The sequence below is a fragment of the Magnolia sinica genome, chromosome 2 (genome assembly GCF_029962835.1).
Source record: "Magnolia sinica isolate HGM2019 chromosome 2, MsV1, whole genome shotgun sequence".
In the NCBI taxonomy this organism is placed as follows: domain Eukaryota; kingdom Viridiplantae; phylum Streptophyta; class Magnoliopsida; order Magnoliales; family Magnoliaceae; genus Magnolia; species Magnolia sinica.
This window is the reverse complement of record NC_080574.1, coordinates 62,471,271-62,543,359: the sequence shown is the minus strand read 5'-3', so window position 1 is coordinate 62,543,359 and position 72,089 is coordinate 62,471,271. Positions and strand designations below refer to the sequence as shown.

Here is a 72,089-nt window from a genome sequence, read left to right as displayed (position 1 = left end):
TTGATCGTCTGTGGTTTTCCCGATGTATTTCAGGAGATTTTGGGGTTATCACCTCATCGACACTCTGAGTTTCAGATCGATCTCGTGCCCGGTACCATGCTTATTTCAAGGGCCCCATATCTTATGGCACTGTTAGAGTTGTGGGAACTGTAGAAGTAGTTAGACAAGTTGTGTGAGTTGGTTTTTATCCCTCCAAGCAGTTTGCTGTTGGGAGCACTGGTACTCTTCGTGAAGAAGGATGGCTCATTGAGGCTTTGCGTGGATTATCGCGAGCTCAATAAGGTCATGATTAAGAATAAGTAACTGCTTTTGAGGATTGATGATTTATTTGATCAGCCGCAGGGGGCACAATTCTTTTTAAAGATAGACCTGCGGTCCGGTTACCATTAGGTTCATGTCTGAGACAAGATATCCCGAAGACAACATTCAGGATGCACTATGGTTATTTTGAGTTTCAAGTCATGTCCTTCAAACTGACCAATGCGCCCGCAGTGTTTATGCAATTGATGAACGAGGTCTTCTGTGCATATCTTGATTAGTTTGTTGTGTTATTCATCGAGGACATCCTGATATATTCAAGGACCTGTGAGGAGCATACTAGCATTTGAAGAGTTTCCTACAGACCCTCCATGCACATCAGCCTTATGCGAAGTTGGAGAAGTGTGATTTCTGGTAGGAGGAGGTGAAGTTCCCCAGTCACGTGGTGACAAGGCAGGGCATTGCAGTGGACCCTTCGAAGATTGATGCTGTGAGTTAGTGGGACTAGCCCACAAACACGTCCGAGATCCGTAATTTCCTGGGTTTAGCAAGCTACTACTAACGTTTCATTGAGGGATGCTCATGTGTTGCAGTCCCTTTGACTAGGTTGACCTGGAAAGGCGCTGAGTTCGTTTGGAGCGACGCATGTGAGCGAGCATTCACAGAGATAAAGGACCATCTTATGTCCACACCATTGCTCACTCTTCCCTCTGGTAGTGAAGGATTCATAGTTTTTACCGATGCTTTACATATTAGCTTAGGTGCTGTCCTGATGCAGCACAAGAAGCCTGTGGCCTTCGTGTCTCTCTAACTCAAGGTCTATGAGTAGAACTACCCCACACATGATCTAGAGTTGGTTGCAGTTGTCTTTACACTGCAGGTGTGGAGGCATTATCTATATGGGGTTAGGTTCGAGCTCTTTTCTGACCATAAGAGCTTGAAGTATATCTTCTCACAGTCAAAGTTGAACATGAAGCAGAGACGCTGGATGGATCTCCTTAAGGACTACGATTTCGATCTTCATTATCACCTTGTCAAGGTGAACATAGTGGCGGATACCCTTAGCCGTCAGCCACAGGGCCTGGTGGCACATATGATGGTTAAGGAGTGGAGGATGCTCGAGGATGTAGTTGAGTATGACTTCAAGTTTTGTCTACAGTCTGCCATCGTTCAGTCATCGAGCTTGTCAATTCAACCCTCTCTTATCGCAAGGGTAATCGAGGCTTAGCAGACAGATTAGTCATTGCAGGAGTGTCGAGCAAAGGCCACATCTAAGGAGTAGTTGGATTGGCAGGTTGGGTCCGATTTCAGAGGCCAATTGTGTGTCTCAAATATTCTAGAGTTGTACAAAGGTCTAATGAGCGAGGCACATCGATTAAGGTTTACTATCCACTCTGGCTCCACGATGATGTATCGCAACATGAGGAAGCAGTATTTTTGGGTAGGGATAAAACGCCAAATTACCATTTTTGTAGTCGAATGTGACATGTGCCAACGTGTCAAGGCCGATCATCAGAAACCCCGGGTCCCCTGCAGCCATTGAGCATCCCCTGTGGAAGTGGTAACACGTATCCATAAATTTTATCATGGCTTTTTCGATGACACAGCATGGTCATGATGTCATCTGAGTTGTCATCGATCACCTGACAAAGTCTGCGCACTTTCTTGCAATTCGTGTGACATGGCCTATGGACTGTCTTACTAGGTTATTCATTAATGAGATTGTGAGACTGCACAATGTTCCAGTTTTGATCGTTTCTGACCGAGATCTGAGGTTCACGTCTCAGTTTTGGAGGAGGTTTCAAAAGGCGATGGGGTTTACCTTGTAGTTTAGCACCGCGTGTCATCCGCAGACTAAGAGGATCAACCAGATCCTTGAGGATATGCTTCGGGCTTGCGTGATTGATTTCTCAAGTAACTGAGATGAGCACCTACATTTGGCTTAGTTTATGTATAACAATAGCTACTAGGTGACTATTGGCATGGCTCCCTTCAAGGCGTTGTATGGCAGACTGTGCAGATCTCTGAGTTGTTGGACCGAGGTTGGAGAGCATAGTCTCCTAGGTCCCGATCGTGTGCAGAGGACATCAGAGGCCATCGATATCATTAGGCAGAGGATGCGCACAACTTAGAGCTGGTAGAAGAATTTTACTAATCGTCAGTGTCGTCCCTTGGAGTTTACCATTGGGGACCATGTGTATCTCAAGGTCTCACCCATGAAGGGTGTGGTTCGTTTTGGAGCGAAGGGTAAGCTTGCCCCAAGATTCATTAGACCCTTCGAGATCACTATGCACATTAGTGCTGTGGCCTATCGGCTTGCCTTGCCACCTCAGTTGTCTGACATCCATAATGTTTTTCATGTTTTTATGTTGTGGAAGTGTGGACCAGACATCGTTCCCGCGATAGATTGACAGCCTTTAGAGGTTCGTGAGGATGCTTCTTATATTGAGCAGCTAGTTCGTATCCTTAATCGAAAGGTGCAGGTCCTCCAGACCAAGGTCATTCCCTTAGTGAAGGTTCAGTGGGGTCATCATAGTGTAGATGAGGCATTTTGGGAGCAAGAGGGTGAGATTCGTAAGCACTATCCCTATCTCTTTGATGTTTGATTGTATTTTATATTGTGTCTCTGATTATATATGATGCTATAATTTCTCTTCCCTTTCATTACGAGCTCTGTTTAATTGCGTTATAGTGTAAATTTTGAGGATGAAATTTTTATTAGGAAGGGAGACCTGTAAGGCCCATATCTTGGTATCATACCTTTCCGCCAACTTCCCTGATCCTCTCCACTGAATTCCTAAGACCTGCGACTTGTAGACAACAAATGCACGTGACCCTAACTGTCATCCTGAAGATCAGAGTCGACTGGACTCGAAACTTATACTGCTACGACCGCACCGTTGCCATGGTTCCAACGTCGCGTCTTGCGCACCAATGCAATACTCAAGCTAGAAGTAGTGGGTCCGCGTATATTTAAGGAAACACACGTAGAGAGGATTCTCTACCCATCCTTTCACATTAACTAGTCAAGTACAGCCATCATTTCAAACCCATGCCTCTCTTCCCACCAAGACAAGCATCCCATCTGCTCTTTTCCCAAAAGTTAACTTAACCCATGCTTTCCATGTCACCTCTCTCACACAACTCATCCCTCCTCTCTCATTTCAATCCATCCCATCCCATCCCATCCCATTCCCTCTCATTCTCTAATCATTCCCTAGCAACCAAGAGGAGAGAAGATCAAACGAAAGAAAAGGACCCAAGCAAGACCCTTCTCCCTACCACCCAATCTCACCATCTAACCATCCAATCTTCATCATCCACCATTAAAATGGAAGCTTAAGAGCTAAGGATTTCAATGAACCAAGAAGGAGAGTAATAGGTTGGTGATCTTAGGTTTAGATGTCAATTTTATCTATGGGACAAGTGGGGCCTACCGGTTAATGGTAAGGATCCCATTTTGGACCCAGGGTGTGGCCAATGGCCCATCATGATATGCATGTGTAATCCATGATGGGGCCATTCTCCATAGACCCAACCATGATGTTTTATTTGATGTCCATCTTGCAAGTGGTCATCTAGACCTTGAGTTTGTGGTGGAGATGGTATCCCCACCTTGATTTCCTTATTTGAGGGCCCACATGTTTTAGGACCCATCTTGATGTATGTATTGTAACTCAAAGGGAGCTCGTAGTGGTGGAGCTCCCTTCCACCACACGTCTCTCTCTCTCTCTCTCTCTCTCTCTCTCTCTCTCTTTCCCTGTTAATGGCCCACCCATGATGAGCATGAATTTTATCTACGCTGTCCCATTTGCGGGACGCCCCTGCTATCTAAATCAAGGCCCACCTTGCTACCACCGTCCAGCAGGTAAGCCCACCCTGCTAATTGTTTTGGGCGACCTTTCCGGTGGAAAACACAATGTCAGCTTGATTCTAAGCTGGTGGGTCACACATGTGGACTCCACCTTGATGTACACATTATATCCTCACCGTCCATCCAATTTTTCGGGCCATGGGCTTGGTAATGAAGCAGATCCAATGCCCAATTGGGCCACGGGGCTACTGGATTGACCATCCAGCAGCTGGTCGTTCACCAGCTATCGGCCCAAACTCGGAAGATGTTCCCACTCCCTGGGTGGCCCACATCTAATGGGACCCACCATGTATGTGTTTCAGCCCACGTTGTCCCTCTATCTGGACGACCAGTAGGGTTGGGACGCTGCTGGACTGACCGTCCAGTAGCAGGCCCACCCTGTTGTATGTATTATATCCACGCTGTCCATCTGGTGGGGCCCATCGGCAATGTGCAGGCCCACCGTGAGGTGTATGTTGTATCCAGACCGTCCATTCACTAGACATCTAGAGGCCTAGCACGTTGGGTGGGTTGGACGTCCTGTAAGGGCCCATTGTAATGTGTTAGGCCCATTGTGATGTGTGAGGCCATTGTGATGTGAGAGGCCACCATGATATTTGTGATGCACACTATCCATTAAATTATACGGACTATGGGTTGCCTTACACAAGCCCACCATGATGTATGAGTTATACACCCATTATGGGGCTGCCTTGTGAGGCCCACCATGTATGAGTGATGTGCACACACGATCCTTCCGCCCTTTTAGATATTTTAAAGGTCGAAGTCCCCTTTTTTATTCAGATTCTAATCCCAAGTGGACCGCACACTAGGAGATAATGGTGGTTAAATGTCCACCATTGTAAACCTCTTTAGGGCCCATTGTTATGCCCATTTCCACCCTTACCTTTTTGGGTTAAACTAAAATGTCGCGTCCCCATCGATGTTAGTGATACCCATTGGGCTAACCCAAACCATTGGGCCCCCATTAATGATGATGCTTTCCACCATACCTTGTAGGATTATCTAAACCTTGGATCCCACCTTATGTACAGATCGGGCCCCATAGGAAGGCCCAGTTTATTGCATGATAAGAGAGGGTGAGGAAGCCAACTTGTTGTACATAGTTTCACCCTCTCAACTCACCTTGTTGTATAGCCATTAGACTCACCCTGAGGCCCATTCTTGGTGTAAGTATGACACCTATGTCATCCATTAAGATTATATCATCACCCCTTGCCGTAGATGGAAGAATATGTGGTATCAAATTTGGTATATCCACTACTTAGAGCTTATCTAGATGTTTGGACTAAATTCGTTATCCCTCTGTGGACCCCACCATGTATTTGGGCCGATTATTATTTATATTTGATAATCATGCTAGTATACTTAGTCTAGTAGGACACACTGAGAACATGCTTGGTATTACATCATGATATATGCCCATACGCATGATTTGTATGCCTGTTTAAGGAATGATTAATCATAGCATATGCCATTGGGGTAAGTTATTTAAGGGACTCCTTGTGAGACGAAGTTCACCCATATGATTGTGCGGTACGCACAGGTTTGATCCATGATTGGATGGTATGACTCATGTTTCTCACATTTTATATGACATAATCACTTGGTGCCCTATTGATATCAAGGCTGCGGCCTCCACAGGTATATCGTGGTTGGTTAGATTGGATACCGAAAATATTTGGTTATAGTATTGTAGGCACTTAGGATGTTCTTGGGCGAAAGTCACAGAACCTTTTTGGTAACAGAAGAAGCATCGACGTCTAGACCGAGTAGATGCATGAGTGCATGAGTGCTAAATACTAGTAGGCTGTGTCTCTTACTGTGTCGTGGTCGGTTATGAAGGAGGTATGGCCTTATCCGCCCAAGTGAGGGTGTTGTAAGTTAGGCTGACTCTAACCAACTTGTAAATGGGTCCACTATCGACGAGCCAGGTGGCTATTGGTAGACTACTGGCCAAGCGGGTAGTGAGGTCTTTTTCACTTATTGGTTATGCGGCTAGGGAGGCGACAGCGAGTGTGGACTGTACTAGACCTCGATGATGTTCCAAAGATGAGTTGTGATGACATGTAGACTCGATGAGGACTGGCATGCTTGTGTTGAAATTTGCATATGACATTTGGCTACATAGGCCTTGCATCGCATAGCCTTGGTACGACTGATAGTGTAAGGCCTGTATCATAGATTGTATCATTCCATAGACTCCCGTGGTCCTCTCGGTCGAATTCCGGCGACCCGCGACTTGTAATCGGCGTTTGCATATAACCCTATGTCGCATCCTATATATCTAAGTCAGCTCGACCTGAGACTTGTACCCTTATAACCCTACCATCACCGCGGTTTGGATGTCGTGTCTTGTGCGCCGATGCGATGCCCAGGCCAAGAATTATAGTCCCACGCATATTTTGAGAAAAACCCCCTACATTTGCAAAACCCAAGAGAATCTCTACCAAACATCACATCAATCAATCAATCAAGTCAAGTACTAACACGCATCCCTCTCTCATCCAAAGTTAACTCTCAAGTCAAGTAGACCCATCACTCACACCCATCACCTACCCATCACACCTATCCCTCTCCCTTACAACCTCTCTCTCTCTCTCTCTCTCTCTTCGCTACCCATTTTTCCCAACAACCAAAGAGGAGAGAGCAATCGTCCAAGCTCTAAGGAGAAGCTAGGTGTGGCCCACTTCCTACTCCAAGATCCTCACTATCCAACCCTTCAATTCTCATCATCCTCCATAAAAGAGGAATCTTAGGAGCTCGGGAGATCAAGGAGCATAGAAGATTTGCAATCGGTGGGTGTTCGTAGCTCTAGATCATGATTTTGATCTAGGGCCCACTTACGATGGGACTCATTTTGATGTATGTGTTGTGATCTAAGAGGGGCCCATAGTGGCAGGGTCCCTTAACTACACTGTTTCTCTTTGTCTCTCTCTCTCTCTCTATTTTTCCTATTGCAGCCCACCTTGAAGAATGGATTAGATCCACACCGCGGATGGTGGAAATCCCACCATGATGTATGTACTTTGTATCCACGCCGTCTGTGGGATATGAACGGTGGGGCCTGCTGCATGTGTGGCAGTCCACACCGTCTAGTGGACTGGGTGTGGACCCCACACATGATGTATGTATTCCATTTCATCCATCTACTTTTCACCTAGACTGTCCATACGTGGACCCCACTTGTTGATGCTAGTGTCCAAGCCATCCAGCTTGCTGGATGCTAGTTTTAAATATATATAATATATAATGTATATATAGATATATATAATAGTATATAATATATATATATATATATACATATATATGATATCTACATACATGTATATCTAGTGAGCCTCACGTGGGAGCCACCTACTGTGGAAAATGGATTGGCTGGTGTAGCTTGTATAACTGGTCTAATGACACCGCAAGTTCTGTGGGGCCCCTCGTGATGTATGTGTTCTATCTCTGCCATCCAAATAAGCTGGACGGTGGGGCCTGCTGTGATTCACGTGTGGCACCCACCTGCCACGTGTGAGGCCTATCATGAGGGATGTGTTATATCCCAGCCGTTTATCTGATGGACAGCCCAACACCAGGAGCAACTTGTTACTGTTTTGACATCAGCAAGTTCGGTGGGTCATGCATGAAGTATGTGATATATCCAAACCGTCCAACCATTTGCAGAGATTGTTTTGTGATATATCCAACCATCCAACCATTGCAGAGATCGTTTTACGTCATTGTGCAGAGGATGAGATAGATCTAAATTTGAAGTGGGGCCCACCCTGCACGTGTGGGGGTGGGACCCACTTGATATTTATGTTTTATCTATGTTGTCCATCTCCAGCTAGTGGAGCCCACCGATGTATCTTTTGTCCATGCTATCCACATGTGGACAGTGTGGCCCTCATGATGCATGTGTTGTATCCATACCGTCCAACCATTGTAGGGATGGTGGGTCCCACGTAGCTATCAACTGCTGGTTGACGTCAGCAAGCCCTAAGGGCCCACCATGGCATGTGTTGCATATTGACCATCCATCTGGACGGTGGCCGCATGCTACACTAGATGTATGGGTTTCATCCACCGCGTCTGTCCATCTAGACGAGGCCCCACATGATGCTTGTGTTTTATCAATGTCGTCCATCTATTTGTAATCCAGCCATCCATCTGTACTAGACGTCACCAAGTTTTGTCGGTCCCGTAGGATGCATGTGTTATATTCAGATCCACCTATTAAGTGGACCACACCGCAAAAATCAGTGGAAGATGATCGTCCACCATTGAAACCGTCTAGGGTGATAAAAGTTCTAGATCAATATGAAATTTGTTTCTCCTCTTAATTCAAGCCTTTGTGACCTTATGAATAGATTGGATGGAAAATGAATGTTATGGTGGGCCTTGAGAATTTTAAACAATGGAAATCATTATCTCCATTGCTATTTATGGTATGGTCTAGATGATGTTCCATTATGATTCACTTTTTTGGGATATGCTCTATAATAATCTCTATAAATAGATGTATGGTGTAGATAGTTCACATAGAACGGTGGGCCTGACTTGATGTATTAAAGGCCCAGATATGAGGCCCATTGTGATATGTCGAAGGCCCATTGTTGCGTCTCATGTGTTGCGTCCGTTTGATGTATATGAGGGCCATGTATTGCTACCCATTTCATGTATATAAGGCCCATATATTATGGCCCACTTAATGTATATGAGGCCCATGTGATGCGGTCCACTTGATGTATTTGTGGCCCATGTGATGCAGCCCATTGTGATATATTTGAGGCTCGTATATGAGGCCCATTATGTTGTATATGAGGCCCATATGATGAGGCCCGATGTGTTATATTTGAAGCCCATAAGATGCGGCCCATTGTGATGCATGTGAGGCCTATGTGGTGGGACCCATTGTGATGTATTTGAGGCCCATGTGATACGGCCCGATGTGATATATATTAGGCTTTATGTAGGCCACTCCTTAGGAGTAATGTTGGTTAAATGTCCACATTGATGGGCAATGATGGTTAAATGTCTACATTGTGACCTTCCCTTGGGCCCTTTGTTAGGCCGATTATCGATGCCGATTATCAATGCCAATTATCGATGCCGGTAATCGATACCGATTATGAGTATGGATAGCATAGCATCATGATACATGCCCATATGCATTATCTGTATGTTTGTTATGAGGTGTGGTTGACCATTGCATATGCCATAGGGTAGGTTGTTTATGAGACTCCTTGATAGGCGGAGTCGTCTCACATGAGCGCACGGTATGCGCAAGGTTGATGCATGATTGGACTATGTGACTCATGCATCTCGCATTTTATGATATGACCGCTGTATGCCCTGTGACATCAAGGTCGTGACCTCTATAGGCATATTGTAGATGGCTAGATGGGACACCAAAAATGTTTAGTTTTAGCATACGGGCGCCATAGATGTCCCTAGGTGAAAATTCCTAAAACACTAAGGCCAGTGGACACTCCAACGTTTAGGCCAAGTGGATATACATGAGCGCATGAGGGCTGTATACTAGTAGGTCACGTCTCCTACTATGTCATGGTCGGTTGGAAAGGGGTGTGACCTTACCCGCTTGAGTGAGGGGGCAATATCTAGGTTGAGTTTGACTAGCTTGAGGAATGGGTCCACTATCGACGAGCTGGGCCTGATATTGGTAGGCAGATAGTGAAGTCTCTTCCACTTACCCAGTTATGCGCTCAGATAAGGGCGACAAGTTGGCATAGAGTGTAATAGACACTAGTGATGATCCTAGAGATGTACAGTTCTAATATGTGGACTTATTGAGCAGGAGTTGTATACTTAACATTTTACTCATTCATTTATTCATTCACTATCCACTCAGGCTGGTGGTGTGCAACTAATTATTATGTGTACCTTCTCAATGGTCAGGATTTTGGTTGGGGCACGTGACCAACCTGAGATTAAGAGTTTATCACATCAAGTCTATCTATCTAAATTTAGGTATGGGACTGGTTGGGATAGAAGTCCCTTGTAATGGACCTCGTAACTTGTGATACTATGCACTATCATCCTGACTTCATACTCCAGATTGGTCATTTCATTCGCATAACATATTACATTATATACTCAGCACTTAACATCAAGTTTACTATACTTTTGTAGTACATAGCTTAGATAAGACTGATGGTATTTATGGACTTACCAGCATGTTTCCGCATTGCTCTGATATTACATACTTGGCACTTACCTTACGCATACACACCACCCTCTAAGCTTTCTATAAGCTTATACACGATAGATGCATGCAAATAGCATTAAGTCACAGCAGCGTTGAGTTTGGAGCGTGCGGCTGCTTCTGGAGCTTTGATTATCGATGTATGTATTTCCCTTTCAGCATTGTATTTAACCGTTTATATTAGTGGATATGTGATGATGATGTTGGCTTTATGATTTGGGTAAACTTGTGGTTATGCTTCTTACGAGATAAATGTTCATTGAAAAATCCTCCTTGTAGGATCCCAAGATCAAAACCTGGCGTATGAGCACCTGGAACCGAGAATGGGGTACAGCGGAGGCTGTCGGCGCTGGATTCGACGATCAGGAATTTGTGAGCCCAGTTTTCGAGTTTGGAGCATTACAGATAGCATTCATGGACTTGCTAGTATTTCTGCTTACTCTAATTTCATATGCTTGGTACCTACATTGCGCACACACGCACACACCCTCTAAGCTTCATTGTAAACTTAAGTATGACCGTTGCGTGCAGGTGACACTAGGACGTAGCAGCGCTGAGGCGGGAGTGCGCAGTGATATTTTTGGAGTTTCATTATACCTGTATGTTTCCGCATTGTACTCAAATGTCTTATTATAGTGGATACATGGTGATGTCGTTTTGTGACTTGTTTATGCTTGTGTTTATGCTCCTTTTTAAAAAATTAATCATATTAAAAATCCACCTTATAGGATCCTTGTTCACAACCCCAAGTGTAGGGTCGCGATGTAGCAATAATCTCAGTAAGACTGAGGTCGAATCCACAGGGACCGAACCTTGTACGTAATCTGAAAGTAACTCGAACTAGAACTAAAAGAAGATGTAATCTAATCTGGAGAATTTAAGAGAATAATGGTGAATTACTTTAACTAAAACTCGTAAAATTCAAAGGTGGGAAACTAGGGTTTCCAAGGATAGAGATCAAGGAGATCTATGCTTGATTCACGATCACAATTGGAATTAGAGTCCCATCTTCATTTAATTGGAAGATAATTCATTAAAATTCAATTCTAAACTTCCTTTGATCTAGTCCTTAATAGATGAGAGCTATGAAAACTAGCATTGATTCTATCACAAAACCATATCCATGAGACAAAGCAAACAATAGAATTTACCAATCCTCAAACACTTTAAGATATTTATGAAGATTAGAAGGATTCCACCATCCAACCATGTCCAAGGGGCGATGGTGAACAATAGGGCTCATAATCACAATAATGCAAAGAACATGCTCAAATCTATTGCAGATCCATTATAATTTAAGTCACAACAAACCATTAAAAACTAAAAGCATTTCTTATAATCAAACTAGAAGCAAAGATAGTTCAACTAAAACATGAATCAAGGCCATAGAAAACAACCTACCACGCTACAAGCTTCACCTCTTAGCCCTAGTTAAGAGGTTTAGCCAACATAAACATGATTAAAATAATCTCTTAACAAGCATTAAAAGAAGAAAAGCTAAGAAGAAAGAAGAAGGAGAAGAACTCTGATGCCGTCAGTTGTCCACCTCTCTTTCTCCTTCCACGTTCTCCAATCCATGTCCAGATAATGCCCCTCTCTCTCTCTCTCTCTCTCTCTCTCTCTCTCTCTTCTCTTCTCCTTTTTATAAGCATGGGACATCAGTGGCTGGAGTTGTGTGTAAGGATGCAGCAAGCGCAAAAAACGCAAACTAAATTGTGTTTGGAGGAAATTTTTGGACAGAAGATCATCTCAGCTCCGGATCTTGCGTCATGGCTAGGGTCAGACGCCCCTTAGTTAGCTTGTGGATGGTCTAGATCAGCCATCTGATCACGTCCATGATCACACGATGGGGACGTGCGTAATTGTGAAGGTTCTTGCACTAAGATGCTCGGTGGGCCCACAGTGATGTTTTCAGAGAAATCTATCCCATCCATTAGATTTATGGCAAATTTTCAATTAGGAATGGATACTTGTGCTCGAGTTTGGTGCGACCCAGTGGATCAAATCTTCTCGCCGTTCATCCTACGTTTGAAATGGTCTTCTTTTGATCGCATGCATGGGTGCTTTTAGATAGCATGGTTGTGGTCAGTTTCCCCTTCCAGATCGAATGGATGGTTCGGATCAGTCATCCAAGTGACTAAGGTGGGCCATACTTTATCACAGTGTCCATCCCTTGCGGACACTGCGTAAACAAGGGAGATGGGTCGAGTCAACCGCCCTTTGACCGGACTCTTCAGTGCAGGTGTACACCTTCTGTGTACACGCATGTCCTGGTGTGAGGCCCATAGTGATGTGCATGAGAAATCTACACTGTCCATTTGCCTTCCCATATAATTTAAGTGGTTGAGACTAAAATTGAAGCATATCCAGATATCGGGTGGTCCCTAAGTCATTATTTTTGTAGCTAATCGTTCCATTGGGCCACTTCCACAAAGATCCAATGGCTAAAATTTTATGTGTACAGTTACTTTATGGTCTTAAGGCCAAATATAAAGTTTCGAGCCAAACAGACGGTGGGAACCCTGTGATCTTGCATTCAGGACGATTTTCAGGCCACTTTATCTTTAATCACTGGGTTTTCTTGAATCTTTGGCGTGTGAATTCTTCAATCTTAGTTTGCTAAGATCCATCCTTTGCCTTGGTGATTCTTGAGCATCAAATCCATGCTTTTAGCACCCTTTTCAGTCCAAGCTCTTAAATTCACCTTGCAACAAAAACATTATTAGAATATAACGTTAAACATTATCATGTACGTAAAACCAAGTAATAACTGGGGTCTAATATGCAATATTTGACCCTCAACAATCCCTGTATCGAAGTCTGGCATATGGGTGCCGGGACCTAAGAATGGGATACTACGGAGGCTGTCGGTGCTGGATTCTGCAATCGAAAATTCTATGAGCCTGGTTTCCGAGTTTGGAGCGTGACAACACTTGTATCCATTTCACGTAAAACTCGCAAATCAATTTCTTCTTATCCCTTCTGTTTTGGGTTTCAAGTCAATTAATTTTAACCATTTCATTATACAATTTGTAATCTCTCTGAGAAACCACTTATATTAAATGGACATAGACTACCACATGTGAAATTCTAGCAGACTCTACTTAAACATGTTTGTGAAAGCACATCAGAGATTTACTTGGCCTAATGTAATCATAAGAGACCATTTAGGGCATGTTTCGAACGTGATGTTAGGTGGGATTAGGAGGTAAGAAATTCAATTTGATCAGATGTAAATTCCATCTTTTATTTCGAAACGATGGGAAGGCTTGAATGAATCCATGGTATTATGTCATCCAGTCTTAGTAGGAGATACAACGAGAATGCTTATGGATTTTGAAATATATTACTTATGTGGGCTTATGGGACCCTAGTTCATAGAAACACTGCTTATGTATACATGTCATAATTTGCACCGTCGATTGATTGTATGTAGTATCCTAGTGTACGCAATACCCTAGTGTATCAAGCAATCTTTATTGTGCTAAGCCCATTGGACCTGGGCCCACTTTTTATAATATAAAAATTATAACAAGATGAGACAATCACTACATGACAAATGAAGAGATAGCACATATGAGACAATGCATTATGAGACAAAATTGGGTTCTACCCCAAAATCCATCATTAGCCCTCTCTCATTGCCTTAAAAACTAATCATGGCACATGGCTACCTCATTCTACACATGCATCAAATGCTTGCTTTGTTGTGTGCCACATCACTTCAAACAACCAATTGAAACACTCCACTTCATCATCCACCATGCATTACCTACAACCTATAATCTTTATCCATCCTCTTGCCAATGCATGCCTAGATTTCATCCACCTTATCCAATGCATGCTTAGCACCATCCACCTCATCCATCCACCACTCATAGCATATGCCACCTCCCACCTCACTTTTAGCACCAATAAGACCCTCTAAATCTGCCACATCATATTGCCACCTAAACCCCATTCTCTATAAAAGAGTAGAGACTCATTTACACTCGTACTTTTACTATACTTAGCAATTTTTGAAATTTTGAAAGAGAGGGGAAAATGTGTGGCCCACCATCAAACCTACTAGGAGTGGACCACTCATCACCATCCAGCCATCCATCCATTTGAGGTGAGTTTACGCCCCCTCCTTTCATCATCCTCTTACTCCTCTTTCTTTTTTTCCTTTTATATTTTCTTGATGTGTGTGGGGCCCCTTGTGTGCATGTATGGCTCGCCATGGTGGTCAGCAAGGTGGCTCATGTTGAGGGTCCATCTGGATGACCACACATTTCACATGTACTCACATTTACCTATCTAAATAGTAACTTGTAAAAATTATATAAAATTAATCATCTTGAGATCTTAAGTGAAACTTGGTGGTAGTATGTATCACACTATATGTTAAGTCTGAACCAAATTTAGTGGCTATTTGACAGTCCAATCTCTCGTAGCATCAATTTTACTTGGTTGTTGTCCAACAACGCATAAATGATCTCAATTTATAAAAAGCGGACCCATATTTTTCCATTTAATAAAACCAATAGAAATATATGATCCATTGGGTTCTTAGAAAATTAGAATAGCTTTCTAAAGGTGTATAATATGCCTCGATGGGAGTTCGAAAGATTGATATCTTTGACTTGTACGAAAATGCATCTAGAGTCTTATTATGGCCATATATTTTTGGGCCACATCTGTGATTCCAACGGTCAGATCAATTTGATATTTTTTTATTAGCTTACTTAAGTTAGTTAATAATCATATGTATGGTCCTTGTGGTCATATTCTATACCAATTGATACTTCTATAAGGATAAATCTTAAATTATTATGTGTGATTCAGATAGATCCAAGACCCTGTATAGTTGGAAACCTATACGTAGACTGAATGATGTGTTTGAAAACCATCTATTGGCTTAGATTTTCTAACAGAGAATCTGATCATAGAGATTTGTTCAACACATTTCATGTACTACTTGATGTGTATGTTGTATGTATGCTGTTCGTAAGATTCGTCCTCTTATTGTGAGCCCACTTGCAAGTGGGACCACTTATGATGTATATGTTTTATTAGTTTAACCAATCTAGACAATCATGTGCCTTGATGTGTGTCTCTTATCTATGCTTTGCTAGCTTATGAGTGCCACTTCCCATTAGATCTATTTCCTTTCTTTCGCACTTTTTATGTTTGTTGAAATTTTTCTCAAGTTCCTAATTGTATTGCATGTTGGCCTCTTTGACACATTGTGATGGGCCCCACGCTTTGTGGTTAAGGGTCCCACTATGGGAGATGTTTAATCCACATATCAATCCATTGGGATGTGGTACCATTTTGTCGAGAATGATCCCCAAGTGTTTGGGAAGTGGGCCCAAATTTGTGACAGACCTCATTGTTGAGAGTTGTTTGATTATTTTTGTGTTTTGGACCAACTTTAGGCCTATGTGGTGGACCCCATGTGTAATATATGAGTGGGACACCACTTGAAACAATAAATAAATAAATAGTATTTTACTTTAGCCATAGAGTACCCCACATGATCGAGGAGCTGGTCTCAAAATGGGGCTAGGCATAGTTGTGCAAAAAATTAAAATGCTCATGTTTGGCCTTGCGTAAAATATTATGTGTGCAGAACCAATGGGTCCCACATTATGATCTTTGAATTCTATATATATTGATGCCAAGAGCACCTGATACAGTGCGAAAGGGTGGCCCCATGTAATCGTGCAATGTACTCAAATTTGCGCCTAAACTATTTCTGCACTTTATTTCCTACACAGTTTCTCTAAGTACCCGTGTTTGAGCCATTACCATAAATTATACACACCCAAAAAATGAGGCCCACCTTATAATTTTTAAAGTTCATACACAAATCTACCTGGTGGCTATTTCCTTTCATTAGATGTGGGCTCCACTTGATCATAAAGCTGACTCAAAATGGCTCAGAACCACTTTTTCACAAAAATCTGTTTGATATAAAATTCATATGGGGCCACATCAGTGGGGTCCACTGCCTTCCTAAGGCATTTAATGAAGCATCTAAACCCTGAAAATAAACTCATAGGTACTGGTGGCCTAAAACCTTAGGTGGGCCATCTAGTGTGGGCTGTCTTATATGGGCCTTACCCTTCATCTAATGAGGCATACTGGCATGTTTTGTAAATGAGTGTTATCTAACTTATGAAATGTGTAGTAGATAGATTTTACTGCCCAATTATTATCTTAAGATATAGGCGGCCATCTAAATGAGGCAACCGTAAGGCCCAAGTGGGCCCAACATAAAGACATATCATTAAGAAGTGAGAAGCCTACAATGGTAACCTTGAGCTTGTTGGGCAAGCCTATTACTTAGTGGTCAGTGTGCCTTGCGCACTACTTCTAATCAAGTGGACCACACCTAGGGAACACTATACCAAAATTGTTATTTAGGAATGGTTGAAATTGTTAAGGAGTGAGAAGGCACACAATGATAATCTTCCTTGAGTCTATTGGGCAAGCCCATTGCTTAGTGATAAGTGTTCCTTGCACACTACCTCTAATCAATTAGACCACACCTAGCGAAGACTATATCAAAATCGCTATTTAGGAATGGTTGAAAACCATTCCTAAACTATTTAAGACTTCAGAAAAAAATAGGAATGGTTGAAAACCGTTCCTGAACTATTTAGGGCTTCCTAAAAATCAATTTCAGTCCGTTTCAAATTTTAGAAATGTCTTTCAAAATAGTTCTAAGCCATTCCTGATTTTGAGAACATATTTTAGGAATGATATTTTTCGTTATTTAGGAACGGTTTTGAACCCACTATAAGAAAAGGGGGCTTTAGCCTCAGCTCAAAATTGAGGCTTAAAAGGTTAAAAATTGAGGCTAAAGCTTTTAGCCTCAGTTTTGCCTCAGGTATCCAAACCGAGGTTGAAACCCCCGTGGCTAAAGGCTTTAGCCTCAGTTTTAGCAACCGAGGCTAAAATGACTTTTATATCCTCGGTTCTTCAAGTGAGGCTAAAAGACCTTTTTAGCTTTAGTTTTCTCGAAATGAGGTTAAATCAAAATTCTAGCCTCCATTGTTTTCAATTGAGACTAAATCCAAATTTTAGCCTCGGTTGCCTCCAATTGAAGCAAAACCTATTTTTAACCTCGGTTCTCAACAACTGAGGCTAAAGCCTTTAGCCACATGAATTTTAGCCTTGGTTCTCAACAACCGAGGCTAAATCCAAGCCTCAATTACAAATTGAGGCTAAAAATGTTTAATTTTTTAAAATATTTATTTAAATTACTAATCCATTCATTCAATCCACTCATGAAACAATCAATCATGAAAGCCATAATACCAATAAAATAGTTAACAACTCAATCAAACAATCAATCTCACTTGTTTACTATTTAAAGTTTTCAAAACGAACTCAATCAAACTATTGCACAACATTAGGTTCCACAAATAATACAAAGTCACAACGCAAGATTTGGGTATGACTTTTGCTTGGCTGATGAACAACTACAGCTTGTTCGGTTGTCTGAAAGCATCTGCAAAGAAGAAGAACTCGCCATTAGCAATAATTTTGTGTGCGACTATCCATGTGTCAAATGAACACAACTCCCCGTGCTATCTTCCATATTACAACCCGAGAAAGTGACTGAACCCAAAAACAAAAACAGAAATAACTTTGCTTTTAACTTGTTGGAACATTAGGTCAATGGAATCTTGGCAATGGTTAAGTGAGATGTGTGCAAGACCTTCTTGAACACATCTCACTCAAGTTTATTCAATGCACATGCCATGGTTCTTCAAAAACTGTTTGATTAGGGACCTAATAGCTGACACTTCAAATGTGCTAGGAAGGTAATTTTTTTTAGTCCATGTATGGTGGAGCATACCAGTTCAATTGTGCTTATAACCATCTAAATCTTAGAGGACATACAATTTTATGGATACTTACAGCAGGAGAAAAAAAAAAGATAGACTCTGACATCAAAGGAGAAGCTGGTTGCAAGCCACCACTGTTGGGCACAGTTCCAATCTTCCTGAGAGATACGTTCTAGTCACATACTCTAAAACATTCAGAGGGAGTGGCTCTAGAAAAGGACAGAACCATCTACCACTTTTTTTCTATTGATAAAGATAGACTCTGGCATAAACACACACACCCAGATTCTCTATGACTTATAAATTCCCAAATAAAACAATACATGCAAAAGTAGCATCTAGTTAACTTGTATGACAGTACACCACATCAATTGCAAAATCAAGTGAAAAAATAGCAAAAAATCGCTAGGGATGATTATATAATCTCTCAAAACAATCTAATTCTTCAAGAAAGTTTAAACTACAAATATGGATCTTGTAAATTAATTTTAATGCCTGCAAAGCTTACCATAAAGCAATATGAAAACCCAAGGATAACAAACATACTTGGAATTCACGAATCTTGTATTGCTGGATTGTCCTTCCATCTGCATTCATAATGCCAATCCAATAACCAAAATGGGAAATGGTATCCAAGATACAACATCCAACTTCGAAAAAGGAAAAAGAAAAAAATATCTAAAACACTGCAATGGAAGCATAGTTTTCTTCAAAGCAAAACTACTATAAGGTTGGACATACAAACTTCAACTAAGATAATAAGATGCAGCAGAGTGGAAATAAACAATCGCAACAATTTTTTAATTATAAATGCAGTTTTCTCTCAACATTGCTGCAATTGTCTTTGTTTCAAGTCCAACTTAAAATAAATGCAATTGCAACTTGGAACATATCACTCACTAAATATAGTGGGAGTAATCCAATTTTGGATATCTTACTTGTTGGAATTTAATTTAAATCAACTGCACATCCGAATGTAGCTCAAGTCAAAAGCATGGTTGTAGAAACTGCTATAGCGGCCATTTCTTCAAAAACACCCATCTTATTAATGGTCATTAATGGAAGAAATTGGAACAGTTGATGTAAAACAGATATTGTAGATTTTGCAGACTTTTCTATGTTTTATTTTCTTCAAATTTAACTATTATAACAACCATAACTATCGTGTAATGGTAAAGGCTTTTAAATTGGATGTCCAAAGAGATAATAAACAAATGAAGAAAAATGAACTCTGAAAAGGAAAATAATGCAATTGAGGCTTTGTTCCCATCGACATAAAATTCCTAGGACTTCTTTTGTTTAGTTATCTACAACTTCGTCTGAAATTGGGAAATATTCTAACTGATTTTAGGGTAGCATATGGTATTCTGGTTGGAATTCTGCTGATGGAACAAGCTTTTGAAACATAACCCCAACAAATTCAACTAAGACCATTTATCTACAAGTAACGGTTCATAGGAAAAAGGAAAACTGACAATTTATAACTACAAAAGACAGAAAGGCAGTGATTTACTTACAAGAATCCAACAACAATTTGGTTCTCATAGTTCAAACCATCAGACATTCCTAGATCTTCAAGGTGATCACCAAGAAGTAACACATTAGTTCTCTACTTCACTGAGCCATTGCCATCGTTTAGCTCATCAGTATCTCCTAATTAGTGATGAAGTGCTGCAGCCATATCAAGAGCATGCTCATTGTTGTTTAGGACATGGATCATCTTCCCTATCACCAAAATCAAATTGCAGAAAATACTTTGTTTAGAAATAAATGGAACAAGGTACCTTTAAAATAATAATAATAATAATAATAATAATAATAATAAGGGAACATGGTTACCTCAAACGTTATCCCGTCTAATGCCATTGCATTGCTCACTTCTTCAACATTTTCATATCCACAAAAGCAAACTTCTTCCCATGCTTGATGTACACATTAACCACAACATTGCCTATAAAAGCAAATGCCTTAAATCAGTTCCCTTCTATATTGCATGACAAAAAGGTATGATCTCAAAATATAAACAAAAGAAAGAAACTGCAATACTAATATAATATTCTGACCAGGACCAGCATCGTTTCCAATAGCAGCCATAACACAGCTAAAAAATGTTACAATTGTCTGTTACAAAACCAAAAGAAGAAAAATGAATAGTTAGAGCATTTAAAAACCTTGGACTAGTTGAAAGTTTGCTGATATCAGAAATCAACATAATAATCATCAAGAGCACATCCTATCACCCTTGAGAACCTAACATCCAAATGTATCCTAAAGCAAGGCATGTGGTATGGTATCTCGTAAGAGTTCTTGATGAGGTTTTTACTCTTCTGAACATCTCATTTTTGTTTCACTTGCTAGATATATAAGATTCCCTCTAGAAAACTACAAGTTTCACTAGTTTCCAATTTTCAAAAAAGTACACAATCCCCGATTGAGCAACAGAATGAAAATAAATTCAAACATGAAACTATTTGAATTTCCAAAACAGAAATAACAGAAGAGCTTCACAATAGATAGAATCTTTGGCAACATTCTTAGGGCCCATTTAAATACCCAAATGATAAATAAAAGTGCTCTTGAAGGACCATAAAAATAAGAGAAGCCTGAACCTCAGCAGTTAACTGAAGCATACCTTAACTGAGTCATGTCCCTCGTATGGTAATTCGCTTGCAGGGACCACCAACAACTCACATTCCACAACCTGCAACACAAACTATAGTTAACAAAGATAAAATTGGAGCAGTTTAAATAATTCCCACACTTCCCACACTTAGGGATGATATAACAAACTTCTCCCATGATGCATGAGTCCAAGCCATATGTTGTCTGCATAGGATAATGGTTTTAATAGCAATAGCATGTCTAGAGGCAAGCAACTGCTCTGGAGCAGAAAAATCAAGAAAACAGGAGCCTTCCCAATGTGTTTCCTGTTTTGTGACCCAATCCAAATGATAAGGTGAATTTGTATCATTGATTCCTCTGAAAAAATCCAAACAAATCCTAATTTCTTTCGAGAGATGTCTAAACAGGCCCTTGTTAAAGAGATCGAAATAGATTTGACCAACCCAAGTTGTAAATCCAGCAGAGAAAGCACGAATTAGTTGAAGTTTCAAAATAAACAAGCATTTTCTCGCTTGTAATGTATAAATAGAAGTTAAAAAGAACTGTTAATTAGAATAGAAGTTCTAATTAAGCCTTCAAAATCAATCCTCTGTGAGAATCAAACCTTTAATAACCTTTGGCTGAGAATTCATCTTGAAATAGAAGTAACAATCAACAAATTAATTTTCAAATCTATCAGATGAAATTCATCATTCCATTCCACTTGCATCACAAAACATTGAACAATAAAGCTTCGTTTATTATAGGCAAAAAGGTAATAGCATGATGAAACTACTACAGAAGAAAAAACCGAAGCTTCACCATCTAAGAACAGTACAATTCAACAAAGAAGGCTAGTTCCAATAAGAGCTACAAAATAGATCTATACGAAAATGATTCATTCACTTCGCACGAGTGAGAGATGGAACAGATACTGGGGTGGGAATAGGCAAGTGGTGGTTTGCAAAATAGATGAGAAATAGGATTGCTGATGAGGGAATGAAAAGAACTTTGAGCATCCAGACAAGTCCATAGAAAAATTGATACATACTCCAAGCTCTTTGTATGAGTTTTCAGTCTGAAACTCACCTTGCAAGATGTATAGAAAGAAACAAAGTATGACATAATAACATCATTTGCAATAAACACCAACAATGAAAATGTATGCTTAAATTTATAATATAAAGGACAGATGTTCAATAATACATGAGTGTATTTTCCATTATGCACACAAACATATCAAGATCCCTAAAGGCAAGCCTATAATTATAAAATGCTGTCAATATCCAATTCTCAATGATTTTCCACAGGATAATAGGGATCACTAACTATTCAATTAATTGAAAGCTCTATGCACCCAGACCTACAGTTAAAGAGCAGAATATTGCAATTTTTTTTTAAAGGAATTCTGAAAGGAATATGGAAAAAAAACTTGGAACATGATATAAACTTGGTATTTCAGTTCCCTAATTTGACTGATTGTCCTGTTTTATTTAAATCAGCATTTAGATTTCCATACTAAAGGCTAGATAAATTGGGTCAAATAGATGAAATTCCAAATTGAGTAGTAGGTTTCTAAAAGTTGAACTTAAATTAGAAAGAAAGACTGATTTTGGCCATAATCAAAATGGAAACCCCAAATAAATGGTTGTTATCTAAATTACCGAAAATGTTCGATTTTAGCCATAATCAAAATGGAAACCCCAAATAAATGGTTGCTATCTAAATTACCGAAAATGTTTAGTTGAAATTTCTTGGTCTTTCCAATTCAATCATTGTCATGGGGGGTGCATTAGTGACAAAAGCGCAAGACGGAAAAGGGGAAAAAGGTTGGCGCACTATGAAACTATGAAATCATGATAATATCAATCACTATTTTTTTTAGAAATATAAGACATTTGTATTATCCATGCCCATGATCAATTGGGACAAGATTTTATCCAAAATTTCTAACCTGAGCAGAACATTCTAGTGACATAAGCTGTTGTTTCAATGACATCCACTATATTGTGAATGTCTCCACAATGGTTTCATAGGTGGAAATCATTATCCTAACTGTCTTGTGGTATGATCTACCTCATCTTTGTGTGTGTGTATATATATATATATATATATATATATATATATATATATATATATATATATATATTGTGCATTTTTAACCATCAAATACATTTCCACAAATCAGATTAACAGATAATCAAATAAGTATGATAATTGGTTCATGATACACCTAAAACATGTATCCAATTTCTAAGTTTTTTTTTTCAAAGTCCCTGCGTATCATCCCTCGCTCTCTACCAGAGTATCAAAGTTTTTTCTCATTGCTATCATACAACATTAACTGAGATGATTTCATTAAGTTACACACAACACATCATACATATTGTTCAATGCCTGGGATTACATATCATTTCAAGGTCATTCGGAATGAATTCCAATAACAAGGTTTCAAAACATAAGCATATTCTTCATGGTAGATGCCAATTCCTCATACTAGGATAAGTATCAAAGACGGTATTATACAATGCTTAGGCTGAGAGTTCTGACAGTAAGCTCGGGTTTTCTGCTCTTACAAGGGGAGCCCCTGTTTCAGTGACCCAAACCATTAACAATGACATTGCAAAATGCACTACTAAGCAACTGTCACAGTATTTATGGAACAATGACATTGCAAAACCACATCACAATTCAAAATCACTATCAAAGCTCAAACACCTGAGATAAGAATAGTTACCAAAACCAGGATCAGAGTAGGAACTACAATATATTCAATAGCAGCAATGATTGGAAACAGCAACCCAGAATGCATTTCTACCTTGTTTTAAGAATTTACATGTTTTACCAAATCTACAGTGAAAAACATTCCTCAAAATTGAGGGGAAAAACAATGCGATTCAACAATTGCTCAAAAAAATGATAGCAAGTTCCTCAGAAAAAATAAATTGAAACACAACATCACAAAAAAAAAAAATCCAAAAAAAAAGGCAAATAAACTATGATTTCCCAATCGGCTAAAAAAAAAAAAAAAAACGTAGTAAGTACAGCCATTTCCCTAAGAAGAGGTTTCGGAAAGAAAGCAAAAAAACTGAAATAAATAAACAATACTCAGATTATGTTTATTTTCCAGAAAGCCACTGCAACTTCAACCAAATGAAGGAAAAAAAATAAAAATCCATGAAACTTCAAAGGCTTTTAACTACAATTTCCAGATCTTATAAAAAAAGGCGATTGTTAGAAGAATTTCCATAATAACAGAAGCAATTATCAACAACAATAAAATCCCAAAAAAAAAATCAAGAAAAAAAATAAAAATTAGGAAAAACTCATGAAAATTTATTTATTCTTCAGAAATGTGCAGCTAGTTCCATCAAGAAAAAAAAATCAAAATCTTCTAATCAAATGAAAAAAAAAAAACAGTAATTTGAAAGATTCTGCCCATCCTCCTACTTATTCATGTCAAATCTACACCAGAGCACATCAGGATCCAATCAAAACCCTAACATTTCCTAAAAAGCTAATGAAATCAAGCAATTTTCAAAGAACTGATAAATCGAAGGGATCTACTTTAAGAGATCGAAACAAATCGCGATCCGAAAGTGTATTCCAGTAGAATTAGTTTGTTTTTCACATTGATTAATGAGAATGAAGAGATTGATGGAATCAACTCACTCAAAGGCTGACATCTGAGGAAAACCTGACGGTAACCTAGAGTGGAGAGACCGCAACCGTCGAATCGGCTTTCAACAAACATGAGATCACCAATCAACAGCATGAATTCGAGATTAATAAATACCAATGCCAGGATTGTAGCGCTCCTGAAACCTTCTCTCCTTCGATCCTTCTTCCGCTTTCTCTCTCTCTCTCTCTCTCTCTCTCTCTTGGAATCGTCTGCTTCTCATTTAACTCTCATTGAGATAGAAGGGGTTAAAAAACTAACCGTGGTTCAAAGAATGAGTTTAAGCTTCAGTGAATACTAATTACAAACGCGTCATTTTCAAGCACCAAAATAAAACGCACTACACGTGCCAACATAAAAAACTTGTGTCGGATCAAAGATGTTCACATGGTGAAACATACTGCTTAAATTCTTATTTATATTCATTAGATTGAAATAACGTATTCTAAAAATGATTAGTTTACAAATATGGTTACAAATAAAAGGTAGACTTTTTGCATCGGTTGCTATGCAACGGTGGCTAAAAGGTAGACTTTTCGCTTCGGTTCCTATGCAACTGAGGCTAAAAACTAGACTTTTCACCATGGTTCCTATGCAACTGAGGCTAAAAGGTAGACTTTTCGAGGCTAAAAACTAGACTTTTTGCCACGGTTCCTATGCAACTGAGGCTAAAAGGTAGACTTTTCGCCTCGATTCCTATGCAACTGAGGCTAAAAAATAGACTTTTCGCCTTAGTTCCTATGCAACTGAGGCTAAAAGGTAGACTTTTTGCGTCGGTTCCTACGTAACTAAGGCTAAAAGATGGACTTTTCACCTCGGTTCCTATGCAACTGAGGCTAAAAGGTAGACTTTTCGCCTCGGTTCCTATGCAACTGAGGCTAAAAAATAGACTTTTTGCATCGGTTCCTATGCAACTGAGGCTAAAAACTAGACTTTTTGTCTCGATTCCTATGTAACTGAGGCTAAAAGGTGGACTTTTCACCTCGGTTCCTATGCAATTGAGGCTAAAAGGTAGACTTTTCGCCTCGGTTCCTATGCAACTGAGGCTAAAAAATAGACTTTTCGCATCGGTTCCTATGCAACTGAGGCTAAAAACTAGACTTTTCGTCTCGATTCCTATGCAAGTGAGGCTAAAAGGTAGACTTTTCACCTCGGTTCCTATGGAACTGAGGCTAAAAAATAGACTTTTCACCTCAGTTGTTATACAACTGAGGCTAAAAGGTAGACTTTTGGCCTCAGTTCCTGTGTAACTGAGGCTAAAAGGTAGACTTTTCGCCTTAGTTCCTATGCAGTTGAGGCTAAAAGGTAGACTTTTCGCCTCGGTTCATATGTAACTGGAGCTAAAAAATAGACTTTTTGCCTCGATTCCTATACAACTGAGGTTAAAAGGTAGACTTTTAGCCTCGATTCCTATGTAACTGAGGCTAAAAGGTAGACTTTTCGCCTCGGCTCCTATGCAACTGAGTCTAAAGGTAGACCTTTCGCCTCAGTTCCTATGCAAATGAGGCGAAAGATGAACTTTTAGCCTCAGTTTCTTAGCAACCGAGGCTAAAAGACACATTTAGCCTCCATTTTTTCAACTGAGGCTAAAAAATTGTGGCTAAAGGCCTATTTTCTTATAGTGACCCTTGATAAAAATCGTGTAATCACTGGCAAAAGCTAGTATTTTTTTCCCAGTTGGAACATATATTTTTGTAATATTTGAAATCCAAAGAATGTTGGAGTACAATTAAAAACTAATATAAAAAAAATAAAATTGTATGACTTTACAATAACACACACACACACACACACACAGAGTCATGCTTACCTACGCACGTGCGCACCTCTACATACGTGTCATGGGTGTCTAATCTAAATGGTCCATCTGATGTGGAATCCCATGATACCCCATGTGACAAATTTTTACCCTGATCTAAAATTCTGGTGGGCCATAGCAAAGAGAAATGCAAATCAAGGAAGGAAATTGTTTTCATTTTTCATGGCCCATCAAAGTTTTAGATCAAAGTAAAACTTGGGCCCAGGGGGTTTCATGAGGTGCTGCTTCACATGAACGGTTCAAATTTTGGATCCACATCACATATGATGGGTTCTCAAAAAAGTTCGCACCAGTTCCGTGCGAACTGGTACGCAGGTGAGCATTTCCCTATATATATATATATATAGTGGTCCAAATACATAAAAATAAATTAAAATCCTCCATGCGGTCCACTCCTAACTTGGCCAATACAACCAACAATCTCCAGCCACTTTTTCCATGCACCATTTCATATAGGATCTAGTACACTGCGAGAACAAAGTAAACAAGACAATGAGTAATCAAAATGAGAATTTGCAGATCAACAGACATTCTGAAAATACAATGAATAATCAAAGCCATTGAAGAATCTTTTCCTTTTTTTACAAGAAAGAAATGTGTCAATATCTTCATATGCTCCATGTCTTCATATACACAAATCCATTTTTGACTATCATGGATGGCGTTAGAGGTGAAATAAACAGAGAAAGCACTGAAAAAGAACTTCAGTTGAATTTCTAAAATATTCAACCCTGTGCCAATGCAATAGATAAGTAGTCCGGATGGTTGAAACATGGGCCGCACTTACACTGATGAGCACATCTTCATAAGTTCATTTCATGATGCATCAAGACACACTACAAGAAAAGGGGGCTTTAGCCTCAATTTTTTAGCCTCAGTTGAAAAAATGGAGGCTAAATGTGTTTTTTAGCCTCGGTTGCTAAGGAACTGAGGCTAAAAGTTCATTTTTCGCCTCAGTTGCTAGGGAACTGAGGCTAAAAGTCTACTTTTTAGCTTTAGTTGCATAGTAACCAAGGCGAAAGGTCTATTTTTTAGCCTCAGTTGCATAGTAACCGAGGCGAAAGGTTTACCTTTTAGCCTCAGTTATATAGAAAATGAGGCGAAAGGTCTACATTTTAGCCTCAGTTGTATAGGAACCGAGGCAAAAGGTCTACTTTTTAGCCTCAGTTGCATGGGAACCGAGGCGAAAGGGCTACTTTTTAGCCTCAGTTGCTAGGGAACTAAGGCTAAAAGTCTACTTTGTAGCCTCGGTTCCATAGTAACCGAGGCGAAAGGTCTACTTTTTAGCCTCAGTCGTATAGGAACCAATGTGAGAGGTCTACTTTTTAACCTCAGTTGTATAGGAACCGAGGCGGAAGGTCTACTTTTTAGCCTCAGTTGCATAAGAACCGAGGCGAAAGGTCTACTTTTTAGCCTCAGTTGCATAGGAACCAAGGTGAGAGGTCTACTTTTTAACCTCAGTTGTATAAGAACCGAGGCAGAAGGTCTACATTTTTAACCTCTGTTGCATAGGAACCGAGGCTAAAAGTCTACATTTAAGAATACTGAAAAAAATTGAGAAGCTTGAAACAATTAATAATTTTTAAAATTTTTGACAATTGTGAAAAAATTGAGAGTTTTGAAAAAAAATTAAGAGTTTCGAAAAAAAATTTGAATTTTAAAATTTCTAAGAACTAAGAATTTTTAAAAAATTTGAGAACTTTTAAAAAATTAAGAATAAAAAAATGATAATTATGAAAAAGTATGAATTTTTTTTAAAAATTGAGCATTTAAAAAAAAAAAAATTAGAATTTTGAAAATTTTTGAAATTTTTGAAAAAAAATAAGAATTTTGAATTTGAGAATCTCAAAAGAAATTGGAAAATATTAAAAAATTGAGAAATTTCAAATAATTGAAAATTTTGAAAAAAATTAAGAATTTCTAAAACCATTGAGAATTGATTTTATTTTATTTTTTGATAATTTTGAAAAAACTGAGATTTTTATTTTATTTTTGATAAATTTCTACAAATTTATAACCATTAAAAAATTTATAATTAAAAAAAAATAAAATAAGAATCTTGATTTTTTTTTCTTTTTGAGAATTTTTGTAAAATTGATAAATTAAGAATTAATTTTAGTGCAAGAACCCAAAAATGAAATAGATCCAAATCTCATTTTGGGCCCTGCAAATGAACAGACTCGATTTCCGCATTGCCTGCCACATGTACCGTAGAGAGACGAGTATACCATGTTCCGTTTCTTACAGATCCAGTATATCATCTCCGTGAATTCATCTTCCTCGAAGTAGAGCTCTCTCTCAAAATCCCTAAACTCCAAAAGGAAAACAGAGCGAAATCGCGTTCAACTTCTGCAATTCTATCTATCAAAATCCCCAAGCTCTGAAAGGAAAACAGATCGAAATAGCGTTCAACTTCTGCAATTCGATCCATTACAATGCCTAGAAATGTCAATTCTGTCCTCCACACCAGCAATCTCTTCGCCGATTTCAGGTACTCGTTCTCTCTTTTTTTCTTTTGATTTCTCAACTAAAATCCTCTCAAAAATCAGAAATCGGGGCAGAAATCTATCATTTTCGTGCGTTTTCTCCATTTGGCCGTTCAAAATCCAATTTCCGTGTTTTTTGGTTCGATCTAAGGAGTTTTTTTTTTTTGGCTGTTTTCACTGAAATCTTGCTCGGGAAGTGAAAAATCCTGTCATTTCTAGCTCATTTGCTGGATTTGAGCAGTTTCTGCATTGCAATATCAGCAATTAGGGTTTGGTCTTTGATCTAAGAGCAAAACCTTGTTCTTTGCTGTGAAATCTGCTCCTCCATTGCCGATTTCCGTGTAGGCTAGATAAATAAGGGGCATATACACCGATATCAGCTCCTCACCGAACCAAACCCTAGCTCTTCTCTATGTCTTCTCCAATATTTCTCTCGTCTTCGTCAGATCTACCTCCTCTCTCTCTCTCTCTCTCTCTCTCTCTCTCCCCCCCCCCCCCCGATCATCAGATCCTCAAAAGATAGTGAGTTCTTTTCCATTTTTTTCCACTTATGGATTTTTTCTCAATTTTTAGTGCTTAATCTATTTTAATATGAATCCAGCTTATGTCTTTCGATTCTGAGAGATTTCGTTGGATTTTGATTCGATTCTTGTTGATAGATCTGTTTTCCTTTCAGATCTCATATCCTTAATTGTGGGTTGGCTACACCTGCAACCCACACTTCCTAATGCTAAGGAATTCAACATGTCCAGGTAATATTGGAGAGGGTAGAGCATTTTGGTCAGTCAGTTTCTATATACGAAGATCAAATATTTTAAAAAAGAGCTCGTATTCAGCAGGTAATTAGCTTGTTCTTATTCTTATTCTTCTCATCTTTGTTTATCATTGTCTGACAAGCTTGAAACTGTCCTGCTTCTTGTTTTTTGTTGGGGTTAGGTCCCACAACTTCCACGTTAAGCAAATTCGGGTCAGTGAGAATGTATTGTAATCCACATCTTGTTTGTTTTCTCATTCATTATCGGATCCTCCTTTTGGGTTTCCTTTCCAGCACTTCCAACTCTCAATTCTACTCTCCTTCCTTTCCCTACACACATCCATCTACATTTCACTTCTTGTTTGAGAGTTTCCTTTTCCAGAAAAATGGAGTGATTTGAAACGAATTTCTTTCTTTGTGAAAACAAATTCAGGTGCCGGCACGGGTATTTCCATGTGGTGAACTGTGACTACACTCACTGGGAGATGTATGCGATTGGCGAAAGTGCAAATCCCACCATCAATAGCCAGGGCAACAGATATCTTGCCCCGACGAATCGCTTTACCAAGGAGGTAATGTAACCGTAACAATTGAATTCTCTAACATCTCCACTACCATAAACTGCATTTACAAATTGAAAAATGGTATGAGCAAGCTCTGTTAGAGTAGATTCCCACCACTAATCCTAGTATATTTGAAATATCTGTTATAGATTAGATTATATTAGATTTTGGGTTACCTTTAGTATATAAACATGTCATTGCCAATGGAATAATTCACCTAAGATCTTCACAATGTAGTTGCTAAAATGTAAGAACTTAGTGATTTGGTCCTTAGTACAAGCTAAATGTATGTCTTTTCATCTAGTGAGGTTGTCACATTTTGGGCACTTATGGTGAAGCTAAGGGAAGACACCGAGCCAAACGCTAATACTGGTGTTGTCACTGGAGTTCTTGTAACTATTGGGGAGCTTGCTAGGGTGGTGGCTTTACTTCCCTACTTTTTTGGGTTATATTTTGAATCACGCAGTGTGCTATGGTACAAGTTCCAATTTCATCAAGTCTGATACTTTAAATTAGCTTGCCTTTTATGTGGGTGGTATGAAAAGGAATGATGAAAAGGTTCTATTTTGATGCTAAAGGTTTCTAGTGAGCAGTCGACATGGTTTACTGCAGCTCTTCTACAGCTTGGTTCTGGGCATTCTCCAGTTCCTTCACATTCTTGTTCTGTTTATCTCGTTGCTGAAAATAAATCAATTCCTCCATTTGCAATGATCCATTCTTATGTGTAGGGAGGGTCTGCTGCCAGATTTTTCTCTATTCAGTTAGATGTTTCATTTCATTTATCAATGGTTTTACTAAGTTTATATTGAAATATCTGATGAGCAGCATAAATGAAGTCCCATAAAGAATGGAGATATGTAATTCTCAAAATTCTTGTTACTGATGGATGCAAAACTGAATATGTACTGCAACAGTGCCATTGGAACTCTCCTGAACTGAATATGTAGTGCAACAATGCCACTAGCACTCTCCTCAGAGGACACCATCAATGGGAACAGGTATGGTGCTACCTATCTCTAGAAGGAAATAGATAATATCTTCATTTCTAAATGTCCTGATTTCGTAGCATAGTTAGGACTTATTTTTGTGTCTTGGGTGAAAAACTGCCAACATTGAGGTCTCTAGCAAGGTTATTATTGAAGGCCATTTGAGAAACAGTATGGCTTCAGCGAATTATAGCTGTGGGTATGTAACACGTGTATGTTTATTGTGTGATTACTCATTATATCCTACAACTTTGCATGTCTTACATCTGTGTATGTTTATTCCTTCTCTTTCACCTATGTACATTGCTTGTTCTTTCTTTCTTATTCTGGATCATTGCTGAAAAATGACTTATGGTTATCATACACATTTAGCAGTTACTTCCTCTCACTCAGTTTCTCATACTTAGTTAATTGGAGTACAAATTATATATGAATTGTCTTCTAGGTCAATTATACATGGAAATAATTTTATATACAGAGGTAATTATTTTAAAGAGACAATCCATTGTTCATGTATCACTACAAGATAAGGCAACTCCTAGTTGAATGAAGAGACATGGATTATCCAATTAATAGATCTGGATTGTCCATTAGGTTCAGCCACACTTCATGGGCCACCATGTAAAATACGCTGATTGGATTATACTGTCTAAAAGTTGAACTTTCATTTGCTGACATTCTATTTTCCAAAACATGGATGTGTTGGTTAGAGTCATCTGGGCAAGGTGATTGTTTAGAATCATTAACAAATGTGCCCCACCAAATGGGTGGTTAATATGTTAATTGGACCTTTTTCATAGCAATCTCGACTCTCCATTTTATGGTTCTATTAATTGGATGGCTTGATTCGTGTCCCAACGAAGGGTGGGTTGGGTCAAAGGGACTGTCAAAATCGTTTGATTGGTCTGTCTAGGTAGCCCTATGCAATTGGGAGCACATAATTTGTAGAGCTGTGGGAGCACTGGATCATTTCTCTAGTTGAATTTCAGTTTACTTAGTTCATAATTTCCGTGGTCAGATATCCCAAATACCGAAAGCATTAGTTGATGCATAGAAGAAAGTAACAAGAACGTAAGAGGTAAAAGTGCACAAAAGATGTTCCAATGTCGCACAAAAAAAATTGCAAGTTATTCTTACCATGCCTCGAGAACATTCCAAAAGTATGTAGAGCAAGCACATGAAATTCCTGGAAACTATTCTTTAGTGCATCAACATGGTGATTGGCACTGGCCTTATAGTTTGACTTTGTTAATGCTTGTGTTGGAATGAAGTATCCCGAAATTTCATTTTTCTTTAGTTAGACGGTTCACCACAATGCTTACCATGAAGATCCTTATGTAAAGGAGTTTGGCATCAAAATTAGTGAGAAACTTGCTTCGGTTGAAGCACGCATTTTACCTGCACCTTGGGTAAGTAAATTGGTATTTTTTTAACAAATTTGGGATTTGGTTCCACTACAAGAAAAAGGGGTTTTAGCCTCGATTCAAAACTGTAGCTAAAAAGGTTAAAAACTGAGGCTAAAGCCTTTAGCCTCAGTTTTGCCTCAGTTATCCAAATCGAGGTTGAAACCCCTGTGGCTAAAGGCTTTAACCTCAGTTTTAGCAACCGAGGCTAAAATGACTTTTATAGCCTCGGTTCTTCAAGTAAGGCCAAAAACCTTTTTAGCTTCAATTTTCTCAAAATGAGGCTAAATCAAAATTTTAGCCTCCATTGTTTTCAACTGAGACTAAATCCAAATTTTAGCCTCAATTGCCTCCAACCGAAGCTAAATCTATTTTTAACCTTGGTTCTCAACAAACAAGGCTAAAGTCTTTAACCACGGGAATTTCAGCCTTTGTTATCAACAACTGAGGCTAAATTCAAGCCTCAATTACAAATTGAGGCTAAAAATGTTTTTTTTTTATAATATTTATTCAATCCACTCATGAAACAATCAATCATGAAAGCCACAATACCAACAAAACAGTTAACAACCGTCTATTTAAAGTTTAACTACTTTAAATCAATCAAACTGTTACACAGCATTAGGTTCTACAAATAATACAAAGTCATGGTCGCACACGTCATCCTTGCCTCTACAGGCATTCTCCATTTGAATTGTGCGTAGCAGGCCCCTGCAACCTCAACAGGTAGCTCTGGCCTGCTGGCTGCAAGACATGAAATGAAATCTCAAACAAGAAAGGAAATGCAGATGGATGTGTATGGATGAATAGCAGGCCCTGCAACCTAGCCCATTCATTTGTCAAGGCCTGAGCAAGACAACAAATGATTGACCAACCACTTACCTACAAGATGGGACTAATCCAATTTTGTCTTAGTTTAAGATGATCAGAGGATTGAAGTCAGGTTTGAGATGATCAGAGAGCGATGCCCCCAAGAAAGCTGTGTCCTTAACCATTGCATTCGGTTTCACCTGCAAATTGATGTAGTAGTCATAACAAGAAATAGAAAGTGTAGCTATATTAATAGTGCAATTGAAAAAAGTAAAGAACTATTCAGAAAACATATCTTGGTTAGTCCCATTTTGGCCTAGGTGTGATTCACCATACCTTTGTCCCAGATTTCTTCTACTCCTGAATAAAAGACTCTGTCGACCTAGCTGGAATGACCTTGTCAGTTGTGCTGTACAGATACAGCTGAGGGCAGGGAGGCCGGTCGCTTAAGAGGATGGAGATGATCTTCCTCAACCTCCTATTTACATCAGGAAAGTTCAGAAACTTGGAGAAGAACTTCTCTAAAATTGATAGGAGCACCTTCTCAATCAACAAGGGTTTGTTATTAGTATTGAGTTTAGGAGTTGGTAAATAATGAAAGATATTTACAAACAGGGCCATCATATACCTTCCATCTGGTGATCGATGAACACTGAGAAACTGAAACAGATGCTTGCACTGAGGATAGGAAGGATTCTGATTATACGTGGCCCATATTAGGATGCAAGTCACACTACACAAAGTAGACAATGCAAACGCAGCAACATACTGTTAGAAAAACTATACACAAACTTTAATTTGTGACTGAGTAAGCTACATTAACTAAGATCATCAAAAGATACAATGGTCGCTCACCTGAAGCTTTGTTAATATGTGTGCAATTGTATTGTCTCTAGCTAAACCAATCAGGACTCAGCATGCTAGAGCGCGTAGGCAGTTGAGAGAAGCTGAAGGTGTAAATATCCTAGGATGGAGAAGATGCAAAAGAACCTTTATACCATTGTTGGCACACACGGCATCCCTTGCTTGGCGATATCCTAGTTCTAGCTATGCAGCAAGGCTGGCACAACCTGTTCCAGGACCTAAAAATATCCTTTGATCTCCAACTACTGCAAGAGTAATAGTAGGCACAACAGTCTGTGAACTATTGCTAGTGTCCTAAATAAACAAATCAACATCATAACCACACAACCATGAGATTTAAATGATTATGGAGGATCTTTCGTTCACTTAGTAAAATACCTTGAAAAGCATATATGGTGTTCCAGTTTCTATCTGTGATTTCAGAATTTCAAACCATAGAGTCTGTGCCTGAACAACTTTTTTTGCCTTGCCCTGAGTCCAACAAATACAAAGACAATTTGTAACATTTTCATTGAATGAAAGTACCAAAAAGATCCACAAATATATAATAAATAAATAAATAAATTTGCAGCAAATAACAACAATGATGTTCTTTATGTTCAGAACTTAAAGAGTGGAAATAATATTGATAATAGAACTTGCAACAAAGTCTATCTTCTGTACTAGTTGGCTGGGTGATGTTGGTAGTAGGAGCTGGTTCTTCTAAGGCTTCTATACTTCAGTTGCTGGATCATTTGATAATAAAAGGAGATGGAAACCTGAACATCAGGTGGCACATTTAATTAAATTAGAGTATGGTTGACATTCTCAATTCACTTACCCTAATATTGGCATCGTCATCACTTCTTGTAAGAGAAATTCAGCATTTCTATCCGACAATTTTAAAATAGCCATATCATAGCATTATCTAGTGTGTATGTGAATCTTTTTGGTATCACATAATTTTTTTTAAAAAAATAAAAAATTGGCATTTGCAGATATTTGTTTGGTTTGCTATGACAAAGGAAACCATGGCCTCAACTGACGAATCCATCAATATACATAAGTTGATATTTTATACCCTTTTGAAGAATCAAATTTCTCTATCCCACGCAGTAATCCAATCAAACCTCCTAACATTCAGAAAGGAAGTTGGCTATGAGATGGACCCAGGAACAAAAATCTGTGTGGCATGTTAACAGTCTAGAAAGAGGAGCAAGTTCAAAATGCATTGGAGATGGAGTTAGTGGTAAGAGGTATCACCTGAACAAGGACAGCCATTTCAGCCCCCATGTTATCATATTTTTGAGCAAAATCAGGGTAGAGACATAGAGAGAGAGTTGGGGCAGGGAGAGAAAGATGGAGATACTATTGTTACAATGTTGGAGAACACAATCACACCCTAAAGAATGGGAACATGTAAAACTCATCGCACCTTGATGCCTTTTTCTTAATTCAAATGAACCATTGAAATCAATTACCTTAATTGGATTGACTCTATCATGTGATGCATTTTCCCGCATCCTATCATGTCTACTCAGCTGGTGAACATCAATGCCTCAGGATGCCAACTCTGAAGCAAGTGTTGTCCCCTGATACTCAAAATTGTGGCATGTAAAGCAAATTCTAGCCGTATTCAAACCTCTAGGAGCATACAAATCCCAATAGAGTGGTGCCTGAGGAGCCAAGTTTACCTATTAGAGGGGGGGAAAAACATCAAAAATTATTTATGAAAAGGAACTAGTGAAATAACTGTTGCCAATGCATACAACAAACGCTGTCTGCCGGTCATGGAGATGGATTATATCTAGTTTCTTGCCAGCTCGATGAAGCAATTCAAGTGTTGCACGACCAAAGAATGAAAAACGCTTGAAATCATCATTCTCTCCATTAAACTGTCCTCTCCAGAAGAATTTAGCCAGATGATGAGGCTCAATGAAATAGACAGGAAGACCTGTTAACAATTTTAATCAACATGAATCATAACATCATTTGCAAATGGAAGCTAAGAATTAATGAGGAACTATCGTTGACCTTCGACTATTCCAACCCAAATTTTATTTCGGAATAACTTATCAGCTATTGGAAATGAATCTGTTTCTAGAAGACGAAGACAGTGAAGAACATAGAATCAAAAAGCTAATGATGCGCCAATTTGGTCCCTTGCAAAGGCACAAGTAAAAGCATACTGATGAAATTCTAAAGACAAGATGGCAATATATTCTATATGAAAAGTAAAGCAGGCTTACATAAGCAAACGCTAATACTAAACAATGTTGTATATTGGGGGCATTTCATTGTACCATTATTGTGAAAACCCAACATCATTACAAGAGGACCGTTTTTTACAAGTATGTTCAAAGATGATAGATCAATTGACACTTGATGTAAACTTGACTGATGATCACTTTACAAAAACATTATCATGAAAATTGCACAAAGCGGATGGGAAGAACACTTAGTATCTGGACTTCTTGAATGTAATGAAGCACATCAAAATGCAATGAAATTCAAATTCAAAATGCAATGGAGCACATAATGATCATTTAAATGAATGCTTGATACATAAAATTTTTTTAGAGGGAATGCTGCAAACCTGAAATAAATTTGAGTCCTTTACATCTGGTCACGGCTCCTTTAAGAAAACAATCATCATGCATACTGGGTCTTGATACTTGTCCAAAGATAAAATAAGTAGGATAAGAAGAAGAAGTGAATGATTTGAGTCCTAGCTCATCTATTTTAGACCGAAGCATTCCTTTATAAATGAATAGGAAAGCTGAACAAGGAAAATCATGGAGCATGCAAGAGATAAAGACAGGCTGCAAAAGGCTCATGGATATTTCTTAAGCCGACATTCAAGTTAAAGTATTAAGAGAAGAAATTCAAAGGTTTTATAACAATGTTTTAACAGAATAACAAAACTATCAGGCTACAAGTTGAGCCCATAGACAGTTACATGAGCAAAGAAATCATTTTACCCCATATTTGCATAGTTTCATGTTATTTCATCCTTGCGGTAGACAGTTCTTCAAAAAACTTATTTCTTTAATATTCAAATTGGGTTCAAAGGTGACTATTACATGATTTGATTGATGCACCATGGTTCACGTTGTTTCCAGTTCTAGCACACTACTGGAAAACATTTTTTTTAGTGCACATAGGCAGGAGGATCTTCAAGTGCTTGGGTTTTATCTCTTTCATTGTTTCACTGTTTACCATAGTAATGCATGCCAAGAATATTTTACTAACATCTATAAGCTAAGAAGATATCAATTTAAAAAGTTCTAAAACATGAGATGAAGGATACAAGACTTGAAGGCACATAAGAGGGTTTGTCTGTAACAATCATAACTGTGACCAAAAAAAAAGTACACACAACACAAGCTGTCAGTATATTAAAGGGAAGACTCAAAATGCATGAGTTACCTGATAAAAGAAGACAATATGCCTTCTAACAGCACTACCTTCTAAGAAAGTAATGTTGAAAGCAAGCTCATATGGCTCTTCTGGATATAGACTGCTCCAGCTATGTTCAGCTATGTTTAACAATATGCAACAACAAAACTATAGTGCATACATGAATATTTTGAGATAGTGAGGTAAAAAGATTGGTCCTGCTTTTGGTGAATTTGGTGTGATAAGAACAAATAACAAAGAGAATTCAGATCAGATGCCATAGCCAGTTACTATTTGTGATATGGGTGTTGAGAATTTTGATGGTGAGGATTTAACTTACAAAGAGATCTGGATAGACTTCATTGCTGATGCTCCTGTCCTCAGAATTTGGTGTGATAAGAACAAATACAGTTTCTGTTGTTGCCTTTGCACCTTCAAGCATAATCATCTACATATAGGATGGGTATAAACATTGTTTCTAGCACAGAAGAAGCCCTTCGTTGAGATTATGACATGAACCAATATGATTGCATTATCAGTAGTAGACATAAGAAGACGAGGAAGAAGAAATTAACAAAATAAATAAATGAATGAAATTTCAAGGAAAAAAGAAACAACACAATTGCTATCTTCAAAGAGTGCATAAAAAATTGGCAGAAGCATCATGATATAACTTACAAGTGGGTCACAATAAGTTTTTCTTTTCTTTCTTTCTATAATATGACTGTATAAAAGCTAAAATGATGGAGTTCCTTTTTTTCTCTTTACTCATAGCTAACAAGAGTTAAATGATTAGGCAACAAAATCACAAATGCTGAACATGGAATCCAGTAACAACGTATCATGAATATAAAAGACATCCTATGCAAATGAATTGACTAAATGTCAGCTTGCCAAGTTTGAACTGCATGGCCCATACATGTATGTAAAAATGCAGTATATCTAATTAATGTGTCGGGATTTTCCCTTAAGAACAGCTATGTCAAATGATCACATTAAAGTCTGGATTGTTGAGAGCCTTTGGGTTCAAACCTAGGAATGATTTTCCTATCCCAAGTTTGTTCTGTTCTTCTGTTACTTTATGCTCCAAAGAATTATTTGCTCAATCGAAAGAGAAATGAAGACTGTGATGAGGATTGCATATGAAGAAAAAGAAGAAGATGAAGAAGAAAACACCATGAAAAACTCTCTCTGCATGTTTGTTTTAGGCTTAAAATGTAGTTCTGAAGTCGTAGAAAGAAACCCATGAAGATTGCTTCTTTTGTATGTTTAAATGCAGTTATAAAATCATTGAAAGAAACCAACAAAGAATTTTCTTTGCATGCCATTTTCAGTTTTGAAATCCTAGGAAATAGGAAAGTTCCATCATCCATCTGTTTTGGACTTAAAATGCAGTTTTGAAATTGGTAAAGAACCTACAGGATTTTTTTTTCATGTATGTTGCTTTTGAGTTTAAAATGCAGTTTTGACATCACAAAAAGAGACTAGTTCTTTCTTCTTCTTTTTTTTCTTTGGTCTGTTTATTGGGATGTTGAAATGCAGTATTGAGTCATTGACAAAAACCATGAAGATTTTTCTCTGTTGGTTTTGAGCTTGAAATACATTTTTGAAACCATAGATGTTTGTTTGAGCTTACTTAAGAAATCAAAACAGTCAGCTGCTCTAGGACTTCCCATCTCAGGAATTTCATTGCCAACTTCATTGCAAAAATTCCATCCTTCAAATGCCACTCTCAATCCATCTCTTCTCATGCCTGGATCACCCACTGCTGAAATATACCTTTGTTCTGTAAAACAAAAGAAACTGAAAGAAAGCATTTTCATCATAATAAACAATACAAAAAAATGGTTTTCCATGGATCTTTTCATGCAAGTTTGCTGAGAAAGAGGGTCTGAATACTTGAGAAAAGGGATGCAGCTTGTAGGTGTTGGCCTCTTTTTGATTTTTTCAATCCTTTTTATCATATGTAGATCTTTTTTATGTTCTTTCTTCTTGCATTGGTTTCTTTCCTAACACTCTTATTAGTATCTACAAGCAAACAATTGAGAAAATTCATGAAAGATAGCCCCTGATTTTTATACAAATAAATAAGATGTTAAGTAAAGGCAAGAGCTCATCTGTTTTCATCAGACCAATGCAAAACCAGCAGATTCAACACCCTCACACTCATAAGCATCCTAAGCTACTAATATGAGGCCCACCCCTATAAAACCCTAACAAATAGCACCAGATATAAATTTTTCAAAAAGATGTAAGTGCATTACCTATAATCTAAGTAATATCAACACTGATTTTAAATCCTTATGATCTAAAACTCTGCAAACTCTCAATACTAATTAAATGGAAAACCTAAAAATGGCACTTCCCTTTTCTCACTAGCTGTGCATTTGATTGCACCTAATCATGAAATTTCATGATATTTGATGCAACCAAATGCACTCTAAACCATAAATCGATAAAAAGAAATTTCAGATGAAAGAAAATGAAATTTGGGGCCCTCCCCTATAGTTGCCCCTTTAAAATAAGAATTCAGAATTATAGATAGAATCACATATAAAAACAAGAAATTCGAAACATAGAACCCATACCATGAAGGACCTGAGCTCATTCTTCATGTCAGCAATGCCATTCAGAATCTCAATCTTTTGGACATGACCAAGTTTGCTGAGAAAATTTAACTCCACTCCTTCCTGTTGCTCCAATTTCTCCTTCCTCTTTTCCATTGCCACCTTTTCATATTCCTCAATTGAGTCCTCATCAATTAGATAGCCAATGCCCTTTTGGACAGAGAATTCTGTGCAAGCCTTACACCTGCAAAGAAGATTTCTCCATTTCTTAGAAAGAAACATGGGTTTTTTCTTCTCTGAAACAAATAAGGCTTGACGTGGATCCACTCCAAATATACAGTTGGGATTTGAAATGCTACCGTGGGCTGCATCTTACTTTAAAGCCACATTTTTCTCCAAATTCACTCCAAGCAGAGGATCTCTAAGAAAACAGTTATTAAAAAAAAAACCTAACTATCTGATTTGGACGGAACAGAGCTCACTCTATATTGGCCTATTTATTTTATAATAAGAAATAGGCCTTGGACCATTCTAGAGGCCAGTCAATTTTGCCCTCCATGTTTTCAGTGAGAACAGACGTATCCCAAATCGGTGCTGTGAGACCCGTGTCCTAATCCGTACATTCTGTTAGCTTCCGCGGTCCTTCCGGTCAAATTTCGGCAACCTTCGCACCATATCTGGTGTTTGCGCACGATCCTAAGCCAGGTCCCGCGCACCGATGTCGGCTTGATCTGAAAGTTATATCATAGCGACCGCGTCGTCGCCGCTGTTCCAACGCCGTGACTTGCGCACCGAACGGATACCCAGGTACGAAGATGCCGATCAGCGTTTATTCCGAAGAAACACCGCGCGTTGCGGATTTGGGGAGAATCTCTACACAATTAGTCCCACTAATTAACCATAAATGCAACCATACCTCAAAGTACTACACCCATTCCCTCTTTTTCCAAAAGTCCACCATTCTTTCCACCTCACCACTCCTCTTTTCCAAATTTCAACAACAACCATACACCTTTACATTTTTTTCAACCCAACCCATCACTCCATCACCTCACCTCACCCATCCATATCTTCTTTCTCTCTCTCATTTCTCATATCTCTCCCAAGCAACTCAACCCCCTCACGTCTAAGCTTTCTCTCCCTCTCAAGTGTGGTCCACCTTCCATCTTCCATCTACACCCTCTCATCTCTCATCCCCACCATCAAAAGTCCATCAACCTCCATTAAAAGTGAAGGTAAGGAGCTAAGGAGTCCAAGGGAGCAAGGAGAAGGAAGATAAGGTGGGTGATTTGCCATTATTTTAAACTTTAGGGCCCATTTGTCGCTGGGACCCATTTGGATGTATGTGATCTAATCAAGAGGGCCCATAGTGGCGGGGTTCCTCTATCTCACCGTATATCTCCCTTTATCTCTCTCTTTCTCTCTCTTTGTAATGGTGTGGATCCCACCAATATGTGCTACATCTACCCCGTCCATCTACACCAGACGGTGTGGCCCACTCTATTGCAGGTGATGATCCACACCATCCATTGTTTAGATGGCCCAATGTTTATATATATATATATATACATATATATATATATGTATATACTTATATGTTATATAAAATATATATAATATAATATGTATCATATATATAATATAATATATATTATATACATATATGATGGTGGGCCACATCTACGTGGGACCCAAGAAGTTTGGTCCCTGGACGTTGGAAGTGAAGTGTGTGCACTGACGTGGATGTGTACCAGCAAACAAAAAAAAAAAGAAGAAGAAGAAAAGGGGTTAGTTGCCTTTTTGGGATGGGCCACCTATGTAGGCCCCACCTTGATGTATGTGCTCAATCCAATCCGTCCATCCTCCTCTCCAGCTCATTTTAGGCGTTGATCCGAATTTTGAGGGTAATCTGATTCTTAGGTGGGCCATACCATAAGAAATAGCGGTATCACCCTTGAAAACCACCTAGATCCCTGTATTCGCCAAAAACAGGCCGTATGTTAGACTCATTTGATCGGTCTTGGACCGTGGAATCCGATGGTTGGAGTGGATCTGGCTGATGTGGGCCCCGTTTGTGGAAAACCACAGAAAATCCCTTTTTCAAAAAAAAAAAAGGAAGAAAGAAGAGGCAGCGCACGCTGCTGCCGTCAGAGCGCCACAGGCGCTGCCTACACTCGACGACGGACGGACGGCGGGCTGGGGGTCACGGCCCCAGTTGTGGGCCCCACCTTGATGCCTTTCGACCATCCAAGCCGTGCATTTGATGGGTCCCCAAGGACTGACCGTCCATCCCAAAAATCTGCCTCATTCAGAACTCATGTGGGCCATACCATCTAAAATCATGTGAAGACCTGCCTAAATCATATAAAATCGCTTGGTGGGGCCTACCCGAGTTTTGGATGCCTCTGAAACTTGGCATGGACCGTCAGTTAGGTGGGACTCACATATTGGATGGGCTGGATTTGTGAACCACATTCGGTGGACCCCACATCTGCCCCAAGGTCCAATGACCTCTTCAACAGGTTGGACGTCAACGGGCAGCACGGTGGGCTCCCTGCCCACGCAGATTAGATGGCAAATAAACATGCAGCGGGCCCCAGTTCAGTGGGCCCTCCTCTGGTCCTCACGACCCGTGAATAGTTTGGATGGTAAGCAAATAAACATTTCAGTGGGCCATTTGATATATATATATATATATGTATATAAAATAAATAAATAAACAAATAATAGCAGTGGGCCCATTTTGTATGAAACATAAGTATTAGTGGGCCCTATCCAGGCCCACGTGACCTTATGGATAGATTGGATGATAAAAAAAATACAATGGGCTCTACCCTAGTCCACATGACCCTATGAATAGTTGGGTGGAAAATAAACATCATATTGGGCCTTAGGCTGGGTGGAAAATGAGCATTTTGGTGGGCCCCACTTATGTAAGTATTGTAAACCACACCTTCTATTAGTGTGGGCTCCATCATAATGTATGTGTTTCATCCAACTATCCAACTGTTTTGGAGATAATTTAAGGCCCATTATGGAGGCCCATCTTCATGCATTAGTGGTCCTTGTTAAGGCCCACCTTGATTTGTATTAGGCCCATATTATGAGGCCCATTGAGGCCCACCTTGATATAGATATGGGGCTCATGTTATGTAGCCCATTTGATGTAGTTGGGTCCTTGGGTCAAGGCCCAATTAGATGTACAAAAGGCCCATTACAATATGTGATTCATGAAAGGCCATTCTTTGGGAGCAATGTCGGTTTGATGTCCACATTGAATGGATAATGTTGGTTAAATGTCCGCATTATAACTCTCCCTAAGGCCCACTGATAGGCCCAAAATTATGGTAAGAAGGCCGCCTAGGGCCATCTCCATTATATCTAGAGCTCATCTCTTTATACATGTTTAGTATAGATCCATGATTCATGATCATTCGCACCATATGTATGCCTGATGTGAGGGTGACCGATCATAGCATATACCTTTAGATTGTTTATGGGCTCCCCGATAGGCGGAGTTGCCTCATATAAGTGCATGGTATATACGAGGCTGCATGACTGATAGTGTGACTCATGCACTTGCATTTGTGTGATTGTAGTTACTGTATGCCCTAGCGACATCAGGGCCATAGCCTCCACAGACACATCGTGGATGACAGAATTGGAAACCAAAAATATTTGGTTCTAGCATACGGGGGCCATAGACGTCCCTGGGTGAAAATCCCTAAACCCGATGGTACCAGAGGATGACTCCAACGTCGAGACCGAGTGGATATACGAGCGCATGAGGGCCGAATACCAGGAGGCCGCGTCTCCCACTGTGTCGTGGTCAGTTGGAAAGGAGTGTGGCCTTACTCGCCCGAGGGTAGGGGGCAATACTAGGCTGAGTTTGACCAGCTCGCGAATGGGTCCGCTATCGACGTGCGGATAGGTATTGGCGGACTATTGATCGGGCGGATAGTGAGGTTTCTTACGCTCACTTGGGTATGCGGCTAGGAGAGCGACAGTGCCATTTAGAGTGTATTGAACCCCGGTGATTATCCAGAATGAGAACTGTACTGATACATGATGAGGATTGGCATGCTTGAGTTGCATCTCGCATCGCATGGCTGTGTTATGGCCGATAGCATTCATATCTTGCACCGCATAGCCTTGGTACGGCTGATTGCATTCATGTGCTCATCACCATGATTCCGCATCACTCTGACCTTGCATTTTGAGCACGTTTATATTGCGCACACACTTACACCACCCTCTAAGCTTTCCATAAGCTTATGCACGATTGATGCGTGCAGGTGACGCCAGGACGCAGTCGCAGCCATAGTCTCGTTGTAGTTGGAGCGTGCAGCCGAGCTTCTGGAGTTTTGTTTCTTTTATTACATTGTATTTTCCCCTTTCAGTCGCATTGTACTAAAAAGTTTTTGATCATAGTGGATTTTGTGGTGGTGTTCTTCTGCTTATTGTTTGTGGGTTATGCTTTTGTTATGCTCGTTATGAATCAGACTAATGATTTGAAACCCTCCTTGTAGTATCCCAGGATCGGAACCTGGTGAATGGGTGCCGGAGTCCGAGAATGGGGTTCTACGGAGGCTGTCGGCGCCGGATTCGGCGATCGGGAATTTTGTGAGCCCGGTTTCCGAGTTTGGGGCGTGACAGGTGCTATCAAATTGACGTGAACAAACTAACAATATTAACAATCTAGATTTAAAACAAATTCCTATTTCTGTAATCTGCACACAAATTTGAATTCAACAGCATGTATGAACCCCCATAACAATCACAAACCTTCAGAAATGCTAAATCTACAATCATCTCAAAGCAAAAACCCTATCACCGACTAAAGAAATGAAAATTCATACCGATCATGCGAGCTTTCAAGTTCATCTCCCTTAGATAGTTTCTGCATTATGCTCGAGAAGGTCTGAGCTCCAGCATCGCCATCTGCTGAACATTTGGATGGGAGAACCCGACCTCGGGGCATTTCCGGCGGAGTCTTTGTCCCAAAGACCTCCGGCGGGAGGTCTCTTGCAATCGGAGCAATGGATTCCGCTGCCATAGAAGGGTTCTGCTTTAGTTGCTTCAGCGGAAACTGCGCCAGGTGGCGGCGTTGGAGAATCTCAGTATAGGAAGAGGAGCCGGAGCTAGGGTTTTTTATGCAAAACAAAGGAGGGACGATCGAGGTGTGAAAATCCCAGGGGAAAACCGTAGAAAGAGAACGAAGATCTCCCTCACTCGCTTGCACAACGAGTGAGAAAAGGAGTCGGGGAGAAAAAGCGGCGCGCCTACGAATTTATATTTGGGAATTGGACTTTTGGCCTCGGTTCTATGCTACCGAGGCTAAAAAGTAGACGTTTGGCCTTAGTTCCTATGCAACCGAGGCTAAAAAGTCCAATTTCATTTCAACTTTTTTAATTTTTTTTAAAATTTTTAATTATTTGAAAATTTTCAATTAAAAAAAAAATTCCAATTTTTTTCAAGATTTCAAAATTCTTTTTTTTTCAAAAATTTCAAAAATTTTCAAAATTCTTAATTTTTTTAAAATTCTCAATTAAAAAAAAAATTCATACTTTTTCAAAATTATCATTTTTTTATTCTTAATTTTTCAAAAAAAAAATCTTAATTTTTTAAAAGTTCTCAAAATTTTAAAAAAATTCTTAGTTCTTAAAAAATTCAAAATTCAAATCTTTTCCAAAACTCTCAATTTTCTTTTTCAAAATTCTCAATTTTTTCCCAATTGTCTTCATTTTTTTCCAAAATTCTCAATTTTTTCACAATTGTCAAAAATTTTAAAAATTATTAATTCTTTCAATATTCTCGATTTTTTTTAATATTCTTAAATGTAGACTTTTGGCCTTGGTTCTTATGCAACAGAGGCTAAAAAGTAGACTTTTGGCATCGGCTACCATGCAACTGAGGCTAAAAGGTAGACTTTTCATAGGAACCGAGGCTAAATAATAGACTTTTCACCTCGATTCTTATGCAATTGAGGTTAAAAAGTAGACCTTTCGCCTCGGTTCCTATACAACTGAGGCTAAAAAGTAGACCTTTCACCTTGGTTCTTATGTAACTGAAGCTAAAAATTAGACCTTTTGCCTCAGTTCCTATGGAACTGAGGTTAAAAAGTAGACCTTTCGCCTTGGTTCCTATGCAACTGAGGTTAAAAAGTAGATTTTTCACCTCCGTTCCTATGCAACTGAGGCTACTAATTAGACTTTTTGCCTCGGTTCTTATGCAACTGAGGCTAAAAAGTAAACTTTTCACCTCGGTTCCTATGCAACTGAGGCTAACAATTAGACCTTTCGCCTCGGTTCCTATGCAACTGAGGCTAAAAAGTAGACCTTTTGCCTAAGTTCCTATGCAACTGAGGCTAAAATGTAGACCTTTCGCCTCGGTTCCTATGTAACTGAGGCTAAAAAGTAAACCTTTCGCCTCGGTTCTTATGTAATTGAGGCTAAAAAGTAAACTTTTTGCCTCGGTTAGTATGCAACTGAGGCTAAAAAGTAGACTTTTAGCCTCAGTTCCATAGCAACTGAGGCAAAAAAAGAACTTTTAGCCTCAATTTCATAACAACTAAGGCTAAAAAACACATTTAGCCTCCATTTTTTCAACCGAGGCTAAAAAATTGAGGCTAAAGGCCTACTTTCTTGTAGTGTTCATTGACTAGCTAATTTAACCACATAAATTCCCTCCTGTGAGTGCTTTATAATTTTTCATCATTGCTTCTGGTTGGTTTTGCAGCTTAAATACCATGACACTGGTAGAGAAAAGGATTGCTTGCCCCAAGTTGGTCAATGGAATATGATGAACAAGGTATACTCCTTCAGAAGTTGAAACTCTCATTTTAACTGTGAATTAAATATGCATGTTGGTTCTAATTGATGGCTACAAATTCTTAGGCTCCCTATTCTTGTTGCTGCGATTAGTAAAAAAAAAAAAAACTATAGCCCTGTCCTAGTTTTTTTTCATGTCTGAAATCTATAGAATAAAATCAAATGATACAAGAAAGATGTTATTCCTATAGATAAAAAAGAGAAACTATTACGAGGAAAAGGAAATTAAAGGATTCAGCGTTTGACCTATTATTATGTTTTTTTTTTTTTTTTTTTTCAGCAAATCTGTTCATGGCTTTCAGTAAGGATTTCCCAACTGAAGTTCGGAAGTAGTGAAACTTTTTTCTGAAAACAATTTCCCGACAACATTTGCAGGTTTGCTTTCCGAGCCAATTGCAACTATTCAAGTTCCAACTATCAACATTTGCAGGTTTGTTTTCTGGGTCAAGAACAATGCTCCAAGATTGCTTCTACAGATTTTTTAAATCTAGTACACTTCTTTTTTCTTTTATTTTTTAGAAGGATTTTTCCTTTGGGAGGGAGTTCCATTACTTGCTGCCCAAAACATCTTCATTGAACACTTGACATGCCATCAACTCCCATGAAGCAAAATGTATTTTTTCTGTCTGCATTTTTTGTTTTGAGAATTGACGATTTATTTTTTATTTTTATTTTTATTTTTTCTGTTAAATATGATTTTCGAAAGCTAAGACAAAGATTTGTATATCTTTCATTTTCAAGTTTGAATTGGCCAAGTTTATGGAAAACTAATGAACTTTACAAAAGAATGGCTGGACCCATGAATTCAACTATCTCTCTCTCTCTCTCTCTCTCTCAAGCTAAGACAAAGATTTGTATATCTTTCATTTTCAAGTTTGAATTGGCCAAGTTTATGGAAAACTAATGAACTTTACAAAAGAATGGCTGGACCCATGAATTCAGCCCTCTCTCTCTCTCTCTCTCTCTCTCTCTCTCTCTCTCTCTCTCTCCATATATTTCTCTATATTATACATAGACACATATATAATGGTACATGTTCAAATGAGATTGGTGTTCTACTGCATGCAGGTGTCATGACTGCATATATAGCATTTTGGGAATAAAGATATTAAATCCAGAGCTGAGAGATTTTTGAGCAGTATCACAAATTCAATTGAGACAGTTCTGAGGCGCAATGTGGAAATCAGAATGGGACTTATTGCAGATGGGGAAAATTCTATAAATAGGATAAAAGCAGTCAAGTCACCAAATTCTATGGCAGTGGCACAGAAGCAGATGGAAATGATTGGGATGATGGGTAGGCACCGAAATGCAGATAATAGCAAATTAAGTACTTCATCATATCAGGGCCCATGTAAAGAACAAATCAATCTGACCAGAAAAAGCTTTAATAGTTATGAGTGTATGCGCGAAGAACCCCAGATTCGTGATATTTGTTTATTTTACAAAATTGAGAATGGGTTCTGATTGAGCATGTGTAGGTTCAGGGGCTCCCTTGTGCCCACAATTTTCATGTGGAATGCATTGACGAGTGGTTCCGGTTGAATGTGAAGTGCCCCCGTTGCCGCTACTCCGTCTTCCCTAACCTCGACCTCAGCGCCCTCTCCAACCTTCACGCTGACTCTGGGTGCCCTCTGCTAGTGTTTTGATAGCCACATGCTACGTGCACACGTAGCTAGCAGGCCAGAGCTACCTGTTGAGGTTGCAGGGCCTGCTACGCACAATCCGAATGGAGAATGCTGGTAGAGGCAATGATGATGCTGGCCTAGAAGCAGCAAAAGATGGATAAGCAGTGTTATGTCAGGGTCCGCCAAGCACGATGGCACCGGTGATGACGGGCGCGGCCATGACTTTGTATTATTTGTGGAACCTAATGTTATGTAACAGTTTGATTGAGTTAAACTTTAAATAGACTGTTGTTAACTGTTTTGTTGGTATTGTGGCTTTCATGATTGATTGTTTCATGAGTGGATTGAATGAATGGATTTGTAGTTTAAATAAATATTAAAAAAATAAATATTTTTAGCCTCAATTTGTAATTGAGGCTTGGATTTAGCCTCGGTTGTTGAGAACCTAGGTTGAAATCTCGTGGCTAAAGGCTTTAGCCTTGGTTGTTGAGAACTGCGGTTAAAAATAGATTTAGCTTCAATTGGAGGCAACTGAGGTTAAAATTTGGATTTAGTCTCAGTTGGAAACAATGGAGGCTAAAATTTTGATTTAGCCTCATTTCGAGAAAACTGAAGCTAAAAAGGTTCTTTTAGCTTCACTTGAAGAACCGAGACTATAAATCATTTTAGCCTCTGTTGCTAAAACTGAAGCTAAAGCCTTTAGCCACGGGGGTTTCGACCTCGGTTTGGATAACTGAGGCAAAACTGAGGCTAAAGGTTTTAGCCTCACTTTTTAACCTTTTTTTGCCTCAGTTTTGAACTGAGGCTAAAGCCCCCTTTTCTTGTAGTGACACATATAACTCCACAACCCAATGAATAGATTGCCTCCAGAAGTTTATAGACTAGAAGGTTCAGATCTTTTGATCATAAGCACAACAAAGATGGACGATATCATGACGGGCATGCACAACTTTCAGATAGCGAAGAGTTCACATACACCCGAGCTTTGGTGTGCATAGGATCATTTTCTCAGATACTTTTGTTGAGCAATCTATAATATTGTAGTTTTTCTTGTTTATGGGGAGGAAGGTCAATTGGCCCGGCCAACCTGGCTGATATGAATTCTGGACGCGACCCACCATGTGCATGGCTCGGGTTTCAGTTTTTCATTAAGGGTGTGGGCCCAGGCCTGATCTTCCAGCTGGGACGAGGCATAAACAGCCACACCCACACAGCCTCAGATTCAGTGACTGAGCTGACCCAATACCTAGTTTTGGACCCAAAATTACACAACCGAAGCGAGCTGGTGGACCACGTTGCTGCATGTAAGGCCCACTAACAGCGTTGGGTTCGGGGAAGATGCAAGTGCATATGCTCCATGTCAAAAACATCCTGATGTTCTGACGCATTTTCAAAACAAAACCATGTTGATTTTTTAAAATCAAAAGAGAAACAAACAAGAAACAGTTTTCCACTTCAGCAGCAGAACTGTAATAACAAGCACTTATCATTCCAATCAGATACATTTGTTTCATACATGAGTGCCCTATGAGATACATTCTAATCAGATCCATGCGTAGCCCAGCCCATCAGTTGGGCCAGGCAACATCGATCCCCTGGTCCAAGAATCAGGCCATTCCTCTCATTAGGATTTAGGACACCCAAAGCACATGGAATAGACATCCATTTGTTTCATACATTGGTGCCCCACCTGATGAATCAACCAACCTGAACTCTAGGGCTGGCCTTGTACATGGTGCGACCTACCTGATAAATGGCTCATCGTGGCGCATGAGCAGTATGTACATGGGCTGGGCATACTAGCATGCGAGTTTATCAAACGATATGATTTCTGTAGAGGGCTGAGTTATTGAATTTTTAAGTAATACATGTATAGGATATGATGTCATTTGAAATCCAATAGTTTTTTCATTGACAACTGCATAATAGTTTGTGCAAGTATTAGAGTGCGTACCTGATTGTATTTATGGACATATGGTGAGACACTTATTCCTAAAAAAGTTAACTTTGAACTTGTTAATAGATGGCCCCACGTCTCCTCCCATTCTAGTAATTGAGGTTCCATCACACTCGAGAAGGCATCTTAAGTTGGAGCCAAAGCTTAGGTAGAGTGCCACAAATTGCCAATGCATCCACCTAGAGTAATGCACTATTAGCTGGGACAATAATAGAGAAAATGGTGCATAATTCCACAAAATTGTGTGAAATGTGGATCAAATAGTTCCCTTGTAATAGAGATGGCCCAGTGCATTCATTCATTTGGGAGCAGTGGCAACAGTGTCATAATTTCTATCTAATATTGTGAGAGCTAACATAGGTAAAACAAAATTGTGCACCTCGTATGATAGAACTAATTAATGGCATGATGATTAATGTCTAACCTTTCATCTAGCAAGAGATTGTGTTTGAAAGTTGGTGCTCTCAATAACAACTGAGAGTATTATCAAACTAGAACTTTCTTCATTCATCTGAATGCCAGAGGTATGTTGTCGCTCAGACCCTCTCAAGATAATTAGTGTCAAATCCTCATTGAAATGGGTACAACCGTTTCATTCTCCACTGTTACCATCCCCTATTAGGAGAACAAATAGTTAGTCAAAGATGCATGGTAAAAAAAATAAATTTAAAAAAAAATAAAAACAAAAAAATAAAAACAAAAAAATAAAAATAAAAACAAAAACAAAACCTACAATCTTCTCACATTTTCTAGAATGTAAAAATAAAATAAAATCAAATCAAATCCAAGCACTTAGTGTAGAATAGGTAATTACCTTTTGATCTTTCTTTATTTCTAATTTCATATGTTTTGCATTCTTTGGTAATGGAAGATTTACTAGAGTATCTTGATATAATTCCACCATATAAGCCTGCATTCTTTCAAAAACGATGTCAATTCCTTATGAAATATAATTGAACTAGCTTTAAAACTTAATTTTAATGGTCATGTAGCATTTAAGCAAGCATCAAAGAAGGAAGTGAGGGTCCTTCAGCTGTGAACCATAAAACTCATTCTAATCCATAGACAATTAGAAAGATTCATCAACATAGAGAAAGTTAAGAAGCATAAAATACACAATTTCCAAAATGTTGGTACCCATTTTACAAGAATTACCTTTAATGAGAAAGAAAATTTATTGCTGTCAGGCTTTAAAATCTTGAAAAGCTCAGCAGTTGCACTAGAGGGTAAGTCCTGGATTACTTTGGGACCCATATATTGTGAATGTCTTTCCAGAACCGGTTTGACCATATGCAAATATGCACACATTATATCCATCAACAGCTGATTGCACTAGATACTGCAAAAAATGCAATTAAAATATTTAAACAGCCTTCGCATGAAAAAAAATAATGTTTTGTAACTACAAAACCAAATCAGTAAGGATGAATGGGCAAAAGATTCATCATCATCATAGCCCTACTCATTTATTTGGGATGAACTTTTATGAATCTTGTTTTGTTAATCGTACTAGTAACAAGAATACACAAATGATTGTTAGTGAAAGTTCTACGACCTAACATCAACTCTGTTGGCTTTACAAAGCCTTGGGAGATAATTCAAACACACAAGAAGGGAATAAAAAAATTTCCTTATTGAAAATAGCTTTCTAGCTTGATATTGCTTTGCTTGCTTACATTGAACATACAACACCACACCTCTTTATATGGTGAGTTGCTACTATGTGAAATACCTAATTTGCCCTCATTACTGTAACATCTCGAAAAAATCTGTACAAAGACCCGATTACCACCTCAGGCAGAAATCACTAAGGAACAAATCCTTTAGAAATTAGTCGAGGATTAGCTAAGTGTCAAACTATATTAGATATAGAATTAGCACTAATCATTTTAAATACGATCTACAAGACTCAAAACAAGTAGAACCGCTAACGCTATATTACCTAAAAACTTAGGATCTATCTCAAAACTCAGTTGCTCTCGGGAGCATCATGAAACTTCGTATCGGATCTGGACCACACGTCAAAAATCCGATTGATGCCCCAAAACTATATGGTTATGACCACATTATTGGACTTTACAACTACTTCGGAAATCAAGTCCTAATAGTACCCAGAAACGCACAACTTGAGTCCAGAGCGAAGTGTGTGAGAAACGTGAATATCTTTAGAAAATGAACTGAAACTTAATTGAATTGAGTCGTTCACTTGCAGGTCAAATCTAAGGATTCAGGCCGTCGAAATCTGACCCAATTACACCCTCAGATCAAGAAAAATTTCCAACACATGTCAGTGTACTTGTGGCCCTAATCGAATGCAGGTGACTGTTGAATTGAAATTGGTCCTCTGCGGTCGATCTGTAAATCCAATCAGACCGAAAACTTAAATCAACCTAGATCCAATGTTAAGGTGCTTAAGTCCGACTGCATGCTGAAAATGGGCCTCCGGAAGTGTTCCGGTGGACCAAAACTGTCACCCTTTGACTATAACTTAAGTATACCTTGGCCCTGTGGTCATTTCCATCAGTCCTGGGCTTATATAAAGGCCTAAAGCCCTCTCTCACCCTTCACATACGAATTTCTAACTCTAGGTGAGAGAAGAGAAAAAGAAAGAGAAGAAAAGAGAGAGAAAGTGTGAGGGAAAGCTAGGGTTTGCTACAAAGATTCTTCCCTGCTGCTCTACATATCGTATTACTACTACCGTATCGCTATACCAGCAATTCTGGTTCCATTTTCGGGTAAGAAATCCTAACCCTAACCTATTTTAAGGTTTCAAATAGTGTAAATGCTGAAGTAGCTAAACTATTTCATGCTATATGCTACCGTTGTGCCGTAGGTGAGGACTTAATGTTTAAACTGAGTTTGTTACGAACCTACCGGTGTAAGGTGCAGACTATAAACGTTTAGGTTATGGTTTTCAAGGCTTTCAATGTCAGTCAATGATTTATGATTGACTTGAGTGCTATCACATATGCGTAGTTAGGATGTTTCAGCATACTACACATGTAAGTTAGGCTATTTTGAATGCATTATAAGTGTTTGTTAAAATGATTGAATGAATATGAAATTATGATTTGTACTTGTTATAATTATTGATTGCTAATACATGGTTGATGTGCATGTGGAGACTCCTATGTAGGAGGATTTGCTATAACATGTGTTTTAACTGATTTATTACATATATGTAATATGTGTAGACTAAGTTCTTGATAAAATACCTAAATGAGAAAATGCTGGTTTAAATGTATGTAATGATGGTGCTAAGATGGGATTCTCAATCCCCTTATCTATGGTTACAGTTTCTTTATATAACCTACCTTACTACTATGTGATTGATAGATGAATTGCCTATGTATTATAACATGTGTAGTATGTGTTATATTGAAATGCTTAGATAAGATTTATATTCAGATTTGGTTGTCACATGATGGCTTTGGTTGTCACGCATGAATCTTAATGTTTGAAGTGTGATTGGGGCTACAATGTAGCCCAGGCAATCGATAATGGTTTACGATCGGTGGCCGAATTGATTTAGCCATGACGGATACATTCGATGAATTCGAGTCGTACGTCGTTTGCCAGTAGTGGTTAGGCCACACGGAATGCTTATGCATTTCATGTTGATTAAGTCGACGTACGCTCGTATTAGTTGAGTTTGTCAAGTAACTCGATTGGCCCAATGTATGTTCACCGTGTATGGACGCTACTGCTTGAATCTAAGGTACCAAACTCACCAGTGGAAACCCATTTAACCTTCGTACCTCGATTTGCTAAGACTCATGAGCCGGGCATGGTGGTATGGGACACCATGGTCATGCTGTCGGCCTACGCTGGGGCAACGGGCCTTCCCATAGTGTCCACTGAGCAACCCAGACTCGTGAGCCAAATACGGTGGTATGGGACACTATATTTGAGCTGTCGGCCTACGATCAGGTGACGAGCCCGTAATGACATCGAGCATACACTATAAACTACGTTGAGGTGATAAGCATTTTCGTAGTAAACTAGAGTATAAACCAAGCCTATGCTGACGGTGACGAGCCTCTCCGTAGCGACTTAGAAACCATCTATCGTATGTGACTACTAGGATTGACGACCATAGATGGATCAATATTTAGGTTATGATGTAAAGGGAGGTGACTTATCTTCCCAATCCTGCTATTTGAATATGTCTAATTAAGAACTTGGTTAATACAAATATGCATCGCATTGCACGGTGCTTTGGCTAGGAAGTGCACAGAGGAAGGGGTGCATGCTGCGATTGTAAGAGGAAGATCGTAGATGGAGTGCAGGTGAGGCCATGCATCATTAATACATATCATGTTTGCATTAACCATAGTACTTAGCGACACTTGATTGTACTGCTTTATCATTACTGCTTGATTGAATTGATAACATGTTAACCTTTGCCTTATGACTCCACTGAGTTGATCACTCACTCCCACGTTCTGAGCCAGTGTTTTAAACACTAACCAGACTCTGTCTTAGCTGTAGGTGATGGCGATGCTTATAAGGAAGAGCCAGACTATTATGATGATGAGGAGGAGTTCTCCTATATGCAACTCTTTGGCGGGTCTATGTAGACTTGGAGTTACACTGACGGGGCTATAGGGTTTTGGATAGAGAACATTATACATTCTGATTTTGTATATTTTGAATTAAACTTGTAATTATTTAACTTAGTGACATTCATACTCTAAGGGCTTGCTATTACTTTTGTATAATTTATATACATATCACAGTCTTCCGCTAGCATACTTTAATTGCCTCTGGAGTATGATATGTTGTTTTGTTATAATCTCCTTCATGTTTAAGGCACTAATACAGACAACATTTAATCATTATTATCTATGTTGCATAAGTGATGCATTGGAACTCGGGAGTTGAGCCTATGCTCGACCCCCGAATTCCAAGGTGCTATAATTACATTTATTCTATTAGTTTCTAACATATGAAAATCCACCAGCCACAACACGTGGAAATTCCAATAGCCATAACGTGTGGCTTTTTAATCACGTGAAAACTTCCAGAGGTTGCTGGAGCATATGAACTGTCCATTTGGTTTGGACGTTCCAACACTCTCCTTCAAACCAAAACCGGTTTCATTCCAAGCATTGACCTTAGTCGTCTGAATGTATGAGTTGGTAATGCCTTGGTGAATATTTCCGCGACCTATACTCCAATTTCACCACTTTCTGCTTCACTTGATCTCTGAGAAAATGATATCGAGTATCGATGTGCTTGCTCCTTCCATGCTGCACCAGATTTTTGGAGAGCTTGATTGCTGACTTGTTATCCACATATACAATTGTAGATCCTTCCTGTGGATGCTTCATCTCCTTTAGCAGGTTTCTTAACCAAATCACCTCACAGACCGTGGATGATGCTGCCATGTACGTTGCTTCACATGTGGATAAAGCAACAACACTTTACTTCTTTGAGTTCCATGTGAAAGCAATCGATCCAATATAGAAAACATATGCCGTGGTGCTTTTCCTTTCATCTTGGTCACCTCCCCAATCACTGTCTGAGTATCCATATAGTATTGCTTCATCTTCGTATGGATAGGAAAGACCAAATTCTATTATTCCTTTGATGCACCTGAGAATTCTTTTTTGCTGCTAGTCAGTGTGATTCTTTTAGCGCTTCCATGTACCTGCTTAGAAATCTACCATTATAGATGATATCTGGCCTTGTGATTGTGAGATACCTTAGACTTCCAATTAGACTCTTGAACAGAGTTGAGTCCACGGTTCTTCCTTCTCCTTCTTTTGTCAGCTTTAGGCCCATTACTACAGGCATGTTTATAGCATTACAGTCTGACATCTTGAGCTTTTCAAGCAACTCCTTGATGTACTTTTTTTGAGATATATGGATGCCTCTATTTTAATGCTTCACTTCGATGCCCAGAAAGAAATACATAAGTCCACCATCGGTCATCTCAAACTCCTTAAACATGGCCTACTTGAATTCATCAAACATCGACTAGCTGTTCCCTGTGAATAGCAAATCATCAACATATAGGCATGCTATAAGTATATCGCATTGAGTATTCATCTTAACATAGACCGCATGCTCATACGGACATTGGACGAAACCATTTTCTTGCATATAGTTGTCGATTCGTGCATTCTAAGCACAAGAAGCCTGTTTCAACCCATAAAGTGCTTTCTTCAATCGATACACTTTTGTGTTCCTCCCCTTGAACAACAAATCCTTCAGACTAGTGAACATAGACCTCTTCTTCCAGAATTTCATCTAGGAATACAGATTTCACATCTAGTTGGTAGATCATCCAACTGTGATGGGCTGTAAGGGAGATAATCATCCTCACAGTGTCAAGGCGAGCAACAAGAGCGAAGACTTCTTCATAATCCACCCCGTATTTCTATTTGTAACCCTTTGCTACAAGCCTTGCCTTGTAGTGATCAATCTCACCATCGGCATTTTTCTTGATCTTGTACACTTATTTGACGTTAATAGTTCTTTGGCCTTGAGGAAGTAAAGTCAGATCCCATGTATGGTTCTTCTCAATGGCCTGGATCTCCTCTTCCATAGGCGTCCTCCAGCATTCTTCTTCTACAGCCTCCTCAAATGTAAGAGGCTCGTGGTCTGCATACAAGCAGAACAAATTTACTTCCTCAGTTTTGGCATAGATATCGTTGATGCTCCTCATTTTGATAGGAGCCAAGGGTGAAGGAGAATTGGATGAAGACGTGCTAGTTGAATTTTGATTTGATGGAATACTTCCAGAGGAGATGGAACGTATTACTTGACTTCTGCGTACAGATGTTTTGGCGAAAGAGGGTGTTGCAGGAGCCCGTAATGACATCGAGCATACACTATAAACTACGTTGAGGTGATAAGCATTTTCGTAGTAAACTAGAGTATAAACCAAGCCTATGCTGACGGTGACGAGCCTCTCCGTAGCGACTTAGAAACCATCTATCGTATGTGACTACTAGGATTGACGACCATAGATGGATCAATGTTTGGGTTATGATGTAAAGGGAGGTGACTTATCTTCCCAATCCTGCTATTTGAATATGTCTAATTAAGAACTTGGTTAATACAAATATGCATCGCATTGCACGGTGCTTTGGCTAGGAAGTGCACAGAGGAAGGGGTGCATGCTGCGATTGTAAGAGGAAGATCGTAGATGGAGTGCAGGTGAGGCCATGCATCATTAATACATATCATGTTTGCATTAACCATAGTACTTAGCGACACTTGATTGTACTGCTTTATCATTACTGCTTGATTGAATTGATAACATGTTAACCTTTGCCTTATAACTCCACTGAGTTGATCACTCACTCCCACGTTCTGAGCCAGTGTTTTAAACACTAACCAGACTCTGTCTTAGCTGTAGGTGATGGCGATGCTTATAAGGAAGAGCCAGACTATTATGATGATGAGGAGGAGTTCTCCTATATGCAACTCTCTGGCGGGTCTATGTAGACTTGGAGTTACACTGACGGGGCTACAGGGTTTTGGATAGAGAGCATTATACATTCTGATTTTGTATATTTTGAATTAAACTTGTAATTATTTAACTTAGTGACATTCATACTCTAAGGGCTTGCTATTACTTTTGTATAATTTATATACATATCACAGTCTTCCGCTAGCATACTTTAATTGCCTCTGGAGTATGATATGTTGTTTTGTTATAATCTCCTTCATGTTTAAGGCACTAATACAGACAACATTTAATCATTATTATCTATGTTGCATAAGTGATGCATTGGAACTCGGGAGTTGAGCCTATGCTCGACCCCCGAATTCCAAGGTGCTATAATTACATTTATTCTATTAGTTTCTAACATATGAAAATCCACCAGCCACAACACGTGGAAATTCCAATAGCCATAACGTGTGGCTTTTTAATCACGTGAAAACTTCCAGAGGTTGCTGGAGCATATGAACTGTCCATTTGGTTTGGACGTTCCAACACTCTCCTTCAAACCAAAACCGGTTTCATTCCAAGCATTGACCTTAGTCGTCTAAATGTATGAGTTGGTAATGCCTTGGTGAATATTTCCGCGACCTATACTCCAATTTCACCACTTTCTGCTTCACTTGATCTCTGAGAAAATGATATCGAGTATCGATGTGCTTGCTCCTTCCATGCTGCACCAGATTTTTGGAGAGCTTGATTGCTGACTTGTTATCCACATATACAATTGTAGATCCTTCCTGTGGATGCTTCATCTCCTTTAGCAGGTTTCTTAACCAAATCACCTCACAGACCGTGGATGATGCTGCCATGTACATTGCTTCACATGTGGATAAAGCAACAACACTTTACTTCTTTGAGTTCCATGTGAAAGCAATCGATCCAATATAGAAAACATATGCCGTGGTGCTTTTCCTTTCATCTTGGTCACCTCCCCAATCACTGTGTGAGTATCCATATAGTATTGCTTCATCTTCGTATGGATAGGAAAGACCAAATTCTATTATTCCTTTGATGCACCTGAGAATTCTTTTTTGCTGCTAGTCAGTGTGATTCTTTTAGCACTTCCATGTACCTGCTTAGAAATCTACCATTATAGATGATATCTGACCTTGTGATTGTGAGATACCTTAGACTTCCAATTAGACTCTTGAACAGAGTTGAGTCCACGGTTCTTCCTTCTCCTTCTTTTGTCAGCTTTAGGCCCATTACTACAGGCATGTTTATAGCATTACAGTCTGACATCTTGAGCTTTTCAAGCAACTCCTTGATGTACTTTTTTTGAGATATATGGATGCCTCTATTTTAATGCTTCACTTCGATGCCCAGAAAGAAATACATAAGTCCACCATCGGTCATCTCAAACTCCTTAAACATGGCCTACTTGAATTCATCAAACATCGACTAGCTGTTCCCTGTGAATAGCAAATCATCAACATATAGGCATGCTATAAGTATATCGCATTGAGTATTCATCTTAACATAGACCGCATGCTCATACGGACATTGGACGAAACCATTTTCTTGCATATAGTTGTCGATTCGTGCATTCTAAGCACAAGAAGCCTGTTTCAACCCATAAAGTGCTTTCTTCAATTGATACACTTTTGTGTTCCTCCCCTTGAACAACAAATCCTTCAGACTAGTGAACATAGACCTCTTCTTCCAGAATTTCATCCAGGAATACAGATTTCACATCTAGTTGGTAGATCATCCAACTGTGATGGGCTGTAAGGGAGATAATCATCCTCACAGTGTCAAGGCGAGCAACAAGAGCGAAGACTTCTTCATAATCCACCCCGTATTTCTATTTGTAACCCTTTGCTACAAGCCTTGCCTTGTAGTGATCAATCTCACCATCGGCATTTTGCTTGATCTTGTACACTTATTTGACGTTAATAGTTCTTTGGCCTTGAGGAAGTAAAGTCAGATCCCATGTATGGTTCTTCTCAATGGCCTGGATCTCCTCTTCCATAGGCGTCCTCCAGCATTCTTCTTCTACAGCCTCCTCAAATGTAAGAGGCTCGTGGTCTGCATACAAGCAGAACAAATTTACTTCCTCAGTTTTGGCATAGATATCGTTGATGCTCCTCATTTTGATAGGAGCCAAGGGTGAAGGAGAATTGGATGAAGACGTGCTAGTTGAATTTTGATTTGATGGAATACTTCCAGAGGAGATGGAACGTATTACTTGACTTCTGCGTACAGATGTTTTGGCGAAAGAGGGTGTTGCAGGTGTCTACTCTTGTTTCTAATGCTTCTCTTCTTCATGTTTTTCAACCTTAACTTGATTTTCTTTGTCTGAATCTTCCTTGTTCCATTTTCAGGTTTCTTCCTCGTATAATACTACATCTCTACTCACCACCACTTTATTGGTTAGTGGGTTGTAGAATTTGTATGCCTTTGACTCTTCATTGTAGCTGATGAAGATGCACTTCTCACCACGATCATCAAGCTTCTTTCTTCTCGCTTTTGAAACTTACGCATAGTAACACACTCAAAGATCTTAAGGTACACCACGCTTGGCTTGTATCCACTCCATGCTTCATGCGGTGTCTTAAATCTGACACTCTTGGTCGGACACCTATTGAGCAGATAGGCAGTACATGCAACTGCCTTTGCCCAAAAATTCTCCAGTAGACTTTTTTCCTTCATCATGGTCCTTGTCATGTCGAGAATGGTATGATTTTTTCGTTCCGCAATTCTATTCTATTGTGGTGTGTAGGCTGTAGTGTGATGTTGCTTGATTCCTTAATCCCTGTAATTACTCTCGAAAGGTATTTGAGGTATACTCTCCACCTCTATCAGATCTAAGGATTTTGATTTTAAGACCACTTTTTTTTTTAACAAAGGCCTTAAAAATTTTTAAAATAGTAAAAGTAGCAGACTTCTCTTTGATTACATACACCCACAATTTTCTACTAAAATCGTCAATGAAAGTAATAAAGTATTTATTACCTAAAAGAGAGATTGACTCTAATGGTCCACAGATGTCAATGTGGACTAACTGCAATGCTTTGCTTACTCTGCGGGATACTTCACTCGGAAAGGAGGTCCTTTGCTGTTTCCCAAGTGTGCATGCCTCACACACTTGTTCCGAAGCTTTAATGGTAGGCAAGCCATACACGATGCTTGATGACAATAGAAGTTTCATGCCACTAAAGTTTATATGGCCAAAGCGAAGATGCCACATCCAAGAATCACTCTTCACGATTCCATAGAGACACTTTTCAGCTTTTGTGTTGATTTGCAGTAGAAACATGTGATTCTTCGCCATTTGGACTTGAGCCACAAGTCTCCCGTATGCATCCCTTATAAAGAGAGAATAGTTTTCCATGTGTATGACATACCCCTTCTCAAGGAGTTGGCCGATACCGAGGATGTTACTTTTCATGTTTGGTATGTAATACACATTGGAGATAAAATTCCACACACCATTCTTCTGCTAGATTTTAACTTTTCCTTTACCTTTCACAGGAACTTTTAATGAGTCTCCTAGATTCACATTGCCACGAGCATCTTCTGCCAGTTCCACAAATAACTCGTTTCCACACATGTGGTTACTCGCACCAGAGTCGAGATACCACATGTCATGTTGATCACATGCTTCTTCTTGTGCAAGAAGAAGTGTGGAGTCCTCTTTTTCATGATTTGATGATTCTACATAATTAGAATGTTCATCTTGATCTACTGGTTTACTCCAGCGATCTGAAGCATAGTGGTCGAACTTGTTGCATTTGTAACATTGAATATTTTTTATATTTCCACGTCCACGCATGGATTGACCTCTACCACTTCCTCTTCCACAAAAATTGGTAATCTTTTGTTGATTTTGTGATTGGCTTAGATAATATCCATGCCCTATGTCCCTTACACGATTGCTAGTGCCACGACCCCCTCGTTGTGTATGACCATTCTTTTGTTCATTTAGAGTCAATTTAGACTCTAAGGCATATTCAAGCATTGAACCTGCATTCTTATACATTCATTGCTCATGTACTTGCAATGAGCCCATCAATTCTTCAATGGACAGATTTTTCATGTCCTTTGATTCTTCTATGGCAACAACCACATGCTCAAATTTGGTTGTGAGGGATCAAAGTACTTTTTTAACAACTTGTACATCTTCGATCTTTTCACCATTTCTTTTCAAGTTGTTAGCAATAACAAGTAACCTTGAAAAAAAATCAGAAATAGTCTCATCTTCCTTCATGTGTGAGGTCTCGAATTCGGCTCTAAAAGTTTGGAGACGAACCTTCGTCACACGATTAACTCCTTTAAAGATGGTGCTAAGAATCTCCTATGCTTGCTTGCATGTTGTTGCTTCAATGATCTATTCAAAGGTGGACTCATCCAACCCTTGATAGAAAAGAAATAGATCCTTCTTGTCCTTCTTTCTTTGATCTTTGAGGACTGCCCTGTGATCGGTGGTGTAGAGAGCTTCTTCCAATGTGGGTTCTACATACCCATCGGTAACAATCTCCTATAGATCTTGCGACCCGAACAGTGCTTTCATCTAGATGCACCAACTCTCATAATTGTCCTTAGACAATTTTGGAATTTGCGGCTACATCGAGTTGGCCATTTAATCAGGAACTTGTAGTAAATGAACAGAAATGATGTTTACTTGCTAGATGAAGAACAATCTGGCCGCTGCACTACTGTTGAACTGGGATTGTAAATCTGTTGAACCTGGTGCTCTGATACCAGGTTGTTAGCTTTACAAAGCCTTGGGAGATAATTCAAACACACAGGAAGGGAATAAAAAGATTTTCTAAATTGAAAATAGTTTTCTAGCTTGATTTTGCTTTACTTGCTTACATTGAACGTACAACAGCACACCTCTTTTTATAGTGACTTGCTACTATGTGAAATACCTAATATGCCCTCATTACATTTAATCTATCAGTCTCTAACGTATGGAAATCCACCAGCCACAACACTTGGAAATTCTAATAGCCATAACATGTGGCTTTTCAGTCATGTGGAAATTCCAATAGCCATAACGTGTGGCTTTTCAGTCATGTGAAAACTTCCAGAGGTCGCTGGAGCATCTGAACTGTCCATTTGGTTTGGACGTTCCAACAAGCTCTTCTCTTTTAACAAGGCTTTTAACTGACTAGCTCAACACTTCGAGACATCAAGTCTCCAATTATATCACAAGTATTTAACAAAGAAAAACCTTGAAACCTAAATTTTCATTTAAACAAAAAAATATAGATTGGTTTACATTGAAAATTGAATAACGATTCAGGCTAACATATTTTTAGAAATAGTGCAATGGCCATTTTGAAAATGGCATTTTGGTGAAATTCTTTCAAAGAATCTAACTTTAAATTATTCAAGAAACATCCTTCAAGTTACTTTGCATTAGAAAATAATAATAATAATAATAATTCATTCAATGTGAAATGAATAAATATATTTAGAGTTTTTAAGTTTTGAAAGTGTAGTTTCCCTAATTAAAATCTTTTGAAAGTTTAGATCTTTATAAGTTTAGCTTTTGAAAACACTCCAAAACAATGAATTGGAAAACAAAAAATAATGAATAATTAAGTAAATAAGCTATCTTACCTATTGGCATCCACATGTACTCAACCAGTCCAAAATATGTCAAACCCATGAAACTTAAGCAATAGTGTAGGGAAAAAAAAACAAAAACAAAAACAAAATCTAAATATAGAACAGAAGAAAATCAAAGAAAATAAGTTAACCTAACGACCCTGCTATCTACTAGCCAACTAACAATTAACTATCCAAATTGGACTAAGAAAGAGAAGTCAGCTCACATGTCATCCAATCAATAGTCATCCGACCAAATCTACATGCCCACTTGCCAACTAGCTTGTAGGAAGGAAATATAAAAAAACAAAAGAAAAAAATAACCAACATATGATATCCTGCTTTTCTGTGAAGTAGAGGATCATATGATTGACTTTTTGAGCATATGGATTTGTTAGTTTGAACATTGAGGTAATATCTGGTCTTAGAGTAGATAAACTGAAATGTGAGCTTTTTGGGATTAATCTATCATCAAAGGAATCCTCCCTTTTGGCCAATATCTTTGGATGCAAGGCAGGCTATCTCCCCATTTCATATCTTGGTCTACCATTGTGCATTGGTAAGCCTCCGTTATTTCTTTGGGATAGAATTGTATAAAGGACATAATGGGTCTTCAATACAAAATGTTAAGAACCTAACCAATGCACCAAAAGCATTGGACTAATGGAAATGTCAACCTAAGCCCTTAACATGCACACATAAATATATGTATATAGCATACATATATACACATAAATATATATATGAGTGTGTTACTATAAAGGCCGAGCAATATGTCCTAGGGGGGGGGGGGGGGGGGGGGTAAATAAGACTATGCCAAATAAAAATTAATAAGTGGAATATAAACAAAAAAATTAACAAAAAAAAGCAATTAACCAAAGCAAATAACAACCTCAATAGTCAAGTATTGAGAGGTTGATACCAACTTGGTTCTAAGGACAACCTAACACCAAAAACCACTGGTTTATGGCAGGACAACCTTACTAGAATGTGGGTGAGTATTAAAAACTCAAACTGAAGAGGATATGAAAGAAATAGAAACTAATCTATTACAAAATTCACCACACAATGCTGAAATGTAAAGATTACAACATTCACTTCCACAAATACATCCCACAATCTTGAATCATAAAAGATAAAGAAATAAACCACACATCCACCAAACACAAAGAATTATAGTGGTTCAACAGCTACACAACTACTCCACTCCTAATATCCACTCCCTCGGGATATTAGCGTTCACTAATGAAAATAGGTTTTTCAAGGTTCACCTAAAACCTTCATAATTGTGTCTTTCGAGTGGGCTTACACAATTCAAAAACCCCACGCTCTGAACTTTCTAGATCACCTCAGACAAACCACAAATGGAGATTTTCTGGAACAATCTCACCAACCAAACAAATAGAATTGAATTACAGAAAAAGTAAAATACTTATCTGTATGACGATTTTAAAGCAGCCTAGTAGAACCAACTTGATGTCGACGTAGATGTTTAACGTTCAGTCTCACAAGTATATAGGGTTCTAAGTCTAGATGATTTTTAATTAAATTAGCAAGGGCTTTGCTTCAATTTTGATCTCATAAAAGGATAAATTGAATATCACTTTTCAATATAAGAATGGAATAGAGAATCAAAATCAAAATACAAGAGCTACTTTAAAGAATCTTAAATATGCACAAAATAGCCTAGAATGTACTCAAAATTAACTCAGAGTGATTGCTTAAAAATGATAAGAATTGAATGAAAAACTTTGAAATTCGAGCACTATATAGAGGTGAAAAATCAGTTCGCACGACTCACCTTTGGTTAGCTACGACTGGCCTTATCCAAACAAATTTTCAAAAATTCTAACGCGATAAGATTTTTCAATTGCACAACTGGCCTTGTGGGTCCCATGACTGGTCGAGTGGCCTGCTCGAGTAGTCGTGGATACCACAAGACTGGTCATGTGAGTCCAAATCACTCGTTGGAAAACGAGTTGACCACTGCACGACTAGTCGAACACTATTCACATGACTGGTCGAGAAGTTTTCAGGACTAGTTAAAGACCAATAGAAAAAATTTTAAAATTTATAACAAATCTTGGACTGGTCGAGAAAATTTTAGGACTAGTCGAGCTAGTGCTAGGGCTAGTCAAAATAACAGAATTTTACACTTATAAAATGACCAAAATGACCGACCGAAAGTATTAAATGATCTATTCATGTTCTACTGTAACAACCTTGGAATTTTTGTGCTAATCTTTCCTTAAGTAGTTATTTTTGGGGTAATTAGCGCTATACTCGATTGCTTGTGAAATTCACATCAATCACTTTAAATTGTATCTGCATGGCTCTGAACTTGTAGATTAGTTAGCGCTACGTTACTCTGAAATCTGGGATCCATTGCTAAATCCAGTTGTTCTAGGGAATTTTTGGAAGATCTGGATCGGACCTGGACCGCGCATCGAAAGTCCGATGGCGATGATCTTAGGCTATTGCGGTCACCGAGTTGGGCTTGACCATCACCTCGAAAATCAAGTCCATGTGATGTTCTGGGTCGATTTGATTGAGTTCAGAGTGAAGAGTATGAGAATGGTTGGAATTTAATATGTTTTTATGAAATCTGAGTCGTGTCGCTTGCGCGACGATTTTAAGCATTCTGACCGTTGGATTCTGACCCAATTTCACCCTACGCACGACCTGGAATTGGCAGCTGTCATCTTCGCATTAATCGAGTTTCCGTGACCGTTGAATTGAGTGTAGTCTGCCACGGCTGATCTGAAGAGCCGGTCGGTACGAAAACTCAGCCTGACCTAGATCCATGGTCTATGAGCTTAAGTCCGACCTTTCGTGGTTATAGGCCCACCAGAAGTGCTTCGTTGGATCGAGAGAGGCTTACTTTGGTTATAACCTAAGTATACCTTGTCCATGGGGTTATTTTCATCAATCTTAGGCCTATTTATAGTCCTTAAACCCTAGCTCTCTTTTCCATACGAATTTTCTCTAACCCTAGCTTGGAAAGAGATGGAAAAGAGAGAGCAAGTGAGAGAGATAAGTTAGTGAATCATCTTGGATTCTTCCTTGTTCTTCTTCATATTTGAACCTTCACTTTGAATCGTTCTTCTGACGGTTCTGAGTTCATTTTGGGGTAAGTCAATCTAACCCTAACCTGTGTTAGAGCTTAGATTAGTCTTGGTGTTGTTGTATCTCATTTCTATCCTTGTTTTAGGGTATTCTATCGCCGTTAACGAAGACAACTCGTCTAAATCAGTTCGGTGTTTCTCTCCTTGCTTAAGGTACGGACTTTAAATGTATAGGTTATGGGTTTCGAGGCTTTCAACGCCAGTTAGTGATTTATTCTTGTTATGGATGAGATTTCACATGCCAAATGTTGTGTTTACGTTGCTTTCCTGATATGCATGCGTTATATTGAGATTTGTGTATTATATGTGTATTTATAAAGTACCGTATACGTATAAAATATGCATTTATGTTTGCCATGATTATTTGTCATGTATGTATGCTAGATGCATGTATGACAACTCCTTGGTAAAAGGAATTGTCTAAATGCATGTATTTCAACATACGTCATGTATGTTATTCCATGTATGCTAAGTGTTTGTAGAAATGCATGAATGATCTAAAGTGTAACTTATTACACTAATTACGGGCATTGAGAAGTGATTCTCAACACTCCTATTGATGCGCATGATTTCCTTTATGCAAGTTACATTCCATGTTATTTAAATTCAAGCATTCCATATGCTTATATTTATGTTAAGTTGATATTCTTCAGATGCGCATGTACCATGATTTAAGTTGTTGTTCCATTACTGTTTTACATTCAACATGAATATCTGTTGTAGTGTAAGGTGTTTGGGTCTATGCCTTAGTCCAGGAAATCGGTAATTGACCCTATGTTCGTGGCTGAGATTGCTTTCGCCAAGTAGGACGTATTAGACGAACCCGAGTCGTATTAGAGTTGTCGGCAGTGGTTTGGCCATGCGGAGTATTTGCGCACTCTATGTCGCTCAATTCAACGTGCGCTCGTGCTAGTCGAGTTCGTCAAGTAACCCAATTGTCCGATGTATGTTCACCATGTATGGACGCTACTGCTTGAATCTAGGGTACCTAATTTATCAGTGAAATCCTATTAACTATGGTACTTGATTACTCATGAGCCGGACATGGTGGTATGGGACACCGTGGTCGAGCTGTCGGCCTACGCTGGGGTGACGAGCCTCCTCGTAGTGATCAGTGAGCAATTAAACTCGTGAGCTGATTATGGTGGTATGGGACACTATATTCGTGCTGTCGGCCTACATTGATTGGTGACGAGCCCTTTGTAGTGACCTCGAGCATACCTGGATACCGCAAGGAGGTGACAAGCCGAACTGTGGTAGTAAAGGCATGAAAGGCGTGCATTGATTGGTGATGAGCCCTTTGCTACGACCTCAAACATATGATCGTATGAGATGTCTAGGATTGACGACCCTAGAATGGATCACTATTCAGATGGTGATATGAGGAAGGTATCTTAGCTTCCCAATCCTGCTATATGAAAAGGACTAATAACAACTTGGTAATCATATCCATGCATCGAATTTGCATGTGCTTTGTAAATGTGGCGCACTTTGAGGCGATGTCATGCGTAACGTAAGATGAGGACGCTGAGGGTGTACACGTGAGGGCAAGCATCATATTGCATACATCCTTGCATTAACAAGAGTACTTAGAATTTATTTAATTGTCCTGCTTTATCATTACTGTTTGATTGAACTGATAACATGTTAACCAGTGCCTTATTGTTCCAGGGAGTTGGGTGGTGTTAAACACCCACCAGACTCTGTCTAAGGTTCTGATGTTGCAGATGTGGATGCGACTTCTGAGGCAGAGCGGGAGGTGGATGATGATGAGGCTGCCTTCTCTTATATGCAGTTTTCAGATGGGTTCTAGCGAGCCTCAATCTGATGTGCGGGATTATAGGATTATTTTTTTAGGAACTTAAATGATGTAACTTGATACTTATAATTTTGTTAAATAACACTTTCATACGATCTGGCTTGTATATGTACTTTAGGGATTTACACTTGTACACATTTTTCTATAAGTCTTCCGCTTGCTTTATTCACTTATCCCTGAATCATATCTGTGTTTTGGCTTAATCTATTCCATATTTTATGCACTAATACAGTCAACATACATCCAGCATTAAATATGTTGCATAAGTGATGTTTTGGAACTCGGGAGCTAAGTTATGCTCGACCCCCGAATTTCAGGGCGTTACATCTACGGTCAATCTAGGTCATTCATACTTTACTTGTGAGATAGAACATATGAACTATCAAATTATCAATCATTTCAGCAGCTTTAAATTTTACGCCTGAACTCAACATACCGAATACAGTCTTCAACTAGGTCTTAAGTTCTTAGACTTTTCTGGTTCCAGATCTTGAACCACAATGTTCTTGAACACTAAGTGTTTACTTCCTTCCAGTTTAAAGATCTCGGCATCGTAGATATCAGCAAGATAAATTCAGCACGAATAGAACAAACGTCGAAGATTCAATGTGAACAGATACACAAGCTTGATACACATCAAGATATAAACTTGAAATGGTTTAGCACACCAAAATTTTGACAATACTCAAGGCTTATCAACATAACACTTTCAGTTATGAGATGTGTTTGTAGAGAGTCACATGCCTTGGAGATCTGAAGAAGTAGAAAAGTAACCCAAACCACCAAAGTATACTTCCACATTATGTTAAATTGTAGTATTTCCTGAACAAAGAATGTAAAAAAACAAAGGTGTGGGGATTGCTTTTTCTAAAGAAAAAGATTAGATTTCCAAAATGGGGCCTTTTCATACCACTCCATATTTCTCTTCTTTAGGAATCATAGGCTAGTGATCCGCATCTATGATGATGGTAGAAAGTGGAAAACACAAATAAATAAATAAAACAATACATAAGACATCTCTCTTAGAATTGGAATCCATGAAATTCTTCTTCTCACCTTGACCGTTGGCATTTAACTGAGATTCTCTCTTCTCTATTTCCATCTTCGTAATGCCATTTTTGAAATTTAATGGTAATTACATCTTAGATACATCCCAAGGTAGTGTAATGTGAGACATTGGGACTTTGCCCTTTGAATCTGGATTGTCTAATGATCCAAACCATTAATAGGATGAGTCTTTGCTTGTTTGGTGGATAGAAAACAAATAAAATTTCTTAAATTAGATTATTTCAATTATTTTAAATTTTGGTCTTTGGCTTGGAAAATGGAGTATCACCATGACATATTTGATCTGATAATTTTTTGGGGCATCACCATGCCTTATCACATAAATGATCTGGGTCATTGAAAAAAGCCCATTTCCAATGGATATTATCCCAACTTATCATATTGCAATATAGTCGGGATGTATGCAAGCAACTATCTTTGATTTTTTTACCTTCATTATAGTTTCTTCCTTCCACATCTCAATTCCATTGAAGAAAGACCTTGAAGAAGTACCTGATACATACATACAAACATGACATCGATGCACACATAATCATACCTGGTGGACCATAGATTAAAAAACAAATAAATAGGACAATAAAAAATTCAAAGAAATAGGGAGGGAGAACCACTAATATTTAGAAAGTGCAGACGCATATTTGGTATCGAAACTAACTATTAGATTAAGAGTAGGAATAGAGATTCCACCACCCCAACACCTCCAACTATCCCAAAAGTCGATCCTAAAAATCCAATAATCGTTGCCAACACGCTTCTCCAATTAAACACTAACTTTTGTAGATGGCAAAAGAAGAAGAGTTGTCTCGAAATACAACTCTAGTAATTGTAAAGTCACTTCCTGCAACAGCTTCATATGTTCCATCATCCTGCAAATAGCATCGCATTCATACATTGGAATGAACATTGGGGGAAAAAAGATGGTGAAAAAAGGGCATCTTATGTGAGCATTTTCTTTTCCTTTTAATGAATTAATAAAAACTGAAAGAGGAATGAAATCAACATAAAAGGAATAGTCTCACCATATCAATTATCTCCTCAGTGGACAAGAATGCCTGCACTATCCAAGTTTTTGTGATTGATGGAATTGTGTATCAACTCTGAAACTTTATTCAAGCGCATCTTCACATATCACAACCAAAACCAGCATCAATGCAATTAATAACAAGGTTAAAAAAATTTAATGTCTTAATGAGGACTCACGTACCATCAAGTCTATACTCAGTCAAGTACTTGATAGAGTTTTCCAAATTAAAAAAGTCGGTAAAACCTGTCCTCCTCTTCTGATTCAAAAGGATATGTACAGATTTTCTTGATCATGTTGACTGAGAATGAAATTAAAAGAAAACCTATCAAAAGAATCCAATTTTGACCAAGTCCAATCCTGAAACCAAGCACATAGGCATCACATTGACAATAACAAAAATGTCCAGAAACGCTTTATAGCAACAGATCATTTAGTCATTGCATTGAAATCAAACCATGACTATAATCATTGACGCTGAGAAAGAAAAATCATGAATCAAGCCAAAATGAAATCAAATATAAACATAAAGCAACTTCATATATGATGCACTAAAATTGCAAATAGCTTAGCATTTATGGTCAAATTGCACATCCATGACTATAATCATTTGCTAAATCAAGAAAACCAAAATAATTTTTAATGGGCACTCACTTTTCCACCCCAGACCAGATCCATTGCATTTAGGTCCAACTAGAAACACAAAATGTCAGCCAATATCTTGTGCATAGTGCAAACAACACCATGCATTCTGCCTCACTCACGGTACAACCTCCAATGGACTCAAAGCATCTTCAAGGAAGAGGTGAGCCAGTGACACCTAGATGTGTGATGTGTGGAAAACCAACAGGTGAACCATAATTTTGTTCGCTTTCTTTCCTATCTCTTAAAAATGAATTATAATTTTTGTTGGTCCTGGAGTGCCTAAACTCAGAAAAACACCTCGAACTTCATTTGTTATTTATAGCTTTGTGTTTTTGCTTCCATTCTCAAAACATAATGTTAATTTTCAAGACGTTAAATTGTAATTTTTTATAGCATCGTTACAATTGGAACACTTCATGAACTATAGACTTACAAGATTATGGAGAATAACGGTTTCTTCTATGAACTAAAAGATGCTCGAACTTTATATATATATATATATAGAGAGAGAGAGAATTGAGAATTATTGATTTCCAAAATTATCAATGTCACACTTTAAACTCAGAAACCAGGTTCACAAAATTCCCGATCGCCGAATCCGTCACCGACAACCTCTGTAGTACCCCATTCTCGGCTCCTGGCACCCATATACCAGGTTCCGAACTTAGGATCCTACAAGGAGAATTTTTTTCAGCATGAAATTTATTCCGTAACAAGCATAACCATAAGCATAACCCACAAACAACAACCAACAATATTATCACAAATCCACTATGATAAAAAACTTTAAAGTACAATGTGCATAAAGGACAATGATAATAATACAGAAACTCCTGAAGCTCGACTGCACGCTCCTACTCCTACTAAGCTACGGCTGAGTC

The 72,089-nt window shown here is 38.8% G+C and overlaps 3 protein-coding genes and 4 long non-coding RNA genes across 11 annotated transcripts; 2 read left to right on the top strand and 5 right to left on the bottom strand.

Annotated features, from left to right (window-relative positions):
- Positions 1 to 17,639: 17,639 nt before the first annotated feature.
- LOC131237158 (uncharacterized) lies at positions 17,640 to 21,761 on the bottom strand. Its single transcript, XR_009167074.1, has 3 exons — positions 20,820 to 21,761; positions 18,734 to 18,774; positions 17,640 to 17,847 (listed from the first exon to the last, which is right to left on the bottom strand). It is a non-coding gene; the product is annotated as an uncharacterized LOC131237158 (long non-coding RNA).
- Positions 21,762 to 28,579: 6,818 nt separating this feature from the next.
- LOC131237157 (uncharacterized) lies at positions 28,580 to 30,175 on the top strand. The gene is made up of 3 exons (XR_009167073.1): positions 28,580 to 28,777; positions 29,525 to 29,611; positions 29,960 to 30,175. It is a non-coding gene; the product is annotated as an uncharacterized LOC131237157 (long non-coding RNA).
- Positions 30,176 to 32,094: 1,919 nt separating this feature from the next.
- On the top strand, positions 32,095 to 48,891 carry LOC131237152 (protein argonaute 10-like). 3 transcript variants are annotated; one of them, XM_058234826.1, is made up of 6 exons: positions 32,095 to 32,291; positions 32,377 to 32,484; positions 46,836 to 46,907; positions 47,303 to 47,357; positions 47,996 to 48,329; positions 48,409 to 48,891. In XM_058234826.1, exons 1-5 carry the CDS (start codon positions 32,289 to 32,291, stop codon positions 48,028 to 48,030), a joined length of 273 nt encoding a protein of 90 aa, XP_058090809.1. In that variant the 5' UTR covers positions 32,095 to 32,288; the 3' UTR covers positions 48,031 to 48,329; positions 48,409 to 48,891. The 3 variants fall into 3 exon arrangements, with proteins under 3 accessions (XP_058090809.1, XP_058090808.1, XP_058090807.1); XM_058234825.1 differs by lacking the exon at positions 47,996 to 48,329; XM_058234824.1 differs by lacking the exons at positions 47,303 to 47,357; positions 47,996 to 48,329 and having other exon boundaries at positions 32,104 to 32,291.
- LOC131237155 (uncharacterized) lies at positions 33,400 to 34,553 on the bottom strand. 2 transcript variants are annotated; one of them, XR_009167070.1, is made up of 4 exons: positions 34,531 to 34,553; positions 33,917 to 34,021; positions 33,625 to 33,828; positions 33,400 to 33,488 (listed from the first exon to the last, which is right to left on the bottom strand). It is a non-coding gene; the product is annotated as an uncharacterized LOC131237155 (long non-coding RNA). The 2 variants fall into 2 exon arrangements; XR_009167069.1 differs by lacking the exon at positions 34,531 to 34,553 and adding an exon at positions 34,144 to 34,380.
- LOC131237156 (uncharacterized) lies at positions 34,949 to 36,076 on the bottom strand. The gene is made up of 4 exons (XR_009167072.1): positions 35,901 to 36,076; positions 35,613 to 35,807; positions 35,395 to 35,533; positions 34,949 to 35,264 (listed from the first exon to the last, which is right to left on the bottom strand). It is a non-coding gene; the product is annotated as an uncharacterized LOC131237156 (long non-coding RNA).
- On the bottom strand, positions 39,155 to 40,650 carry LOC131237154 (uncharacterized). 2 transcript variants are annotated; one of them, XM_058234828.1, is made up of 2 exons: positions 40,119 to 40,650; positions 39,155 to 39,316 (listed from the first exon to the last, which is right to left on the bottom strand). In XM_058234828.1, the coding sequence occupies exons 1-2, from the start codon at positions 40,377 to 40,379 to the stop codon at positions 39,278 to 39,280; spliced, it is 300 nt and encodes a 99-aa protein (XP_058090811.1). In that variant the 5' UTR covers positions 40,380 to 40,650; the 3' UTR covers positions 39,155 to 39,277. The 2 variants fall into 2 exon arrangements, with proteins under 2 accessions (XP_058090811.1, XP_058090810.1); XM_058234827.1 differs by having other exon boundaries at positions 39,155 to 39,333; positions 40,119 to 40,648.
- A 1,717-nt stretch (positions 48,892 to 50,608) lies between the features above and the next one.
- LOC131229026 (kinesin-like protein KIN-14E) lies at positions 50,609 to 51,935 on the bottom strand. The gene is made up of 3 exons (XM_058224886.1): positions 51,668 to 51,935; positions 51,327 to 51,422; positions 50,609 to 51,127 (listed from the first exon to the last, which is right to left on the bottom strand). Exons 1-3 carry the CDS (start codon positions 51,827 to 51,829, stop codon positions 51,074 to 51,076), a joined length of 312 nt encoding a protein of 103 aa, XP_058080869.1. The 5' UTR covers positions 51,830 to 51,935; the 3' UTR covers positions 50,609 to 51,073.
- Between the last annotated feature and the right edge of the window lie 20,154 nt (positions 51,936 to 72,089).

Excerpts from the sequence above, each read along its gene's own strand:
- LOC131237154 (XM_058234827.1), bottom strand. The coding sequence starts at position 40,379 with ATGTTTCTTTCTAAGAAATGGAGAAATCTTCTTTGCAGGTGTAAGGCT. Across the intron at positions 39,334-40,118 it reads ATGAGCTCAGGTCCTTCATG|TTTCTTTTGTTTTACAGAAC; the intron begins GTATGGGTTCTA and ends GCTTTCTTTCAG.
- LOC131237152 (XM_058234824.1), top strand. Across the intron at positions 32,485-46,835 it reads GCATTTTACCTGCACCTTGG|CTTAAATACCATGACACTGG; the intron begins GTAAGTAAATTG and ends TTGGTTTTGCAG. Across the intron at positions 46,908-48,408 it reads AATGGAATATGATGAACAAG|GTTCAGGGGCTCCCTTGTGC; the intron begins GTATACTCCTTC and ends GAGCATGTGTAG.
- LOC131229026 (XM_058224886.1), bottom strand. The coding sequence starts at position 51,829 with ATGGATATAATGTGTGCATATTTGCATATGGTCAAACCGGTTCTGGAA. Across the intron at positions 51,423-51,667 it reads AATTTTCTTTCTCATTAAAG|GCTTATATGGTGGAATTATA; the intron begins GTAATTCTTGTA and ends GAAAGAATGCAG. Across the intron at positions 51,128-51,326 it reads AAATAAAGAAAGATCAAAAG|GGGATGGTAACAGTGGAGAA; the intron begins GTAATTACCTAT and ends TTCTCCTAATAG.